This window comes from Tamandua tetradactyla, chromosome 13 (assembly GCF_023851605.1).
Source record: "Tamandua tetradactyla isolate mTamTet1 chromosome 13, mTamTet1.pri, whole genome shotgun sequence".
Classification (NCBI taxonomy): Eukaryota; Metazoa; Chordata; class Mammalia; order Pilosa; family Myrmecophagidae; genus Tamandua; species Tamandua tetradactyla.
This window is the reverse complement of record NC_135339.1, coordinates 15,487,559-15,559,647: the sequence shown is the minus strand read 5'-3', so window position 1 is coordinate 15,559,647 and position 72,089 is coordinate 15,487,559. Positions and strand designations below refer to the sequence as shown.

General features: G+C 39.3%; 3 protein-coding genes across 6 annotated transcripts; 2 read left to right on the top strand and 1 right to left on the bottom strand.

The window, feature by feature from the left end:
- Positions 1 to 19,200: 19,200 nt before the first annotated feature.
- DYDC1 (DPY30 domain containing 1) lies at positions 19,201 to 41,290 on the bottom strand. 4 transcript variants are annotated; one of them, XM_077124747.1, is made up of 7 exons: positions 41,120 to 41,290; positions 36,730 to 36,899; positions 30,737 to 30,838; positions 26,016 to 26,108; positions 22,780 to 22,833; positions 22,205 to 22,309; positions 19,201 to 19,279 (listed from the first exon to the last, which is right to left on the bottom strand). In XM_077124747.1, the coding sequence occupies exons 2-7, from the start codon at positions 36,874 to 36,876 to the stop codon at positions 19,250 to 19,252; spliced, it is 531 nt and encodes a 176-aa protein (XP_076980862.1). In that variant the 5' UTR covers positions 36,877 to 36,899; positions 41,120 to 41,290; the 3' UTR covers positions 19,201 to 19,249. The 4 variants fall into 4 exon arrangements, with proteins under 4 accessions (XP_076980862.1, XP_076980863.1, XP_076980864.1 ...); XM_077124748.1 differs by having other exon boundaries at positions 36,730 to 36,896; XM_077124749.1 differs by having other exon boundaries at positions 36,730 to 36,885.
- A 57-nt stretch (positions 41,291 to 41,347) lies between these two features.
- On the top strand, positions 41,348 to 66,836 carry DYDC2 (DPY30 domain containing 2). The gene is given in 5 exon segments (XM_077124746.1): positions 41,348 to 41,493; positions 44,310 to 44,366; positions 45,082 to 45,237; positions 65,833 to 65,981; positions 65,983 to 66,836. Coding segments are annotated over 3 exon segments (339 nt in total). The 5' UTR covers positions 41,348 to 41,493; positions 44,310 to 44,366; positions 45,082 to 45,090; the 3' UTR covers positions 66,026 to 66,836.
- Positions 52,477 to 63,375, top strand: LOC143654504 (EF-hand domain-containing family member B-like). The gene is given in 3 exon segments (XM_077126475.1): positions 52,477 to 52,494; positions 62,000 to 62,165; positions 62,168 to 63,375. Coding segments are annotated over 3 exon segments (1,341 nt in total). The 3' UTR covers positions 63,325 to 63,375.
- Positions 66,837 to 72,089: the final 5,253 nt, after the last annotated feature.

Genomic DNA, 72,089 nt, shown 5'->3' with positions numbered 1-72,089 from the left:
AACTTATTATAAAACCACAGTAATCAAGATAGGGTGGTATTGCCAAAAGGAGAGACACATAGATCAATGGAACGCAACAGAGATCCAGAAAGAGACCAACACATATATAGTCACCTGATTTATGACAAAGATACAAAGGCAATTTTACAAGGAAAGGAGAGTCATCTCAATACATGGTGCTGGAACCACTGGGCATCTGTATAGAGGGGGTATGGAAACTCCGCCCATATGTTGCACCATATACAAACATAAACTCAAAATGGATCATAGATGTAAAGGTAGAACCTGAAACTACAATATTTCTAGAACAAAACAAGAAAACATCTGTGTAACCTTGGGCTAGGCAAAGATTTCTTAAACAGGATAGAGAAATTCTTAAAAGAAAAAAAAATTGAGTGAACTTCATCAAAAGTAACATCTACTCTTTGAGAGACTCTTAAGAAAATTTTTTAAAAAAGTCTATAGACTAAGGAAAAATATTAACAAAACAAGTAACTGATAAAGCTGGTAACCAGAATATAAAAAAAAACCCTCACAACTCAACAGGAGGACAACAACCCAATTAAAAATAAAAAGGGCAAAAAATTAAAAGGACAAAGATCTTAAGATATATGGATCACAAACAAATTACATGGAAAGATGTTCAATGTCATCAGCCATTAATGACATAGAAATTAAAAACTAGAGATATAACACACCTATCAGACTGGAAAATAAAACAGAAAAACATGTTAATACCAAATATTGGTATTAACTGAAATTCTCATGCATGGCTAACAGCAATGAAAAAATGGTACAGCCATTTGAAAAACTGTTTGACAGTTTCTTAGAAACATACATTCAGCATTCAGTTCATCAATCCCATTCCTAATTCTTTATCCAAGAGAAAGGGAAACCGGTCCACTCAAAGACCTACCCATGGATATTTGTGGAGGCTTTATCTATAATTACCAAAAACTAGAAACACCCAATATGTACAAGTGGTAAACAGATAAGCTGTGGTACAGCCATACAATGTAACTGTGCTGATTTGAAAGGATTTATGTACCCTAGAAAAACCGTGTTTTAATCCTAATCCCATTTTGAAAAGACAGCCATTTCTTCTAATCCCTATTCAGTACTGTATGTTGGAAACTTTAATTATGTTATCTCCATGGAGATGTGACTCAATCAAATGTGGTATTAAACTTCATTCCAGGTGAGCCTTGATTAGTTTACTGGAATCCTCTAAAAGAGGAGACATTTTTTGGAGAGAATGCCTTTTGAGTAAGGCAAGAGAGCCACAGCACAGCAGAGTAGAGCTACGAGGCTGAGAGAACGACAGGGTCCACTAACCAGCGACTTCTGGAGGTGAAGAAGGAAAATCCCTCCCAGGGAGCTTCATTAAACAAGAGGCCAGAAGAGAAAGCTAGCAGACTTCACCACGTGCCCTTCCAGCTGAGAGAGAAGTTCTGAATGTCACTGGCCTTCTTGAACCTAGGTATCTTTCCCTGAATGCCTTAGATTCGACATTACAATAGACTTGTATTAATTGGGACATTTTCTCAGCCTTAGAACTGTAAACTAGCAACTTATTAAATGTCCCTTTTTAAAGCCACTCTGTTTCTGGTATATGGCATTCTGGCAGCTAGCAAACTCGAACAGTAATATTATTCAGCAATAAAATGAAGAAACTACTGATACACAGAAAACCGTGGATGAATCTCAAATGCATTATGGTAAGTAAAAGAAGCCAGGCTCAAAAGGCTATATACTATATACTTCCATTTATGTGATATTCTGAAAAAGTGAAAATTAGGGACTGAAAACAGAGCACCATTTCCCAGGGGCTGGGGGTGGCGGGGCGGGGTTGGTGGGAGAAGGAATGACTATAGAGAGGCACGAAGGAGCTTTGCGGGGCTGATAGAGATATTCTATATCTTGATTGTGGTGGATAGTAACAACACTGCATTCATTTGTCAAAATTCATGATACTGTACACCTAAAATTGGTGAATTTGATGTACGTACATTATACCTCAATAAATCTGACCTTTTTAAAAAAACCACATAGTGGTGGCAGAGCTATAATTTGAACCCATGCAGTGTGGCTCCAGAATCTGTGTTTTTAACCACTACACTATACTGCTTCTCATCCACAGTTATACACTTATACATTTTTTTATGTATTTGCAGCATATACGTTTTTAGATGCTTAGAAAGGATACATATTTCCAGGGGTTAGGATGAGAGGAGGGTGGCTTTTATTTTTCATTTGATATATTTCTTCTATTTGAGTTTTTAACCTTAAATACCTACTTTTTAAATTTTTAAATTCTGATTTTTAAATTTTAATAAATCTTTTAAAATTGAAACTTCAGAGGTAGTAAAATTTTTTATTAAAAAATAAATAGGTAGGGCAAGCCATGGTGGCTCAGCAGGTAGGAATTCTTGCCTGCGATGCCAGAGGACCCGGGTTCGATTCCTGGTGCCTGCCCATGTAAAAAAAATAATAAATAAATAGGTAAATAAAAGTGAGGGGTAAGGGGTATGGTATGTATAATCTTTTTTTTTCTGTTATTATTTCTTTTTCTGTTGTCTTTTTATTTCTTTTTCTGAATTGATGCAAATGTTCTAAGAAATGATGAATATGCAACTATGTGATGATATTGAGAATTACTGAACATATATGTAGAATGGAATTATATGTTAATGTTTTGTTTGTTCTTAATTTTTTAAATTAATAAATAAATTTTTAAAAAATAAATAAATAGGACAGTGCAAGGGTAGCTCAGTGGCAGAATTCTCACCTGCCATGTGGTAGACCTGGATTCGATTCCTGGACCCTGTAATTCCCCAAAAATAAAAATAAAAAAAGAATGACAATAAATAAAATTTGTAATGAAAAAATTGCAAAGTTAGAGACAACAGTATGAATTCATGTTGAATTTAATGTATGCCACAGATGCTTATATAGAGAAACATTTATCAGTAGGTATATACCTGAAAGTTAGTATATATGCATATATCTCCTTGCTCTGTCAGCTGAGAAGGCCTACAAGCACTGGCCATCCAGTAACAACAAACACACCTAGCACCCAGATCTTGTTTTCTAATACCATACCCTATAAAAGGAATCAGGCTCCTAGGAGAAATGGCTTATTCTAGAACGAGGCAGGCAACAGATAAAATGAACCTGGAGAATCAGATAGTGACAGAAAGTAAGGAAATACTAAAACTAACAAACAAAAAGATGGAGGTACACATGAAGAGATGCTCATTTTCATTGGCTATAAGGGAAATGAGGATGAAGACTACAATGAGTTACCACCTCACACCTATAAGAATGGCTGCTATTAAATAAACAGGAAACTAGAAATGTTGGAGAGGATGTGGAGAAACTGGGACACTTATGCACTGCTGGTGGGAACGTATAATAGTGCAGTTACTATGGAAGACTATTTGGTGGTTTCTTAGAAAACTAAATATCGAGTTGCCTTATGACCCAGCAATAGCACTACTTGGTATTACCCAGAAGAGTTGAAAGCAATGACACAAACTGACACTTGCACACCAATGTTCATAGCAGCATTATTCACAATTGCTAAAACATGGAAACAAGCCAAATGCCCAACAACAGACGAGTGGATTAACAAAATGTGGTATATACCAACGATGGAATACTATGCAGCAGTGAGATAAAATGATGTCCTGAAGCACATGACAAGATGAATGAGCCTTGGGACATAATGCTGAGTGAAATAAGTCAGACACAAAAGGATACATACTGTATGATTCCACTTTGATGACCAGCATAAAGGTGGCTGAAGGGTGCACTAATGGAGAAATAGATTGGCAAACAATGGTGTATACTTATGAACGAAGGTTGTGCTGTTACAAAAAGAAAGCGTGCAACAATGTGAATGAACATGGGCGACATTTGATGAGGCAAAATAAGCCAGGAACAAAAGAACAACACTGGTGTGGTCGCGTTTAGAAAATGGTTATAAGAAAACCGAAGCCTAGATTGTAAGCTTTTAGAGCAGACACATTAAGTCCAGAGTGGTGATTATTATTTCTGGATTCTGAGGGGCTATTTTATACAGATAACCTGATATTTAGAGATAACAATGAAGCCAATCAGGTTGGAGTTAAATTAATTCAGAATACAGGGGTAAGGAAAACAGTGTCTATATTTTAGAACCACACATACTCTTTGAGACCAAAGGAAGAAAGTTCTATTTGATCTGGAACTGAAATTTTCTGTAGTGCATAATCTAACCCAACCTATCTGTATAGCTCATTTGAACAACTGAAATATAGGGAGCCCAGAATAAGAAGGAGGTCCTTTAACCCTATATAGATTATTGTAATGCCTGGATACATCCTAGAGTATATTAAGCTGATCATCAAAAAGTATTGGCAAAGTTCCTTGAGGGATGGGAGAAAGAATATGGAACTATTAAACCTTACCACCAGGGAATTCCCTGCTACTGTGTCAAACATTAGGATACTCAAATCAATAGGCCATGCCCCGATTATGAGACTTACTCTTGTGAAGCTTATGTAGGTAGCATAGAAGCTTAGACTACCTATAGGCATGCCTAAGAGTTACTTCTGGGGGACCTCCGCTGTTGCTCAGATGTGGCCTCAGTCTCTCTAAACCCAACTCTGCAACTGAAATCATTGCCCTCCCCCCATGTGGCACATAACATCCAGGGGTGAAAGTCTCCCTGGTGACGTGGGAGATGACTCCCAGGATCCGGTCTTGGCACCATGGGATCAACAATTTCATCCTGATCAAAAGGGGAGAAAGAAGTGTAACTAATAAAGTATCAGCAGCAGAGAGAGTACAAATAGAGTTGAGAGGCTACTCTGGAGGTTGCTCTTACGCAAGCCTCAGTTAGAACTTACTACCTATCATAACCTGTCAACCCCCAACCAGGACCATTCCAGCCAATCCTAAAGAACACCTAGGGCAATATATAAGATTCCACAAGGGTTCCATGCACTAGAGTAACTTTCCAGAAACCTACAACCCCCAGATGGGTCCCTGGTCCAGATAAATCCTGAAACCTAGCGGGCCCAGCCTCTCCAGAACATCAGATAGTTCCATCTCCTACCCCACATTAGTGACAGACCCTTCCAATATGAAAAATTAGGATGGCCATGGCTCAAACACCCCTGAAGAGAGGTATGGAAAGATCAAAGGTGATGGTGGAATTATACAGTGAAGATAGGAGTTAACAAATAAATATGAATCCTGAATCATTAATTGGTATCTCTTTTAGTCTCGAGTATCTTAGAGTAGCTAGAAGTAAAAACCTAAAATTGTGGAACTGTAACCCGTGTCAAACTCTGAAATATGTTCTACAACTAATTGTAGTGCTGTGCTTTGAAATTTATTGCTTTTTTGTATATATGTTATTTTTCACAATAAAAGAAGGAAAAAAGTCAATTGTGATGATAAAAAAAATTTAATCCTTCTAGCCTCTTATATTCTGGAGCAATTAGAAGAAAAAAAAAATCTGAGAGGATCGTATGGTAGCCCGTGACAAACTCTGGGATCTGTCCTGTAACTACTTGTTGCAGGGTGCTTTGAAAACTATGGCTTTTTTATTTCTTCGCTTTGTATATATGTTATACTATACGATAAAAAAGAAAAAAAAAGATAGGGGTATTTCAAAGGGGATACAGGAACCAATTGAAAGAGCTCCCAATGGCCAAAGCTGAAACAATCTGGGCAAGAAAATAAAGTGGTACTCTATTATAAGCCAAAATATAAGAGATGTATCCATGTGTCCACACTAATATAAACAAATGACTGAATAAATAAATAAATGGGGAAGAACAGACAACTCTCCCATACAGAAAAATTTCAAATAATTCTTATTTGAAATTTAACTTAGCCACATTTCTTAAGTGTGGGCTGCACAAGTGGCTTTCTTCTAAAGAGTACAGTGTGGAAATAAGTAAAAAGAAAAAAAAAGAGAGAGAGTCTCTTTATAGTGGAGAAACCTGACAAACACGGCCTCAGCCAGTGGTCAAGGTCAACATCATTAGCGATAAGTCCACCGATAGTTCACAGCCTTGATGTGAAAGTGGCATTTAACGTGTACTCTCTCTCCTTGATAAACTTCTCTTTTTAATAAACTTCACTACTTATTCCTACTGGTCCTCGTCTCTAAATTCTTTTAGCTTCGAGACTATTAAACCTGGATCGGGGCTCAGCTGGCACCATTGCTAGCAGGGCATGGGTTACAACTGGAAGAACATTTACTAAGGCCCAGTTGTTAGAGAGCTCATGGAACCGCTGTAACATTTCAAGTGGTTCAGTGAGACTGTGGCATAGAGTTTTGGCTAGTGGATGGCAAGACAGAAGACTGCAGATGGTGGCACAGTCCAGCTCAAAAAGAGCTGTATGGGTCCTACAAGGAGTTTAAACTTTATCCTCATGACAAAGGAAGTCCCTGCAGGGTTTCAAGCAAAAGATGTGCAGGGATGGGTCAAATGATCAGATGTGAACCTTTGCAAAAGTCATTTTGCTAGCCACCTCCATAGTTGCTACCCTGGAGGCAGGGAGACGACTTGGCATATTCAGAAAGTAGAAGGAGTGGGATTTTTGATACTTCACTGGCAGTAGGAAGTAAAAGAGAGAGAGGATTCCAGGATAACTTCCAAGTTTCTGGCCTGGGTGGATACACAGGTGCTGGAGTAGAGTAGTAATGCCAATAAACACAAACACCACATGGGCCCAGATGTGTCAGACACTCCTAGCAAGTGAGTGCTGATGCCCCATGGAGAAGGGATTGCTCTTGGCATTCTAGGCTCTTGCTCTGCAAACACAGGCATCCCTCTTATGTGCTTTCCCCAGGCCTTCTTCAAAGTCAACAACTTGCTCAACAGGTAAGGAGGTATTTAATGAGCACCCAAAAAGTTTAAAAGTGAACATTCCTTATAAACACAAAATACTAAAATAATCCCATGGCCTGATAAATGGAGCAATTTCTACAAGGGTGTTTGTAAATATTTGATCCCATATTAAATAAGCAATATTCTGAAGGTTGTCCTTATCACATAAATAAATAGTACTCATTTTATGTATGCAAATACAGTACAGCTAGAATAAAACTGGAGCCAACAAGGGTGTGTTTAGCATTAGCCAGTAATCTCAGAGGAAACAGCAGAAAGTTGGGTGGGGTGGAAGAGCACAATATGATTGGTCAGTGGATCTCCCAACCAAGGACAACGTTGGGGGAGGAAGAAAGGAGGAGGATGACACAAGCCATTTGCTGTGGGATAGAGATTCACAATTTATGAATGTTTTTATGGAACTTTCTACCCAGACAATAATAGCTCTGCTATAGAATGTCTTTTAATACTTTTAAGTGGAAATATAGATATGGAGTTAAATCTGTAAATCAATTCTGAATGCTAAGTATACTGATATGCATGGCTTCAAGGAATTAGCTATCACCTCTCAACTCTGAACCTCTTCACTTAGCAGACTGCTATGATATATTGAGATATAGACATCAACATCTCTCAGCATTTATTATCTTCCTAAAGACCTGGGTGCAAATCTTCCAGCTTGAGATAAAATGATAATGGCCAGAGCTAGAGTAAATCAGTTTTATTTTAAAAACTGATGATTATATTAACTGCTTACAGAAAGTTAATAGAAATTTAAAATATATGCCCTCTCCTCTAATTCATAGCACCATAAACTTTTAAAAGGAAGAAAATCTGAGAGGTGTACAGTCTGAAAAAGGACCTTATAATTTCAGTCTATAATTTAATTAATGGGCTGAAATCATTTACCTGAGGTTGCATAATACAGCTAACAGCTATGACAGAGACAGAACTTATTAACTTTTTCCCAGAATACTATTACTTCACTAAACAGATTCCCATGCCAAACAACTACACAGGGAATTAGAACCTGTTAGAGGTAAAAATTGCAGATAAGTATAATTATAGCTGTGAAATAATTTGGCTTTAGTTTTCTCTTGATATTTTGTGTCAGATTATTTGCTCCAGAGAATATTTTGATATAAATGATTAATATAGTTGGAGTCTAAACATTTTAAATGAGATCACAAACCAAAATAATTGCCTAGGTACTTTAGGTCAAACTGCCTGGCTCACCTGAATTTCCATTCAAAAATGCCTGAAATTACTATGTCAGAAGTATCTGTGATGGTTTGAAGTTGTATGTACCAGAGGAAAACATATTCTTAAATCTAATCCAATCCTGTGTGTGTGTGTACCCCTTGTAAGCAGGACCTTGTGAGGCGGCTAATCCAGTTAAGGTGTAGACCCAGCTCCAAAGAATGGGTCTTAATCCTGTTATTGGAACCCTTTATAAGACAATGAATTTCAGACAAAGAGGGAGAAAGCCACAGGAAGCAGGAAGCTGAAAGGGAACTTGGAAAAGAGGGAAGAAACTAAGAGACACTGCCGTATGCATTGCCACGTGACAAACTACAGACCACGAGTCATCCACAGCCAGCTCCAGAAAGTTACATCTTGGGGAGAAAGTATTGTCTTGATGATACCTTGATTTGGACATTTTCGCAGCCTCAAAACCATAAGCTATTAATTTCCAACCATTTAAGCTGAACTATATGTAACACTTTTACATGGCATTACATGGTATTTGCAGCTTAAGAAACTAAAATGATGTTTTAGTTTGGAATGTTGTTATGTTTGGAGATTCCTACATAATTACCACATTTGGAGGCAAACCCAAAAGTAGATTTTAAAAACCTCAATATGGAAGACAGCCTCCCACCCCTACTCCTTCCCTGTCACTAATTTTCCATATTAATACTTATAGATAAGTGTCGTAGTTTACAAACCTCTCATGTCAGCTCACTGGATTTTCATGATATCCATATAACAGGGAGTCATGTCCCAGTTCCTCCCAGAGGAGAAAGCAAAACTGCAGAGAAACTACCTTGAGTCCCACAACTGGTAAGCGGTAGAACACTTAAACTCAGCTCTGCTGATCCCGAGTGGTCTTTTCCCATACTGTGATGCCTACAAATTTTTACCTAACTCAAGATAATGAATAGCAATTACCCACAAATTTATCTGCTGCTAACTACTCTAATGCTTCCTGCTTCCGAACTTAGATAAAAAGTTTTTCACCGCTTCATCTGCAGAATGCCTTCCCACAAAATGCCACAGAACCATACTCAAAGAGTCCTTGGACAACAAAGAAAGGAGCTTTTGTTCCACTGCTCAATGTGATATGATTCCACTGGGCTTTTGATCCATAAGGATGACTTGGGCTGCTGCCCTTTCTCCAGTGAATCATCACACGCAACAAAAGACAAAGAGACACTGTGCTCAGACTGGGCTCAGATCTGCAACACCAAAGGCATTCCACCTCCCTCCCACCCCACCTCCCCTCCTGAGGCAGCCCCCTCCACCATCCTTAGAACTGCTGCACTGCTGCTTAGCCCTCAAAATCTCCAGCACCCCAGAGATCCTCTTTTGTTGCTCAGATGTGGCCTCTCTCTAAGCCAAGTCAGCAGGTGAACTCACTGCCCTCCCCAGTATGTGGGATGTGACTCCCAGGGGTGAAAACCTCCCTGAGAATGTGGGACAGGACTCCCGGGAGGAGCTGGGACCCGGCATCATGGGATTGAGAAAGCCTTCTTGACCAAAAGGGGGAAGAGTGAAATGAGAAAAAATAAAGTTTCAGTGGCTGAGAAATTTCAAACAGAGTCGAGAGGTTTTACTGGAGGTTATTCTTATGCATGATATGGATATCCGTTTTTAATGTATGGTGTTTTGGAGTGTCTAGAGGGAAGTATCTAAAACTGTTGAGCTGAGTCCATCTTGAAGATGATTGTAGGATAATATAGCTTTTACAATGTGATCACGTGATTGTGAAAACCTTGTGTTTGAAGCTCCTTTTATCCAGGGTATGGACAGATGGGTAAAAAAAATAAGGACTAAAAATAAATAATAGAGGGGATAAAGAGTAAAAATTGGGAAGATTGAAATACTAGTGGTCAATGGGAGGGAAGGGTATGGGGTATGAGATGTATGAGTTTTTTCTTTTTATTTCTTTTTATGGATTGATGCAAATGTTCCAAAAATGATCATGGTAATGAATGTATACCTATGTGATAATATTGTGACCCGTTGATTGTACACCACATATGGACTGTACGTGTGTGAAGATTTCTCAGTAAAAATATTTTTAAAAAAATCCTCCAGCAGCCCAAGTGTCTATCAAGTACTTTTCCTTTCTTCTCCGGTCCATCTCCCAGCACACACATCCTTCCGAGTCCATCCCATGCTATCCAGTGTGGTCCCCCACCTAGCAGTCTCAGCATCACTTGGGAGTTTGTTAGAAATATAGAAGTTTGTGCCTCATCCTATACTTTGGATAATAATCTGCACTTTAACAAACTGCTGTCCCCACACACATACCCTGTAATTTTAAAGAAATTAAATTTTTAGAAGCACTACCCTAGGAAAAATGATAAAGCAAGTGAACCTCCTCCTCTGTGATGCTATCTCATCCTATCCTTGGTACAGGTTCTTCCAGCTCTCAGAGTTCTGGCCAAGTTCAAGCTCCAGCACCAGCCCACCTCTCACCTCTTCCCCCAGTACATCCAATTCAGCTAGATTTTACAGTTAAATAAACTATCTCGGGCTACTTTATGCTAAAGCATGAATAGGTAAATAATACCTACAATATAGCAGACTTTGATGGAATGTTAGTTTAGTAAACACAGTGCAAGAGAGATTTTAAAAATCCAGATTTGCACCTCAGTTCTGTGACACTGATTAGCTATGAGAACCCCAGGAGCTTAAATAACTCTCTGAACTTCCATTTCTCCCGCCTCTCTAATATGGGGGTGAAGTCTACCTTACAAAAGGAGTAGAGATCATGGAAAGCATCTTGTGTACTAAACCCAGCACATAGTAGAGTCCCCCTTTCTCTTGAATGGATGGACCATAACCTCAAAAATAACTGAATTTCAGTAAAGTACTGAAGCAAATGAATATCTAGTTTTAGGAACTCCAGCCAGTGGGCCACAGGGGAGATGGTCCAAAGTAGTCAAGCATTTCTTGTGACTCTTAAAATCTCATCTGCCGACCACAATCAGCCTAGCAACACTGGAAGTCAATCTCTACACATGTCCACCTAACCACTTTTCCTGTAGTAACTCAGATTTAGAAGCTGCGTTCCCTTTCTCCTTGAAAAAAAGTACTTAATTAGCAAGTTAAATGACCAAAAAATGATACCAGTGTTGGGGGTGCATTAAGATGTTTAAGCTACAATAGACTGGCTCAAATATCACCAATGTACAGTTATATATCACCAATGAAGAATTATTTTTATTATTCAATAAAACTGACAAAATGACACTTTTTTAGTATCTTCAAAGTTTTTATTGTCAATTTGATTGCTGACTGCACTTAAAGGAAATTAACATGAGAACTACATTTTAAAAAGCATGAAAATAATATTTAAACATAATTCTCAAATTAGACCGAGTGTCTTGTAAATATTTCAGAATTAATAGTTTCGTTATTTTAGTAAACAAGATATTGAAGAAAACAAGGAAAAAGAATGAAAAATATGATGCATTTAACTACACTAAAATGTTAACATTTGTGCCAAGCCAAGTTAAAACGCAAGCTACCAACTAAGACATTTCCCAACACATATAACCAACAAAAAATATGATTAAGAAAAAGGCAAACAAATCAATAGCAAAAATAAATAATATGAACATGCACTTCCAAGAAGAACAGTCATTGTCTAATAAACATGAAAAGGCCTGCCACCTCACTATCAATCGGGTGTAATGCAAATTAAAACAACAGAGAAGCCACCACATCAGAGCCCCATAGTGGGCAGAAATGTGGGTATGTGGCATTACCCAGGAATTGGCATAACTGGATCTCTCTTACACCACTGGGAGTCAATCTCCACGCATGTCCACCTGACAGTTTTTCCGGCCGTAACTCAGATTTAGAAGCTGTTTTCCCTTTTTCCTTGAAGAATTAAGTTTTTTACTTAATCATCAAGTTTAACGACCAAATGAGAGTGTAAATTCACAACGCCACTCTGGAAAGCAATCCAGCTTTATCTAGTAGCTTCAGAATGGAAACAACCTGTGTCCCAGGAATTGTTCAAACGTGTCTTCTCTACCCTAGAGCAGTGTTTCCCAAAAGTGTGATCCCTGACCAGGAGGCACTGGTCACCCAGGAGCTTGTTAGAAATGCACATTGTACAACCCCAGCCCGAGTCTAGAGGAATGTTTTCACAAGCCCTCCAGGAGTTCCTGACGCAAGCCGAAGTTTCAGACTCACCCGCCTACAGAAACCCACGCTGCTTCCAGAGGAGATTTTTAGGGCCATGGGCCTTGATCTATTCTCTAAGAGGGGAAAGCCTGACAGACTTGTTTTGCTAGCACAGAGTGAAATGGAGAGTCAGGGGCCCAGTGTGCAGACAATCCAATTTCCTCAGGTGCACACATTTGCGTACAAGGATGTATGTGTGAAAATAAACATCCACCAATAATAGATACACACGGATTAGCAGCAATAAAGCTTGAAAATATATTGCTGAATGAAAAAAAAGCAAATTGCAGAGCTGTGCTGATAGCATGGTACCATTCAACATGAAGTTAAAAGTACACCAAAAAAACCTTATTCGGGGTTAATATATAGAGATATGCACAAAAACATCAGGGATGTTTACTTGGGAAGGATATATACTGATTTGGGGCTAATGGCTACCCAGGAGCAAGAAAGGAGAGAAAGGGGATGGAGGAGGGGTACAAATGGACTTCAACTGTAAGATTTTTTTTTAACTGTCAAACATATGGTGCAAGGTTAATATTTGTTACATTTAGGTTGGAGGTAAAAAGTGTTTCCTTAAATTATCCGTGTACTCTTCTCACATATTTGAGCATTTCATAATAATAATTTGAAATTTTAAATATAGTAGTTCATTATACTTGTGAATATCGGAAATTTTATTTCTGTGTAAGAAAAAATCTTTCAAAGTGACAGCCTCAAGATCCAGGGCTTTTAAAAACTGATTCTCTGTGACATCTAGTGGTAGTAGGAATAGTTGCAATTTAATGCACATTCAGAAACACACTTGATTCAATGTATTATTAATATCTGGATTCTGTTTAATTACATTTTCTCAAAATATAAGAGGCCAGTTTTTAATTTGCTTTTTTCAGTAGTCTATCCCTGAATAATTTTAATAGGGATGACACTTTGGAATAAGGTTTATCTCAGACACAATGATGATATGGCTGGGCCTTAGGCCCCCTGAAAAACGTATCAGTTATATAGCTCTGTGTTCCCCCAACCAGGAAGCACAGGTTGCTGCTGTACGCAGAGTGTTTACAGGCATTGGAGTTTTTACATACTAATCAAGTGATCCACAGGGACATCAAGAGTGACATGTGCTTTGGGGGATGGAAGGGTCGGTCAAACTGACTGACTTTCGTTTCTGTGCCCATGTCACCCCTGAGCAGAGCAAGCGAAGAACAATGGATGAAACACCTTATTGGATGGCACCAGAGTTGGCTACAAGAAAAGCTTATGGTCCTGATGTGGACATATAGCCTCTGAGTATCATGACAATTGAGATGGTAGAATAAGAGCCTCAATACCCCAGTGAAAATTCCTTGAGGGCCTTGTACCTGATAGCCACTTATAGAACCCCAGAACTCCAGAATCCAGAGAAACTATCCCCAATATTTCAAGATTTCTTAAATTGCTCTTTGGAGATGGATGTGGAAAGAAGAGATTCAGCCAAAGAATTGTTACAGCATTTCTTCTTGAAACTGGCCAAACCATTATCTAGTTTGACACCACTGATCATGAGAGCTAAAGAAGCAATGAAGAGTAACCATTAACATCACTGTGGTGGCTTCATGTTCTTTTTTCCATTAAGGAAAAGAAGTCTTTTAATACATGAAAATTTTATTCTCTTTGAGGGTGTGAAAGAAATATGGTATAGATGATATGGAGGAAAACCACAAACTACTCCCTGAAGAAAACTGGGAGAAAATTGCAAAAAAAGAATTTTACTTTCAAATGAATCCCTTCTTTAGGATCCCGAAGGAATTGTGGACTGAATCACTAGCTTTAAAGTCTTTGTTTTACTGCAGACAGCCCATCAGGGCCATTTACATGCTTGAGATATGCATTTTATCTGATTTTACTGACTTTATTATCTTGAATTTAAGATCCCATTCATTATCCCCTTTAGGGTATTTTTCAATACTTGAACGGCAGATTTGAGTTTTTCATAGTATTTATTTCATCTGCTAGTCCTCTCTTCTTTCCTCTTCGTAGCTTTTTCCTTGACTTGCTCTTTGGGGTTGCCTTGAGAAATTTTTCTTTTGTCTAAATTCAAGGTGAGTGTGATAAAAATTATGCAGCACCTTATATTGGCAGAGGGGCTCAGTATGGTTTAACCTTGTATAGGAGTTAGGACCAGCTATTGTTACAGGTAATATTTCAGTGCAGTATTTGAACTGAAGGAAGGAGAGAAAAGTGTAAGATTTTTACCTTTTTAAACAAACGTGAGAGTCAGTTTTAGAAATTTCATGGTAGTGAGTTGTTTGGCATTTGTTACATGTATAGAGAGAAAACTAATAATCTATATTTATAATTAAATCATTGAAAGAGAAAAAAGAATCCCATTGACTATTTGTCCTTACAATTTTTTTCTTCCTTTCTGTCTGTTTCCTCTCCATGTTTGCCCTTAGGAACCAAAGTGATTTGTTCTTGTTCCAGCTTGGGCCTTATGACTTTGTCTGATTCCACGACCTTAGGTTGCCCCTCTTTTTTCCTTATTTTGCAAATTGGTTTTTGTATATGTTGCAATTTTAGGTCTAGGTTGGGTTTTGTTTTTTGTTTTAATTCACCCTCCTCTTCACCCAGGGGCAAATAATACAATAATTACTGAATTTGCAGAATTTAAAAATTAACTTCCTACCCCCACTACCCCACCACCACCACCCACAATTTACAGGAGAAAAAACATTTGGGGGGTAGCACTGACAAAGTGAGAGGCTTGAACTTTGGTGAACTCAAAAATAATTCAGTGAGATTATATTCTTAAAAAAGGAGAATACATAAAGCAGCAGCTTATGATCAGTAAGGCATAGAGATTTCCCATAAATTACATTGTTCCCAGCCCATTACCAACATCTTGCTGGCTATAAGAACTTAAGTCACACAGTACTTATCTTAATGAGTTCATGGATTATTTAGACTTTTTTTTCAAATGAAGAGACAATATTCATGTAAAAAACTGGAGAAAGGAAGCTATGAAAAGTGAAATGTGCTTCATGGTTGTAATACTTCTTTTATTTTAAAGATTTTTTTAAAAAAAAAGGTCTGTGACCCTATAGCATTAATTATTATAGGGTACCCTCTCCTGTTCCCTCTTCTCTGCTACATTCCTCTTGTTTTGTTGTGTTGTGTTGTGTTTTAGGAGATATTGTCCCTTCTGACATGTCAAGAGCCGCATAAAAAGAAAAAAAAATCTGTCCTTGGGTTCTGGCAATTTGCTCCCATTATCCCCTCCCAATTAACTTCACATGTACCTGCCATCCTGCAATAGTACAAATCATGAATAAAGAGGATTCTGCTGTTTGGGGATGGGGGTACAGTGAGGTAGAGGCTTTATTTCCTATTTTTCCTATAATATCTGTATTAAGATATAGGTCAAGATAGAAATGGCTGTTTTTACTGATAATGTAGGGCAGTTTTCACCAAAACATGAGTAAAATAATTAATGAAACATAATTAGAGCACTAGTCTCTGTTTTCTGTTTGATTCTTGAGTTCATTTTTCTCTGGATTATGTTGGGCTTCTGCAGCTATTACTAAATTACTTTGAAGAAACAAGCTCGTTTATTTCTGGTGGAAAGCTACAATGCCTCTCGAGTTTCAGATGTGAATATTCTTTATAAACAGTTGTTTAGATGGGTTATGATAAAGAAGATGCTACCAATGAAGGAGAAAACCCACTAGATGATAAGACAGTAAACGTTATGACCACTTGAGAAGGCACTTCCGTACATAACGACCGTATTCACTGAATATAGTGCCAATGCCCCATTTTTAATCCTGTGATTCAACAAAGGGCATTTCAGTTTGTAGAAGCAGCTTGGCTTTGAATTTATAACTTTTTTGATGGTTACCTGCACATCCATTGCTGGCAATGGACTTTGACTTTACAACCTGACTTCTAGTTTAAGGAAGGTACACTGTGGATACCTTTTTTACTTTATTGGATAAACTACCGTGTAGTAGAAAATATACTTTGGTTAATTTTTAAATGTGCCATTTTTGAACAAAATCATCTTAAAAAGAATTGTGGTCTATTAGTTTTAAATTAAAATGTTCTGATCTTGTTGAAAGAAGAATTACATAAGAATCAAGATTCTTGGTTTTTTAATAATTGCCTTTTTCATCCTTTTTTGTCATCACTTTAGAATGAAAATTCTCATTTAAATCTGAAAAAAAAGTTAAATACCAGTATAGTATTTTTATTGAGGTTTCTCAGAAGTTGACATACAATTTCAGTTTTTACTTTGTCTGAATATTGTCTGAGATTCAGCCAAAATGAGTATGTGGTGCTCTGTATTTATTCGATGTCGTATCTCACGGTTCTCAGTGAGAAAGACACAGTTCCTTGTGCTTACTTCCTTTGTATCTCTCCAATCTGCCTTCCATTTTCTCTGAGACCAGTTTAGAAGGAAAACTAGAACACTTCTACAGGCCTGCTTAGTCCAGCCCAGGATGCCATCCAGCAACAGGAAATCTGTCAGAAGAATGAGTCATGCTGCCTTTGGCAAGAAATGCTAAGAATCTGAGATGGGCCCCCAGAGTTGCTGCCTGTCCACAGGCTACAACCTTGCCTGAGTCCCCTGGGCAGTGGGCATCTGCTGTATTGGTAAATCATCTCCCTACCAGGACAGGATTCTCTTCTCACCAGCCTATTTGCCTGGAGCCCTGATCAGCTGATAAAACTTTATGGGGACTTTCTTCCCAGAGGATGAATCTATTTCACCTCCTTTTTAACATCATTCTACCTCCTTTCTCTGGTGCCCAGCTTTGGGAGCTTGCTTCAAACAAGATTACCCGCTGCCCCCAGAGCCACAATTCTTCACCCTGTAACTTGTCAATACGCAGGAACTCTTGCTGAAGTTCCAGGCTGCACTGCTGGGAGTCCAGAACACTTCAAGCCTGCACTACTGCTCCCCCTCCCCCCCACCGCCCTCCACGGTGATGCCATCACACACTAGGTCTGAGACTCAGAAGTACAAGCTGCTACCTGGGCGCCCTTACACACTTCCTTCATGGGTGTGAATGCACAGAGAAAGGGGACATAGTGCCCAGCAGCCTGGTGGACACAGAAGTCATCTCCATAAGGCACCTGAGACTCTTTTCTTTAAAACATACAAAATGGGTAGACAAGATAATATTTCTTTTTAACAACTCCAGTACTTTCCCCATTATTTCTTTTCCCCCTTTTCTCCTCCCATTCAAGCAACTACTAGGCTGTTCTGTTCTCGTTGCTTCAAAGTAGATATGTTATAACCCAAACAGTAAGTTCTAAAAAATAATAAGAGCCTCTTCCTGGCATGTGTGTTTTAGAACCTGTACTCTTAAGGGAGCAGAAAGTGCTTAAAACATAGACTTAGATTTGGAAAGATATTGTAAAGGAAGCAAGGTTATCCCCAGGGTCCAAGGCTAGACCTGAAATTCCCAAGGGGCCAGCAGTGTGGGGAAAGTTTTGGAGTTGTTAAAAAGAAATATTATCCTGTCTATCCATTTTGTATGTTTTAAAGAACAGGGTCTCAGGTGCCTTGTAGAGATGACTTCTGTGTCCACCAGGCTGCTGGGCGCTGTGTCCCTCCAATGGAGACTGTGTGGCCAGGATCCACAGTACCTGCACAGCCTGTACCCAGGGAGATCTTCCCCGCAACAGCAAACCCAATACTTTTACCAGTGTTTATTCCACAAGAACTGATGCTTCTCTGTACCCTAGTGCTTTGTTTGATCCCCACACAATTTACTCTATGTGGAAAGTCTCTTATAATATCCCAGGATCTCATAAACTCCAAAGAGGAAGGCTGGACCCTGGACACTCAGTTAGGCAGAGAGGTGAGGAAGTCCGCACATTTGTTTTTGGGTGGTGTGCCAGTTTGAAGATATTGTGTACCCCAGAAAAGCCATGTCCTTTAATCCTCATTCAGTATTGCTGGGTGGGAGCTTTTTATTGTTTCCATGGAGATGCGACCCACTCAATTGTTGGTGGTAACTTTTGCTTAGGTGGTTTCCATGGAGATGTGTCTCCACCCACTCAAAGTGGGGTTGCTTACTGGAGCCCTTTAAATGGAAGCCATTTTGGAAAACGCTTCAGTGCCAACAGAGCCCACACAGCCAGGAAACTGGAGATGCAGGAGGAAAATGCCCCCAAGGAACATCTTACAAAATGAGAAGAGAAAGCTAGCAGTTGTCACCATGTGCCTTTTCAGCTAACAGAAGTGCTCTGGACCCATCCGCCTTTCTTAAGTCAAGGTCTCTTTTACTGAATGCCTTGGTTTGGACATTTTCCTAGCCTTAGAAATGTAAACTTGCAATTTAATAAATTCCCCTTTTAAAAAGTCATTCCATTTCTGGTATATTGCATTACAGCAGCTTTAACAAACTAAAACAGGGGAGGATGTACAAGGGAAGTCTGAGAAAATTCTCCTAGCAGGATAGTAATGAAACACTCCTTCCCTGCCCCACTCCCCATCATATCAACATGGAGGAAGTGCTCTGTGAAGCATCAGTCCCAGCAAACATGGTAAAGCTTTTCAGCTCACTCTCAGGAGGAAGCACAGTGTCTAAATCATCTTGGATGTTCCTAAGCCCTACACAGTGCAGCCTCTTTGACTTCTCACCTACCAGTTGCTTTCATGTTAGGCAATCTTGTTCTCTCATAGATTCTCACATTCTTTTTAGCTTGTGTCCCATTTGCCTCTTTCAGTTACTTTAGGAAACTCTCAATGGAATCGGATAAATAATCAATTGCATTGGGGAATCCAACACAAATTTTTAAGATAACCCTTGAATCCCATTTTTAAAGCTGTTTCTAGAGGGGGAAAAAAAGTGGAGTTCAAGTTTGGAGGGGGAAATATACAAATGAGGACATCTGATTTGAAACTTGAAACGAGGAAAGTTTTATTGTTCTTAGGTTGTTTGAGCCTACAAATCTTGATCAATGTTTAATGCAACCTGAAAGCAAAAAAAAAGTAATGTTTTAATACAATTAGGTAAAAATATTCAAGCCAAAGAAAATAGAGTTTAGATCAGTTCCATGTGACTATGTACAACTCTCAAGGTACTTATTAACCCACTTTTTCTTCTACTTCTGTTTATATTCTTTCTTATCCTTCTTTTGGGCATCCTTTTCCTCTGATCAACCCTTAAATGTTGGCATTTCTAATGGTTCTGCCTTGGGTCCCCTTTCCTTCACATTTGCATGCTCCCCTGAGGCATATTACTCACTACCCTAGGTTCATTTGGCATATATGCTCATGATTGCTGAATTTATATCTTCTGCCTGGTCCTTATTCCTTTCCTTCAAACCCATACCATACATTTGAACACTTCCACTTGGATATCTCAGAGCTACCTGAAACTCAGCAAGTCCACAAGTGAGGCCAACATTTTCAAAAAACCTGTCTCCCTATCCTCCACTCCTCAACTCACTCAAAGGTAAAATTCTATGTCCAGTTGCCCAAGGCAGAAACCTTGGCATCATTCTTGACTCTCCTCTCTCTCACCAACCCAGCCATTTTCAAATCCATCACTGCTGTTCACATCCTGGTCCCAGCCCTGGTCACTTGACAAGTGAATGACAACAAAAACTTCCTAATCATTTATCCATTTTCTAAAACAGAGATCTAATTCTTAAATGGATCCTTTCAATGACTCCCATTGAACCTATGACCAAAATCCCTAAAGTGACATATAAAGCTCACTGTGATCTGGCCTCTAATTCACCTATCTAGCCTCAAATCACACCATTCTCCTAGTTCCATGAAATCCATATAGAATACTAAACTCTTTCAATCTTTTACACCATCTTACTCTCTCTTCCCTGTGGGATTAAGGCTAATTCCTTAATCCTCACCTCCTCAGGAAGTCTTCCTTGACTCATCCAGACCAGGTCCAGTCTCCCTGCTCTGTCCTCTCAGAGCCCCTTTCCCAGCTGGCCCTATGCCTGCAAAGGGTGGGGACCCCACCTATTTTATTCATTGATCTTTTCTAACTATAGCTATAGTGCCAGAAAAAAAAGTTGACATTTAATAAAAATGTGTCCACTGACAGACAAACACTGAGTCCTTCCAGCTCTACTTTCTGAACACCTCTTATTTCATGCCAATGGCATCATCTCCCTAGATTACTACAATTGCCTCCTAGATGGCCTCCTCACTGAGGTGGTCTTTCTAAAGTGCAGTTCTGATCACAACAAGCTCTGCTGCCTTGAGGATAACATCTGTGCTGGTTTGAAAGGATATATGCCCCCTAAGAAAAGCCATGTTTTAATATAAATCCCATTTCATAAAGGTAGAATAATCTCTATTCAATACTGTATGTTTGAAACTGTAATTGGATCATCTCCCTGGTTGATGTGATTTAGTTAAGAATGGTTGTTAAACTGGATTAGGGGATGACATGTCTCCACCCATTTGAGTGGGTCTTGATTAGTTTCTGAAGTCCTATAAAAGAGGAAACATTTTGGAGAGAGAGATTCAGAGAGAGTGACACTACGAAGCAGAGAGTCCATCAGCCAGTGACCTTTGGAGATGAAGAAGGAAAACGCCTCCCGGGGAGCTTCATGAAATAGGAAGCCAGGAGAGAAAGCTAGCAGATGACTCTGTATTCACCATGTGCCCTCCAGCCAAGAGAGAAGCCCTGACTGTGTCTGCCATGTGCCTTCTCACTTGAGAGAGAAACCCTGAACTTCATCGGCCTTCTTGAACCAAGGTATCTTTCCCTGGATGCCTTTGATTGGACTTTTCTATAGACTTGTTTTAATTCTCGGCCTTAGAACTGTAAACTAGCAACTCATTAAATTCCCCTTGTTAAAAGCCATTCCGTTTCTGGTATATTGCATTCTGGCAGCTAGCAAACTAGAACAACATCTAAAGTACTAAGTCAAATTACTAGTCCTTTCATGGTCTGGTCCCTGCATCACCCCCCACCCCTGACCATGTCGTCTCTCCCATACCTCCTGCCTCACACCTTCTTGTGTTCTCTCACCTCTGGGTCTCCACACTTTCTGTACTCTCTTCCTGGAACACTGTCCTTGGCCCCCTTACCCTCCCAATGAAGAACAAATGGTTGACTTCCTTCAGGAAGCCCTCCCTGCCCAGGTCCTCAACTGGGTCTGCTGTTCCCTTTGTGGGTACACACTGATTAAGCGAACAAATGTTTCCTTCTGCCAGGGCAGCCCCATTTTACCCCTGCTGATCTGGCTTAAACATGAATAACTCCTCCTTATACTCTCAGAAGCATCCTGGCTTAGACAATACATTACCCGGTCACTCTAACAATGCCTGTTCATTGCTCATCCAGTTGCCTGTTTCCCTCCCCAGATGGTCCATTCCACAAGGTGAAGAACTCTCTGCTGGGTCACATCATCCTCTGACTCGGGGCCTGGCACACAGAAGGTGCTATATCTTTTAAATAAAGGAATGTACTTATACATTATAAAACCATGCACGCTTGGCGTATTTATCTGTTCCAGGGCTTGCTGTTGAGAACCAAAGGTTGGCCCCCCAAAATTCAAGGATTATGCATTTCACTAAGTGATTCTGAACTACAGATTGTGAAGAGACTTTGAGAATTTCAAAGGTGAGCTCCCAAATACACAATTACCCTCTGCCTGAGAGGGCACAGCTAGGACCTCAACACGTTTGCCTCCAGCTACTTTCCCATCAGTGATGGCACATATGTGGGGGCCCCCACCCTCACCCCTGTAGCCATGTTCACAAAAGGGCATAATGCCAGTAAGGGACACCATCAGCCCCCAGGGAATGGGTTTACTTGCCATGAAGCAAAAGGTGCATTGGTCAGCCACTAGGCTTTATCAAAGGAAAAAAAAAACAGGAGTAATCTTGTTTTACAAAACACTGTCCTACAGACACTCACATCAGACAGCAGTGGTTCATCGAGTTCCTCCACTCTGCTCAAGTTAGGGGCTCCGTACCGATCACTAATCTCAGCTAGTGTTTTGCTGGACTCAGCTGAAGCTTCCTATAGTCGTAAAGTTAATTTTTACTTTTAAGTTATTTCAAAATTAATACATTACTTTACTTTTGATTTTGATAGAAAATTTCCAAATTGCAACATCAAAACTCCACATCCTTAATTTATTTATTAAGCCAACGCCTATTAATGATGAGGCGTCTAGGAATAAATGTTAAAACTTGCAAAGTACATTCAGGAATTGAATATGTATACTTGTAAGTACTACTGTAGTCAATGTCTCAGGACATTCTGGCTTTGAAGAATAGAAATACAAACTGAATATCTAACTTTTATCTACCATGAAATTTTGCCTCCAAGTACATCATTTTTGTGATTCATTATTCCTGGAATAGATATGTGGATTATCAGTTTTGAGAATATCCTTAGTCAAAATTTAACTAATAATGCCTCAAAATTAAGTTTTACTTTCCAGGATGCCTCATCTAGTGCAATATAAAATAACTTTTCCTTCTCACCTCTATATGTGAAACATCTTCACCCTTACTCATAATGTCCATATTCATTCTCCCCTAAAATATATAAAAATGAAGAAAATACTTTGAATACACTTTTCATTTTGATTCCATTTTAATTGACAAGCATTTTTACTTTTACAGAATATGGTAATCAACTTAGCAAAAGTTCTGTCACTCTTAAGGAGTGAGGGAATACCCCTAAAACTGCAATTTACCATTTCTTTTAATCCTCTATTCTAATAGAAGATAGCTGTGTTACCGTCAGAGAGTGATTTGGATTCTGGCGTCACCACAGTAGGATTAGCAAAAAGATTCCTCTTATTTCATTGGAATGATTTCTGTCAAATAGACGCTAGCATTTTTATTGAGAATTACAGTATTCATTTTACAGATTAATTTGCTATATTGCTATATGCCATTCATATGATCCTATATTCATATAGAAGAAATTAAAATGTTAATATTTATTTTCACTTCTTTTTCTATTTCAAACATTTTTTTGAGGCAATCTGCCTAGCACGTGATGTTGGGCATAACCCACACTGTTTAAACAAGCAGTCAGGGGATGGTGAGACCACTTCTGAAATTCAAGTCCCCAAACAGCAGCCGACGCTAACCATGCACACAGGCCTTTGGCAGGAGAGTGGTCTCAGCTCTACTATGTTAACTTTTCTTTGCACAGTATGACTTATTTATTACAGAACTTATTGAGGTAACTAAGATAAGCATATCACTGGATGCAAGACTCAAACAAGGCTGATCTCTGAGTTACAGAAGAATCCATTTTTCTTTACCCATTTGATGTCAGGCCCAGAACTAAATATATGTAACTTTTATGGGGTCAGGTTTCCACTCTGGAAAAATCATATTTCAGCTATAAATATATTTGTGTTTTATAAATGTGTTTGCCGTTATCATGAGAGCTGGCCATAATTCTTCAGTTTACCTTCTGAAATCATTACACTGCTTTAAAATGATTTAAAGCATTTTTAAAAATGAAATAGACTGAAACATTAAAACTGAAAACAAACTTTCTAGCAAATATGAAAAGTTAAAAAATACAAATTTAAATAAAATCTTAGAACAAGAGACTTTACAGAGAACTTTTAATTAAGTCATGTTTTCCATATCATTAAGAAAGAAGTAGATGTTTCTGAAGGATTTAACCTGGCCCAGGTCATTATCTGACACAGGAATCCTTTCCCTAACACCTGGACAATTCCCTCTATCATACTCTGAACGCAAAAGTAGGGATGAACTGTCCAACGTGGGGGCCTCTTTGTGATTGTGGACACATTCTTCTAGCTGAGCCAACCTTGATGTGACCTCCACGTTTTCATTCTAAGGCAGCAGGGGATCTCGCTGAGCCCAAGATAGGAAGATTAGTCATCTAGTGATCATATAGAGGGTCACCTAGCTATAGGGGATGTATATGGGACAGTTCTCCCAGGGCCACTCCACTGTCCTGGAAACTTCCTGTCCTGCATCCACCTGAAGTGAGAACTTCCATGCTTTTAGGGGATCCTGTATCCCAGCCACAGGAATGGACACATGACACAAATTTAACCAGTCAGAGTCCTTCCCCAAGAGTTTCCCTTGTCTGAAACCATACACACTGAATCTGGTCCTCTCAGGGAGCAGGAGCCACCGCATTCTGAGGCTCGGGAGCCACTGAGGACTGTGCTCTTTGTGCATATGCCGGTCCGAGGGCAGCACACAGGCACAGTGGGAGAGGGTGACACCGACGACCAAGAGCAGCAGAGGTGAGGGCCCGACCGCATTCGAGCCCCTCCCTCCAAAGGTCTGGAAGGTCCATCTGTACCCAAGTCCTTCACAGTTGAGTCATTACACTCTTTCTTTGACCCAGGATCCTTCCAATGGCATGTCGCCAAGGACAGTTCAGGTTGGGTGTATAAGCCACAAGGAGCCCAGGGAAGAAGGACACAAATGGACTCATCCCTGAGTGCCGAGGGAGGCAGGCGTGGGGTGGGGTGGTAGGAACAAGCCAGCAGAAATCTTGGTTATTCAAGTTATTGTGACTCTGGTCACACAGGCCAATGGTGCCTGGAGATGGTGAAATAACACATGGCCCTCTGGAGCCACAAAACATAACAGTACACCCATCTCATAAATCACAGGCTTCCAAGCATTCAAATAGAGTCATTAGGCCTCTCAAAAAAAAAACAGTCTCAATTCCCTTATTGTGCTGATCACTATCTTCTTGAGATATTCCAGCTTTTTGTCTTTCATTTCAGATCACTGACTTTTAACTGAAAAGAAGGGGATGTACTTATCTCCATGTGTGCAGAAGTGTACGCCCATGAGCCCTACTTCACACAGGCAGAGACAACATTAGCATCTGTGCTTTTTAAACTATGTAGAGGGCTTTGGATTTATCCTTTAGAATCCCATCTTAATCAATTCAACTCATCCAGCTTTTAAAAATTGCTTTAAATAATGATGCACTCATCAAAACCGGTAATAAATTTATTGAACATATTCTATAAAACTTGCTTCTGTTTTCCATTTTAATTGTAGAATAAATAAAGGGAATAACATTTGAGGTGTGATGATCAGAATGTTTAGGACAGATGGGGAAGTATAAATACACAATATGAAATTACTAGTTGAAAAAGTATGACTCAGTTAAATTCAGGAGTTTGGGCCATATGACATATACTGGGAAACACTGGTCAAACTAGAGGCTTGCCGTTATAAAGACATAGTCAGTGAAGATGGGCTTTTTAATAGTAAGTTCCTGCAGTTTATCCTAATGAAAGACATGAAAAGTCCACATAAGAACTTATTTTAACATGTAAAGTATATTGTTAATACATTTAAAATGGAGAAAAGAGATGTACTACGGTTTTGGAAATCTGATATCTTAACCTTCAACATCAGCTGATGATGATAACGAGCTCTTGAGTAAAATGTCGACTGCCACTATTAGAGAATTCACCACTCTCAAAGCAGCCTCACGTGTGTGATCTTATTTGGCCCTTACAACAACCCAGTGAGATAATACTAATTATATTATAGTGCTATCCCTACTTTTCAGACATGTAAACTGAAACTGGAAAAGGTTAGAAGACTTGTTAAGTCACATAGTGGTCACACAGTGGCGGCAGAGCTTTAGACTGAATACTGTGATCTCTCTGCTATTACACCCGGGAAAAACAGTCTGAGGATTCTAAAAAATTTTAAATGAAACAGACTTTTGCAAAACTTCAAATTACCTGCTCTAATTGTTGCTGAGCTCTCTGGAACTCTTCTATTCTCTGTTTTTCTTTTTCTTGCATTTCCAATTCCAGTTGGAATTCCAGCTGTTGCTAAATATGCAGAAACAGATAAGACATATTAGAGTCAGATGAACTGCAATGAATTAACTCTATCGTTCTTAAACGTTACAGAATAAATTAAATTTATAACCACCTAAATTTCAGAAATGTACAAAAACTAATGGTCTAATTTCAACAACTATCCATGAAAAAGGAAGTTTCCTTAATTGCTAATTGCAACAAAGCTCAAGTTGTACAAAATCAAGTCATTTTCTCTGTTCTTCTTGAATCTACAAATGAAATTGCAGTAATTGCTTCAGATAAAATCTCTTTAAGCATGAATGTGTCTTCATATAACCAAACATTGGTTGTAGAGCAATGGACAAGAAAATCTTAAGTATATCATCTAGAACCACAGATAATCAACAGAATATTTGGTCCCAATTCAGCATATATGTCACACTAGAATAGGAGTTGGCAGACTCAGGCCTGTAGTCCAAATCTGTCCCACTACCTGTTCTTAGCCCACAAGCTAAAATGATGTTTGTATTTTTAAATAGTTGAAAAAAAGTCAAAAGAATAATTATATTTCACATGAAAAGGAGAAGAACCTCAAATTTCACTGTCTGTAAATAAAATTTTATCAAGACAGCCATGCTGATTCATTTACTTATTATCTATGACTGTTTTCATTCTAAAATAGCAGAATTGAATAGCTGCAACAGAGACCATGTGTGGTCCTCTATTGTCTCTGTCGCTCAGTACACTCTGAATCACAGTGACACACATGTAACTCAATAACACTTGGAGTTATAAAAAAAAATTACTTTTTTTTTTTATTAGCAGTGCATACCCACCATGTCAAAACAAGAAAAGAAAAGGATTTCAAATGTTGCACTTTCGAGACAGAATGTGGATTACTTCCTTATGAAATTAAATAGTAAAGCATGGTGTTTTTTATGCAATGGCACTGTACTAAAGGAATGCAATAAACATCAACATTACCAGACTAAATGCTCATCACAACTTGCATGAAAGCAATGCTCAGAATATATCCTGAGTTGCCCTACCACATGCTGTTTCACGGATTAATAGTAGTGAAGTTTTACCGTGACTTTTTGAGTTTCAGACATTTTTCTGCATGAAAAGAACACTCTCAGCCACTATCATTAAACATCAATATTAATGGCTTTGGAAATTTGCTTTTGCTGCACACTTGATCATAGTTCTTAGTCAATTCAACCTGAAACAACAAGGCAAAACAACACCTATAACATGAAACTTACAGTGAAGTCATTTCAGTAACAACCAGCGTTTCTTGAAACATAAGTAACATCAAGCTGCTTTCAGTACTTCTCGTGTTATCCTTGATCTCCATTCCCACCCAAATTTGCAGCTCAAACTCCAGTTCCAGGGCATTTTTCAGACTTCAATGCAAGTTCAAAGGACATTTCTATATTTCAAAATCTATTTAACTTTACAACTGAGATGCGTCCATCTTCAGTTGGAAGTGATTAAACTACAAAAATGACACATTACAAGGTAAATATCAAGAGAAAAATCTAACAGAGTTCTACAAATGCCTTCCAAAATATTAATCTGCCAAATTAAAATCATATGCACATAGATTGATATCAATTATTTGGCGGTCCCTATTTATATGAAAAGATATTTTCAAAGATGAAATATACAAAATTTCTTTACAGATCAGCATTAACTGATAAACATATTCAAACTGTTTTGATAATTGGAAACACTAACTCTGAACGCCATTAAGTGAAATATTATCTAAAAAAAAAAATGAATTCTTCTCAATAATAAACCTGTTTTTAAAAATAAATTTTACAAAAAAGTTGTATTCAATTATTATTATTATTATTATTATTATTATAAAAATTTATGGAAATTTGTTGTATCTCTTGCCATATAAGTGCCTATCTAATATGCTTGAACTTGCCTCTTGGCGTCTAATGCCTGAAATATTTACCATCTGGTCCTTATGGAGAGACTTTGCCAACTGCTAAGCTAGAAAATACTTCTTACCACCAGTCCAGTATTATCCCATAAATAAGCTAAGCTCATTCCATTAAGAACATGCTAAAAATACATATTAAAAATATGATTTTTAGGGCGGTGAGACGGTGGCTCAGTGGCAGAATTCTCGCCTGCCATGCTGGAGACCCGGGTTCGATTCCCGGTGCCTGCCTATGCAAAAATAAATAAATATATATATATATATATATGATTTTTAAAACCATTCCTTTCTAAAATAAAGAGATAAATAGTGATTAACTTTTATCCACAAAGGGCTTTTGAAGGTAATGTCCTAGTATTCCTAACTGTATAGAATCCCCATTAAGATAAAAGTAATGGAAGTAGGTCAGTGAAATGCTGGAACAATGTCATTTCAATCAACTTTCAGATACTGGTAAAGGAAGTAGTAACTTCAATTTCTCAGCAAAATGCGAAGTGCAGCTGTTAAATATCATCTGGATTGGTCAACATAACCAGCTCTTAACAGCTAAAGGAAATTTTCAAAACCTAATTTCTTCACAGATGAGCAAAACCATTAGAAATCCACTCCCATAAAAATTAAAAAGCTTAATTTTGAAAATAAGCTCTCTTAAATAGAAAAATGGCAATAAAAATAACTTTGCTGTTCACAAGGAATTGGACTTGATGGAGAGCGCCTAAAAATTTCAAGGAATTTCAAGTTGGCAAATCTACCCTATCATGGGAATTGCGAGGAGATGACCAGAAACCTGAACCTCCACGTGACTCAAGGTGCACACGATTGCCTCTCAGGTTCTCTTCATCTCAGCATCACTCTCTCTTAAGCTATTCCTTGTCTGTCCTTCTCTCCACATGTCCCTCTCCTCTCATCAATTTTGCCCACTAACCTATTTCTTTAACTGGCCATAAAGTTGTCTGCAGAATATTATTACATCTCCCACCCTTAATAAAATGTTTAGGGTCAATGCTTGGTGTACTGCTTCTTTCTAGTCGTGGTATAGCTACAATATGGCTAGACAAATGTTTGGTTTCTAGTATTGGCAAATTTTATCCTAAGTAGATAAGTCAAAGAAAGTTCCTTATCTTCCCATTTCTGATGTAACTACCTTAGAATTACATCACAGAACGGATGGAAAACTGATCAGGAGAATGGTTGAGACGTTCTCCTCATTCTGCTGGATGGGGGCATGGGGTAGAGGGGGCAAGATACCAGTTAGAAGAGCAGTAAGAGAAAGGGAAGGTCCTCATTCAAAGTGTAGCAGACACCTTTGCCTGTTCAGATAATAACTCAACACCCAACTCAACACTTTGAAATTCCACCTCAGGAATAAGATAACGACTTAAAATGAGGACTCAGAAGCAATAAAATTTTCAATAGCAATATCTGCCTAAGGGTAGGAGACTCAAATTCCTAGAATTTTCTAGCTGGTCTCAAAGGATAGCAGATGATGCAGAGCTGCTGTCAGGTCTATATATTCCCTTCTATCAATACACCTAAATAATAGGCTTCCTTCTCTTTCAAAAATGTGTAGACTTGAGTCTAGCCATTTAGACTAGATTACCTAATCTAACAGATTAGAGTACTTAATCTGGTAGAGCTATAGAGGTGGCTTAAATTCCAAAAGTTCTTCTGTAAATTAGTCTAGATGCCACCCTGGAACTGTCCCTTGTCTAATGAATTACTCCATGAACAATCCCTTCAATCATTCTTTAATTAACATCTTCATCTCCCCAATCCTACTAGCCCAACCTGCTTTAATCAAAGTATTTGTCTCCAACAGGTTTTCACTCAGGTATCTAAGCCTAAGTGAAGAAAACCACATACTTTCATGACCAAATCACAAGGCACCACCATGAATGCTTGGTCTCCAGAGATATCAGGGCTCTCAAAGCTGCCAAGCAATGCTGTTTCCCTAGCCAACCCTCTTTTCTACTCTCCAAAGCCACCATTTCAAACCTTCACCACTCCCCCCATACCTCCTACCTTACCACCTCATTCTGGGTAGATGACTATGGCCCCTACTTCATAAAGAGGGTAGAAACCATCAAACAGAAACTGCGGGCAGCTGCCATGCCACACTACTACACAACTGTATGTACTACACCATCCACTTCTCTTTCCCCCTGTTCTACTTAAAGAGGTGCCTAGCAAGGTTCCATTTCCTTTTGTCCCTATGGAAAGCTGGCTCTATGAATCTCTCTTTTCTAACATCAAACACTCCCCCTTGACTGTGTTCCTAAAACAAACAACAAAACCTGTCCTTTACAGAAACTCTTTTTGAAAGCATTGCCTACTCACCATCTTCCCTGCTCTACCCAGCCCCCACCGCCGTCCACCCACACTGCTCTTCCCAAGGTCCCCAGTGACCTTGAATGAGCACTTTTCAGTCCTGCTGTGACTCAACAAGCAATAGACATGGCTGACCACTCAGGTCTCAATGAAACACTCTTCCTTCCCTGGCTTCCACGACAGCACACATCCAGGTTTTCCTCTTACCTCACTGCTGTTTCTTCTCCAGCAAAAAAGACATACATATGTACATAAAAAAAACAAAGGTGTTAGAAACCCATATTTAAGTAAGTAAGACCAAAGTTTTGGTTGTGGCACACCAAGGTTGAAAACCCTAATTCCACAAGCACCTCTGAACTCTTCTTACTTGTCTCACCTGCTGAAACAAGAGCTCCTCTTCTTTGAGCCTCTCCATCATTTCCTGTTCTATCAGAGCTAGTTCTCTCTCCCGCTCCAACTCGACCATTTCCTTTTGTTTCTAGCATTATTTAAAAACAATATCACATGATTAATTAGAAAGAGAAAAAAAATGTAAAAACCATTTTGAACATACTTAAAACACTACCAACAGGGCAAGAGAAGCAAAGTATAGTCTATCCAGTTGGAAACTAGATAATAATTTGGTGAGATATGTGTCTTATTTGAACAAAGTGTACAAAATTTAAATTATACATTGAATATGATCACAAATTTTTTGAATAATGAACTTTTTTTAATAACATAAAGAAATAATAATGTTGAACTTTACAGAAAAGCAGACAAACTTCTGGGAAAGATTGCAGAGTAGGGAGCTCCAGAACTCAGTCTTCCAACCAAAACAACTATTAAACAGGCAAAGAACTGTCTGAAACAACTATTTTGAAACTCCAGAGTCCAGAATAACATGGTACAGCATCAAGGGAAGGGTGGGCAAAGGAGGCAGATAAATTATGGTAAAGAACTGAAAATTGCTCTCTCCTCTTGGCAGCTACTGTCATCTATGCATCACCCTTGTAGCCGGCCACCTTGTTGCCCAATGCCTGGCTAGCTGCTTGTGACAGAAAGGGATATAAAAATCCTAATCCTCAAGAACAGGGTAGGCACTGCTGATGGCTGATTATGGCTTTTGATTAGGGGATTCGGATTGCTGGATCCCGGCTCTGAGGGTAGCTATTGTTTCAACTGTCCCAGTCAAAGGCAGTGACAGCCACTGTTTCAACCCTCCCCAGCCAGGAGTGGAGGTGGTAGAGATTTAAGGACACAGTACCTCCTCAGGCTGCAGGGGACAGTTAGCCGAGGGCAGCATTTCAACTTTGGGGAGCAGTCAGAGAAGATTTTGGAGCCCTTGCTGATTCCTTTCCCAGGGCACGCTGGAGATGGTCTGTTTTGGCTGGAAGAGTCCGACTTTGGAAAGTCCTCTCTGCTGTGAGCCTCCTTCCAGAATATGCCCTCCAGGCAAAAGCAGCATGAGACAATGAAAGCAATGTAAAAAACTTTAGAGGCGGACAGTCTGGGACAAAATCCTGGCAGTGTCAAGTACCCAAGTACCCAAGACTGTCTTCTGGGAAACAGGGGGATCGACCAAACTCCCGTAAACAGGAGAACTTCAAAACAACTAACAAGCAAAACCCAGGGTATGAAATGGGCCCAGAAAGATGGGGAAACTCTACACATTGCATTTACCTTGCGCAGACCTTTCTCATAGGAGTGCTGGATCGCAAGAAAATCACTGTCTTATCAGGGAGTTACAAAACCAAGAAACAGCATTCTCAGAGTTAACACTTTAAAATATTAAAATGTACAGTGTGCAACAAAGTAGAAGACAGAGAAACAGGAAATGAGAGACCATCCAACGGAAGAGCATAAAAATGCAGAAAACACGAGTGAATACGATTAGAACGTGGATGTAACAAATAAAGCCTTTCTAAAAACAGTCTTCCTCCCAGGGGTGTAAAGCTTCCTGGCAACATGGGTCAGGACTCGGGATGAGCTGGGACTCAGCATCATGGGATTGAGAAAGTCTTCTTGACCAAAAGAGGAAGAGAGAAATGAGCAAAATAAAGTATCAGTGGCTGAGAGATTTCAAACACAGTCGAGAGGTTATCCTGGAGGTTATTTCTTATGCATTATATAGAGATCCCTTTTTAATTTATGGTGTATTAGAGTGGCTAGAAGGAAGCAAGCACCTGAAACTGTTGAACTGTGTTCCAGTAGCCTTGATTCTTGAAAAAGATTGTATAACTATATAGCTTTTACAATGTGACCATGTGATTGTGAAAACCTTGTGTCTGATGTTCCTTTTATCCAGGGTATGGACAGATGAGTAAAACAATAAGGATTAAAAATAAATACATAATGGGGGGGAATAAAGGGTAAAAGATGTGTAGATTGAAATATTAGTTGTCAATGATAGGGAGAGGTGTATGAGTTTTTCTTTTTTTTTATTTTTTTTTCTGGAGTGATGCAAATGTTCTAAAAATGATCATAGTGATGAACATACAACTATGTGATGGTACTGTGAGCCACTAATTGTATACCATGTATGGACTTCTCCATGTGTGTGAAAATTTCTCCATTAAAAAAAAAAAAAGGTCTTAAAAATGCTCAAGGAGGCCTGAAAACATCCTAGTGCATATTAACCAGATAATCAAAAAGTATTGGCAAAGTCCCCTCAGGGAGGGGAGAAAGACTATAGAACTATGAAACCTTACCATCAGGGAATTCCCTGCTATTGTGTCAAACATTAGGGACACTCAAATCAATAGGCCATGCCCTCAATCATGAGGCTTACTCTTGTGAAGCTTATGTAGATAACATAGAAGCTTAGACTACCTATAGGCATGCCTGAGAGTTACTTCTGAGGACCTCTGTTGTTCCTCAGATGTGGCCTCAGTCTCTCTAAGCCCAACTCTGCAAGTGAAATCACTGCCCTCCCTCCTATGTGGGACACGACATCCAGGGGTGAAAGTCTCCCTGACAACATGGGAGAGAAATTTCAGGGATAGATTCAGGCCTAGTACCATGGGATCAACAATTGCATCCTGACCAAATGGGGAAAAAGAAGTTTAATTAATAAAGTACAAGTGGCAGAAAGAGTTCAAATAGAGTTGAGAGGCTACTCTGGAGGTTGCTCTTATGCAAGCTTCAGGTAGACCTTGCTACCTATCATAACCTGCCAACCTCCAAACAGGACCATTCCAGCCAATCCTAAAGAAAACCTAGGGCAATTTATAAGATTTCACAAGGGTTTCAGGCACTAGAGTAACTCACCAGAAACCTACAACCTCCAGATCAGTCCCTGGTCCAGGTAAGTCCTGAAACCTAGCCCAGCCTCTCCAGAATATCAGATAGTTCCATCTCCCTACCCCATATTAGTAACAGACCCTTCCAATATCAAAAATTTAGAGTTGCCAGAGCCCAAACAACCCCAATAAGAGGTATGGAAAGATCAAAGGTGATGGTGGAATTATACATAGAAGATAGGACTTAACAAATGAATATGAATACTGAATCATTAAATTGATATCTCTTTTACGCTCCAGTATTTTAGAGTAGCTACAAGTAAAAACCTAAAATTGTGAAATTGTAACCCATGTCAAAGTCTGAAATATGTTCAACAGCTAATTGTGGTGCTATGTTTGTAAATTTATGGCTTTTTTGTATATATGTTATTGTTCACAAAAAAAGAAGGAAAAAAAAGTCAATTGTGATGATCAAAAAGTATATAAGCCCTCTAGCCTCCTATATTCTGGAGGAACTAGAAGGAAAAATATGAGAGGATTGTATGGTAGCTCATGACAAACTCTGGGATCTGTGCTGTAACCACTTTTTGAACAGTGCTTTGAAAACTATTGCTTTTTTATTTCTTTGCTTTGTATATATGTTATGCTATACAATAAAAAAAAGTTTTAAAAAATGTATATGCTCAAGGAGGGTGGGCAATGGTGGCTCAGTGGCAGAGTTCTCACCTTCCATGCTGGAGATATGGGTTCGATACCCAGAGCCTGCCCATGCAAAAAAAAATGCCCAAGGAGATAAAGGAGAGTACAGAGAAAGAACTAAAGAATATCAGGAAAACTGGGCAGTGCAATGGTGGCTCAGTGGCAGAATTCTTGCCTGCCATGCCAGAGACCCAGGTTCGATACCCAGTGCCTGCTCATGCAGAAAAAAAAAATTAGGAAAACAATGAATGTACAATATGAGAGCCTAAGTAAAGAGATAGAAATTTTTAAAAGAAAGCAAACAGAATTACTGGGTTTGAAGACCACAATTACTGAAATGAAAAATTACCAGGAGGGTGTCAAGAGCAAAAATCAATAATTCTTTTATTTATAAGCAATGAACAATCAGAAGAAAAAATGGAGGGAAAAAAATCCCATTCACTATAGCAACTAAAAGAATCAAATATCTAGGAATAAATCTAACCAAAGACGTAAAGGACTGTACATAGAAAACTTCAAAATATTGCTAAAAGAAATCAAAGTTCTAAATAAATGGAAGGATATTCCATGTTCATGAATTGGAAGGCTAAATATTGTTACGATGTCAATACTACCCTAAACAATTTATAGATTCAATACAATCCCAATCAAAATTCCAATAATCTTCTTTGTAAAAATGGAAATCCAATCATAAAATTTATAAAGAAGGATAAGAAGTCCTGAATAGCTAACGCTATCTTGAAAAAGAAGAATGAAGTTGGAGGACTCACACTTCCCAATCTTAAAACTTATTACAAAGTCACAGCAATCAAAACAACATACTACTGGCAAAAGGACAGACATATAGACTAATGGAATAGAACTAAGAGCTCAGAAATCATCCCTCACATTTAGGGGCACTGGATTTTTGACAAGATGGCAAAGACTTCTCAATTAGAAAAGAATAGTCTCTTAAACAAATGCTGCCAGGAAAATTGTATCTCCATTTGAAAAAAAAAAAGAGGATCCCTACCTCATACCATATAAAAAAATCAACTAAAATGGATCAAAGACCTAAATATAAGAGCTAGAACTATCAAACTCCTAGAAGAAAACAGGGAACCATCTTCAGAACCTTGTGTTAGGCAATGGTTTCTTGGACTTTACACCCAAAGCACAAGCAAGAAAATAAAAAATATATAAATGGGACCTCATCAAAATTTAAAACTTTTCTTCCTCAAAATTTAAGACTTTTTAACATGAAAGTAAAATGACAACATACACAATGGGAGAAAATATTTGGAAACCATATGCCAATGGAGGATTAACACCCAGGATATATAAAGAAATCCTTAAACTTAACAACAAAAAGACAACCTAATTTTTAAATGGGCAAAAAACTTGAACAGATATATCTCCAAAGAAGATATATAAATGGCCAGAAAGCACATAAAAAAAGAAGCTGAGCATCATTAGCCACCAAGGAAATGTAAATGAAAACTACAATGAGATACCATTTCATACCCATTAGAATGACTACTATTAAAAAATTGGAAAATTGTAAGTGTTGCAGAGGATGCAGAGAAATAGGAACACTCATTCATTGCCGATAGCAATGTAAAATGTTGCAGCTTCTGTGGAAGACAGTTTGGAGATTTCTCAAAAAGCATCTCACTGCTAAGTTTATAACCATAAGAATTAAAAGCAGAGACTTGAACAAAAACTTGCATACCAACGTTCATAGTGGCATTATCACAATTGCTGGAAAATGGAAGCAACCCAAGTGTCCATCAACCAATGAATGGATAAACAAAATGTGGTATATACATAAAATGAAATATTATTCAGCTAAAAAAGGAATAAAGTTCTGACATATGCAACAACATGGACAAATGTTGAAGACAAAATTTTATATGAAATAAGCCAAACACAATAGAACAAACATTGTATGATCTCATTGCTTTGAAGCAATTAGAATATGCAAACTCAAAGAGTCAGAACCTAAAACATAGGTTACCAGGGGATGGCATGGGGAAAGAGAATGGGAAGTTTAAGGCTTAAACCACAAAAGTTTCCTATTTGGAATGATGGAAATGTTTTGGTAATGGATAGTGGTGATGGGAGGACAACATTGTGAATGCAATTAACAGCACTGAAATATATATCTCAATATGATTAAAAGGGGAAATATTAGATTGTATATATGAATAAAATTTTTTAAATCAGGGAACTACACAATACAATGAACCCTAGACTTTAATTAATAGTGCAATTATAAAAATGCAATTAAATCAATTGTAACAAATGTTCCATACTAATGCAAGGTGCTGGTGGTGGGGTGGTATATGGAATCCTGTATTTTATGGATGATTGCTCTGTAAACCCACAACTTCTCTAATTAAAAAAAAAAGCAGACAAATTGGACCAATTATTTTCTCCTCTAGTTTTCAAAAAGGAGATCCATACTTACCAGTTGTTCCATAGTCACATTTTCCTTATACTTGTAAATCCACAATGCTAAATATTCTATTGGATCCACCGGGCGAATTCTTGCCACCTCTGCAAGACCTTGAGTTAGACATGTTCCAAGGTATTTCTGAAGATATAATGACTCCATTTCTAACTCCTAAACAAAAACTTCTTTAAAAAAAAAAAGTGTTTTGCATTAGTGCAGGAAAATTTCAACTAAAGCACAATAAGAGTAAAATCCAGGGAGGTAAACAAAGCATTTTCCCCATCACTAGTCATGGATACTTACTATCAGAGATGGCACAAACAAATTAGCCCCACAGAAGTCACTATAACTGAAATAGTTTCAAAGCCCTGAAAGGTTCCCAAGTCCAAGGAAGAGAAAAGGGTTGCTGTCGTTATCGATGGTGGGACATCAAGCAATGTGTTGTCCCACTCATCTCCATAACATACTTGAAAAATGGGTATCCTTATCCTCACGGTGCAGATGAGGCAACCCAAGTACAGAGAGCTTAAATGAACAAACCAGGGGTCTGAACCCCACTCTCGATTCCAGAGCCTTGACCCTAATGACTCTACAAAGATGCTCATCCCAAGCCATGGGAGCCATTTTTATAAAACTTCCCAAAAGCCTACCTCTTAAAAAAAAATTCCAAGAATCTCCTAGGCTGAAGAATAAAAATCCAGCCTTCGAAGAATAGCACAAGAATTTCCTCACAATCTGGGGCCAGTTCTCCTTTGGGGGTCACCTCCAGACATCTCTCCTGACCCCACAGGCCCTGGGCTCTAACTGTACTGAACATGCTGCCATTTTGCTATCACACCTGCACTTTCCATCTCCATGACTCCTGCACAGGATTCCTCTGCCTGAAAGGTTCACTCACACTCTCCCAGCCTGGAAAATATCTCCTTAAGACCTAGACCACCTCTCATTCCCTGAGCTTTCCTGGGCAACCCTACAAAGTCCCTCTTACCCCAAACAGTTCGCACAGTACTTGTCATGGTACATGAGAACTGCCTATGTGTACATGCGTCAGTTCTCCCACCAGACAAGCTCCCCTGGCTCCTCAAGGAGTGTGCTTTCATCATAGCTTTGACACAGCTGGCTTTCCATGGGGGTAAGTGAATGAGTTTCTCTACTCTTCCAGGAATGCCCTGCACTATTCAGTTATGATGATGAACAAAAATCAGCTTTGAGCAGACTTTTTTTTTTTTAAAGAAAAAAAAAAGTAGCAGCCACTATATGATGGGTACTTTGAAAGAACTGACCATCCTCACCTTACTCTTAAATGTTTTATGGGATGTAGATCCCTCTGAAAATTTCAAGAAATGTATTCATTATTCAACAATTATACACAGAGCACCTATTTTATGTCAGGCACTTTGATAAGCACCGGGAACCCCAGAGACAGTATTCGTCCTCATAGAATTTACGGATGAGTAGGGAAGACAGATATTAATCAAATATGTCAACTAATAAATGTAAAATTGACATTGTAGTAAGTGCAATGGAGACCTGGTAATAGGGGAATTTAATCAAGTTGGAAAAGTAGAAGGAAAACTTTCCCAAGGTGTCACATTTGAGCTAAGATATGAAGAAATATTTAAAAATCAACAAGGCATAATTCTAAATTCTGAGATACTGAGCTGTTTGTATATAACATGGTCTTTCCCAGAAACTTTGGGTATTTATGTGACACCTGAGACTCAGAGTTAGAGCTCTGGAGCTATGAAAGTCAGTAGTACCCCATACAGGAACTGTTTAAAAAGTTGGAAAAGTGATTAGACATCAAGTAGAGATATGAATGAAGCTTATTTGGAATAGGACTAAGGTATAACAGAAGACTGGGTAAAGGACGATATCATCCATGTTTTAAAACTTCAACTTTTGTGTGAGACTCAAGGGAGAGATATTTATTTGGTGCAAAATTTATATTTTGGGTTGTGCAATTCCTAATTTAAATTGTTTGGTCAGTTTAGTTAACATCATAAGTACATGGAATCTTGAAAAGGGCATGCAATCTTGTTGATTTCTCTAGGTTAGTGTGATGCCCTGATAAACCACAGAGAGATTTGGACAGTGAACAAAGAAGTACTTGCAAAGTCCCCTTGGGGGAATGGAGAGAAAGGGGACAAAAATTCAACCTCCCCATTTGGAGATTCTCTGATATTCTAGCTAGCAGTGGGGACAACCAAATCAATAGGCCAAGCCTTCGATCCTGGGGGTCACCCCTATGAAACTATTCCTGCAAAGGATAAGCTAATACTACCTAACATTAGGCCTAAGAGTCACTCCCAGAGAACCTCTTTTATTGCTCAGATGTGGCCTCTCTCTCTCTCTCTAAGCCAACATGGCAATGAACTAATTGCCCTACCCCTCTACGTGGGAAATGACTTCCAGGGGTGTAAATCTCCCTGGCAACATGGGACAGAAATACTGGAATGAGAAAAAACTTCTTGACCGAAAGGGAGAAGAGAAAAGTGAGACAAAATAAAATGTCAGTGGCTGAGAGATTTCAAACAGAGTCTAGAGGTTATTCTTACACATTATATAGCTATCCCCTTTTTAGTTTATGGTATATTGGAGTGGCTGGAGGGTAGTACCTGAAGCTGTAGAACTGTTCCAGTAGCCTTGTTTCTTAAAGATGATTGAATAATGATATAATATTTACAATGTGACTGTGTGATTGTGAAAACTTTGTGTCTGATGCTCCTTTTATCAAGGGTATGGACAGATGAGTAAAAAATATGGATAGGGCGGGCCGCGGTGGCTCAGCGGGCAAAGTGCTTGCCTGCTATGCCGGAGGACCTCGGTTCGATTCCCGGCCCCAGCCCATGTAACGAAAACGGAGAAACAAAATACAATAAAACAAGAAAATGTTTAAAAGAGGTTTCCCTTTCTTCCTCTCTTCCTTCCTTCTATCCTTCCTTCCTTCTCTCTGTCTTTCCTTTAAAAAAAAAAAAAAAAAAAGAAAAAAAAATATGGATAAAAAAGAAACAAATAATAGGAGAAACAAAGGTTAAAATCAATTGGGTAGATGGAAATACTAGAGGTCAATGAGAGGGAGGGGTGAGGAGTATGGTATGTATGAGTTTTTCCTTTTTTATTTCTTTTTCTGGAGTGATACAAATGTTCAAAAAAATGATCATGGTGATGAATACATAACTATGTGATGATATTGTGAGCCACTGATTGTTCACCATGTATGGAATGTTTCTACGTTAAGAATGTTTGCATGTTTGTATGTTGTTTTATAAATAAAAATATTTTTTGAAAAAAAGAGGCAGAGAAGGAAAGGAAGAGCCTTCCAGGTATGAGAAAGCGCCTGGACGGTGACCAACCACGACAGCTGTAGGGGAAGAAGGTCAATGTGTCTAGGCCCTGTCCCTAGACAAATGCATCTAACATTTTACAAAAAATTCATCTGGAGGTCCATCCACAGACCCCAGTATTTCCATTCTCTCATATAATGTTGGTGGGAGAGCAAAACAGCATAGAGGGGGAATACTGGCAATAGTCAGAGCAATTACATAAGTGTTTACCCTTTGACCCAGCAATCTCACCTCTGGGATCCTATCGCAAAGATACATTCACAAAAATGTGAAATGACAGATGCACAAAGTTAACTTGCACCATTATTTAAAACAAAGACCGGAAACTATCAAATGTTTACCAGTAGGGGATTGGTAGCAACACAAGGAATTATATTATACAGATGTAAAACATTAGGAAACTCTCTAAGATAGGACTATTTTAGACAACGGGACTATTGTGACATGCAAAAGTGTTTACAGTATGTCATCTTTTGTATAGGAAACAGGAATGAGAAAGGAACGTGTTTGTGTCCATATACTTAGTCTTAAAACCTAAGGGAGGAGGCGTGCGACAGTGGCTCAGTGGCAGAATTCTCACTTGCCATGCGGGAGACCTAGGTTCGTTTTCCCCGTGCCTGCCCATGCAAGAAAAAACAAAATAAAATAAAATAAGGGAGGAGCCTTTGGTCTAAGTGTGGGCCCAAGTCCCACCAGCAGTGAGACCTGGGCAGGCTCAACTCGCTTGGCAAACGTTTCCCGTGCGCAAAATGGCCACAGTATCCATCAACCAAGGTTGTTGTAAGGCATGTTATTTTTCAAATACACCAAATGCCACATCTTGACTCAACTGAAGAAAGTCCCTTCCCACAGAAACAGCTGTCTCAAGTCCAGCGACGCTGCCACAAGAGACAGAAGATGACCCCCGGATCACGCTCGGGGTTTAGCCAAGTGGGAAGGGAGATGCGGGTAGCAACGCCAGATTTAGTAAATATCTGTCAATCCTCGCCCCGGGGCGCTTTGGCTCGGTTTCCAACAACCCCCGGGTCGCAAAAGGGGCCAGGTGCGACGCGGCTCACCACTGACGAGCTCTACGCCACTCGTAAAACCCAACTGCCAGCGCCGCCTGTCTCACTCGAACCCTGGGAAGCAACATGTGCGACACTCCAAAACTGCGCCTGCGTTCTCCGTGCTCGCGCCCGGTGCAGACCGACGCCCAAGCGCAATCTCGAGTCGCGTCCCGTCGCTAAGGAACGAATTCACGCACGCGCCTTAGGTGCCGGAGGAGGCCGGGGGCAGAGAGGAAGGGGCGCGAGAGGGTGAGCCGAGAGCGCGCGCGAGGGCTAGGGGGCGCGCGGCAAGGAGGAGTGCGCGCGACGCAGGGTGAGCAGCGCGCCCTCGACTCAGGTGTCAGCCGAGGTGCCCGGCAAAAGAGGAGGGACCTGGCAGCTGGGTGAGCAAAACACGGGCGTGAGGGGAGGAGAGCGCGAGGGTGGGAGGGCCGCGGGGAAGCACTGGAGAGGGTGGAGAGCGCGTGGCCGAGAGGCGCGGATGCAAGCCGCGATGGCCAGAGGCTTAGAGGTAGGGAGGAAGAGGCGGCCAAGACAAGTGCCCAGGTAGCGAGCGGACCTTCACTGCCAGAGAAGAACGAGCGGCGGATTCGCCGGAGGGTCAGTGAAGTGCAAGGAGGTCCCGAGGTCCCCTGGGCCAGAGGTCATTGCAAACTCGATGGCTCAATGGCCTTAGGTCTCAGTACCTTTGCACTTCCCGGCCACCTCCGTTTGGCTCCTTTCACAAGCGGCTCAGGCAGAGGCAAATCCCGGCCCTCCTGGTCCTGCCCCTTGCCAGAAGGTACAAAGAGGACCGTGTGAGCAGACTCTAGGGGAGCACATTTTTTTGGCGCCTCCCTTTCCAGGCCTCACCCGGTGGCTGTCATTCTTCTGGCTCTACTGTTTTTGCAACAGTCTTAGTAACCGGAAGGTTATTGGGATCATGTTGAAAATGTGCAATGTTGAGCAGGTGCTTTTTCCTTATAGGGTTTGCCTCACCTAGGCAGGGAGGCCGCTGACCAATGACTGGGGAGTGGAGAGGCTTCTTAGAAATGCAGAACTAGTGATTCTGCCCTCTGGGAAGATTGTGCCTACAAATCACCTGGGGATCTTATTAAAGTATGGATTCTGAATCTGTAGGTCTGGGTGAAACTTGAACATCTGTATTTCAGTGAGTGATGCAGTTCTGCTGGTTCTCAGATGACACTTGGAGTAAACGAGGTGTAGGAGATTGTTCATCCAGGCGCCTTGGTCCAGGTGGGCCACAGACTGGCAGAGGGGGACACCAACCTGCCCTGTCTCCACCTTCCACATTACCAAAACTTAGTGGCTTAAAGCACACACATGTATTCTCTTCCAGAGCTGGAGGTCTGAAGGCCCAGGTGAATCTTACAGGGTAAAAACGAGGGGGTGGACAGGGCTTGGTTTTTAATGGGGGCTCTGTGGGAGAATCCATTTCCTTTGCCAGCTTCTGGCATTTCTTTCCTGCCCCCTCCTCCCCCAAATTCCTTGGCTCATAGCCAGATATTGCATAGCGTTTTTTCCCCTCTGCCTCCATATTTACATTTCCTTCTTCCTTCTGTCTGAAGGAAGGAAGGAATTTCTATTTCATTCCTCTTACCAGATCCTTGAAATTACATTGAGCCCACCTGGGTGATCCAGGGTTAGCTTCCCATCTCAAGGTCCCTAACATAATCATAACTGCAAAGTCCTTTTGCCTTATAAAGTAACATATTCACAAGTTTCAGGTATTAGTGTGTGCACATTGTTGGTGGGCTATTATTCAGTCTACCACACTGTATTTTTCTTAAGAAAAAAGACATTCTCTTCTTTATTCTTATTTCAGTGAACAAAAGTGGGAAATTTAACCTAGACGCAATTCTGTTATCTAATCTAAAATTCATATTCACATGTATCCAATTTTTTTTAAAAATGTCCTTTGTAGAATTCATTTTTTTGGTCCACATCCAATTCATGATCATGTGTTGTTATTCCTGTTTAGTCTCCTTTAAGCTGCAATGGCTCTTCATCTTTTTTTTGTCTTCATATTTTTAAGAGTGCAGCTCAGTTATAGACTGTTTCTCAATTTGGTTTTGTTTGGTGTTTCCTCCATTAAATTCTTCCATTTATGGGCAGGAATCCACCAAAATGTATTATGTACCTTTCAGGACATCACTTCAGGAGGGCTGTGATGCCAGTTTGTCCCTTTTTGGTGATATATAATTCAATACTTCGATCCCTGGGTTAAGGTTGTGTCGATCAGGTTTCACCACTATAAACTTTCTACATTTCCATTTGGAATTATTTCTTCATCTGAAAAGAGGAGCTTTAACACTATTGAAATAGCTTATTTCTTATCGAATATTCGCCGAGTTTTGGCACCCACTGAAATTCTGATTTGATTCATGTACACTGTGATGGTTATGAAATAGTGATTTTAACTCCATTATTCTTTCCACATTTATTAATTGGTGTTCTGCTTTAAGGAAGACCTTTCCCTTCTTCCCCATTCATTCATTCACTACTTATTCTCAAATGGATTCTTATTTTGTTCAGTGAGTTATAATCCATTGCCATTATTATTTATTTTAATGGTCAAATTCACCTAGATTTGACTGGTTAGAACTGCTTCCTGCTGGCTTCTGTGTTTCCAACCATTTTATTTTTAGCATGTTCTTACTATTTGGCACAGCAAAATATTTCAGACTCATTGGATCCTTCTTGCCCAAGCCTTGGAAATCAGCTATTTCTCCAAAGAGCCCAAATTCCTTTTAAGTAAGAAGATGATTTAAATACAAAAGCTGGGTACTAGGAGTGCTTATTGGTGCTAGTTTTTTGCTACTAGGCCCTTGCAGTGGAGAAAGTTAGGAAGTATATTTCTTTACTACATCCATATCTTTCCATCTTTAATCTGAAAAATGAACAACAAAACCAGCATTGACAGTTTTATACAAGACAAAAAAACACCTCCAAAAAACATTAGGACTGGATCTAAGCCTGTAATATTTACTGTGCTTTTTTGGAGTTAAAATATGTACATTTCAGGAATTTGAGTTAGGAACAGATTAGGAGCTAGGCCAGTTCTTGTCACAATCTCCCACTGTAATAGGTAATATTTATTAAATGCTACATGCCAAGCGCTGTGCTAAGTGCCTTTCATTTATTATCTCTTCTAATCCTCACAATTATGGGGTACATATTTATGTTATTTCTGTTATAGATAAGAAAACTGAGGCTCAGAGAGGCTGAGTGACTTGCTAGAGAGATCACACAGCTGGTAAGTGGCAGAACCGGAACTGGAATTTGGTCTGTTTGAATCTGCAGCCTGCATTCATACTGCTACCCTAACGTTACCATGCCATTCTGCTACTGGTGATCCTAAGAGATGATACAATTTGGGCTATACTGCCTCCAGCTCTAGGACTCTGATTAATAATAAATCCAGGGTCATCAACCCAATCTAAGCAATAGGAAGTGGAATATTGTGTTGTATACAAGCAGGATGCCTGTCCCCCAGTGGCGGTGGTGCTTGTTCATTTTCCCTCCTTTTCCTCCCCAAGGCTTCTTATGGGTTTCCTGTAAAATAAATAAATTTGTTTTATCTATTTCGTAAATAACCATGAGCGCCAACCTCACAATACCATAACTCGCTGGGTGCTCAGAGCCCCTCCCAGGGGATTTCCTGCATGGTCAGTTATGTCCTCCTTGCCAAGGGTAGACGTGTGGGAGTAAGTGGAGGCTTGCTGAATACTTAAGCACCAATCTAACCACCTGATGACCCCCAGGACCTATTTCTGGCTTAGGACAACTGGAGGATGTAAGAACAGTTGGCAATAATGTATTTGGGTTTTTTTTTTTTTGAGAGAGAGAGAATGAATTCAGAAATATCTCATATTTATCCTGAAATGAATCTGAATTGGTTAGAATATGTACATTTAAAAAAATCAGATTGGATGTCTAAAATAATATGACTCTGCCTTCATGTTTCCCAGACCCCCAGGATGGAAACTGACTACCTAAAGAGGTGCTTTGGAAATTGCCTAGCCCAGGCACTGGCTGAGGTGGCTAAGGTTCGGCCCAGCGACCCAATAGAGTACCTGGCTCACTGGCTTTATCATTATAGGAAAACCTCCAAGGCAAAAGAAGAGGTGTGTATATATACTGGGTCTTCATTGGGAGGGGCTTTCTAGCTTTCTCCAAAGTAATTCTGGAGCTGGCCTGGAGAGTTTCTTGGTTTATTCAACATGCAAAGATTGTTTGGGGCCTGTAATAGTTAAGTTTAGGTGTCAACCTGGCCAGGTGATGGTGCCAGTTGTCTGGTCAGGCAAGCACTGGCCTTACCACTACTGCAAGGATATTTCTTGACTGGTTAATAAGCCAGAAGTCTGTATTATTAAATCATCGGTAAGTGTTAAGGTAGGAAGGAGGAACTCAGCATGGAGTATACATAGACCACAACAGATGAGCACCAGGAAATCCACAAATCACCCAGCCACAACACAGAGCACATTGAGGCTCCTAGTAGCCTACCTTTTCCTCCATATTCAAATTTTTAAATATTCATCAATCTTAGTGACAATCCCCATCTATGGAAAAAGAAATTTTAAAAGGCAATTCATCTTGAATATTAGGAAATGCCTTTGGTGTTACTAGTTTAAAAACTCAGATTTTTAAAAAATCTAATACTTCACCTGGAACAAATGTATTTTCATACAAGTTCCTTTGAGCCCTTTTCAAAAATTACTCAGTATTTTTCAAAAACAAAATAATGGCTGTTGTTAGTATATACCTCAGGTATATTATAATATTTTATTATTTGCAATTTACTTATGCATCAGCCACAGACACCTCCTCTATTTTGCTATAATAGTGGACATAAAAACTTGTAATAATTGGAACAACTGTGGATACATCAGTCAGACAAGCATATCTTTTATCTCCCACAATTTTTGCTACAATCTCCTGAACAATGATTTCTGTCATTTTATGCATCCTGCACAAGGAACAATAATACCTGAATACAGAACTGACTTAGTGGCAATGTTAGACCTGATTTCTAATACCTTTTAAAATACTCACTATATCCTGTGCATTAAAATCTTTGGTGCAGTGTGTACAATTCACTAGCTTTGGTGTAAGCAATGTTAATATTATAAGGTTTCTGAAGTCCACTTTTTCAAAGGCGTGAAAATATAACAGGTTTATTTATAGTTATACTAAAATGCTCAGCCTTCCTTTAAACAAATAATAGGTTTATTTTGCAAGTCTGGACATTTTCTAAATAAATTAAATCAAAAGAAAGTTGCTTTTCACATTACTCTTTGACCATAGTTCTGAGGGAATTTTTCAGAAATGATTCATTTTTTGAACAGTAGTTGGAAGAGGTGAAGTCACTATGCGAAAGTTGTCATCAGCTTGATGCCCATTCTAACTCTTTTCCAATACCACATTTCACTATTAACAAACATATGTGTTATATATTTAGTTTTATGGTACCTATTCCAGTTTGCTAGCTGCCAGAATGCAATATACCAGAAATGGAATGGCTTTTAAAAATGGGAATTTAATAAATTGCTAGTTTACAGTTCTAAGGAAGAGAAAATGTCCCAATCAAAACAAGTCTATAGAAATGTTCAATCCAAGGCATCCAGAAAAAGATACCTTGGTTCAAGAAGGCCAATGAAATCTAGGGTCTCTCTCTCAAGTGAGAAGGCACATGGTGAACACGGTCAGGGTTACTCTCTCATCTGGAAAGGCACGTGTCAAACATGGTATCATCTGCTAGCTTTCTCTCCTGGCTTCCTGTTTCATGAAGCTCCCCGGGAGGCATTTCCTTCTTCATCTCCAAAGGTCGCTGGCTGGTGGACTCTGTTTCTCGAGGCTACGTTGTTCTGCTCTCTCAAAATCTCCCTTTCTCCAAAATTGTTTCCTCTTTTATAGGATTCCAGTAAACTAATCAAGACCCACGCAAATGGGTGGAGACACATCTCCAGGTAATCCAGTTTAACAATCACTCTTGATTGAGCCACATCTCCAGGGAGATAATCTGATTACAGATTCAAACATACAGGACTGAATAGGGATTAGAAGAAATGGCTGCCTTTACAAAATGGGATTAGGATTGAAACATGGCTTTTCTAGGGTGCATACATCATTTCAAACCAGCACTGTACCTTTATTAAAGAAAGCTTTGTTCGCAGCAGTGTTTTGAATTCTCCCTTTGTATGGCATTCAGGAGATTTTACACTCTATGGCAATATTCCTTAGTAGGATTTGGATGAGTTAAAGTATGCCATTTTTTACCAAGTGTGAGACAGAAGTAATTGTGAAGAAAGATGGAAAATGAGATACCATGATTCCTTTCCATAGCATGATTCCTTTCCATGTGCAAGTTCTCAATTTTAGGAAAAAATTTATATGTAAAGTCTGGTTATGGAAATTGATTCCTTTATTAGAAGGAAATATACAAAAGAGAACCAAACAGCGATTAAAAGCAAAGCACTAGAATTTATAGCTTACCTGGCAAAGCAAGAGCCAGGCTTTCAGGTGTGCATTGCTCTTTGAGAAAAGGTTGAGAGGGAAAAGAGGCAGGTGGATATTAAATAAGATGATACCCTTAATTCTGGTTTCTGATTGGCTCACAAGGTGATTGCATACATTTCCTTGTTATTTGTCTCATTCAGATATTTTTTTGTCCCTAAGATACGAAGCCTGATTTCAAACAGGCTCAGCATGGGTTGCATAAGATTTCAGCAGGCCTGCTGATTTAGTTGATGGGCTTAAGGCAATTAATTTTTCTTAATTTCTTAAAAGCATCTTTGCTTGCATGCACATTAGAAAGTCTTTGAATACTCCAGCTTGAAGATTATTGTTCTAGTGGATGTGTCAAAAGAGGAGCAGAAACAAAGTGCTATGTATAGTAGAGATCATTATAGGATAGAAGAGCTTCATAGAGGAGGTAGCATTTGAGTCAGACCTGGAAGAAAGCTGGAAAATGTTGTCCTTGTACCAGTTTCTCTTCATTTAAGCCAAGGCAGCTTTGAGTAAATAAACCATAGTTTTGTATCGAAACACGAAAGCAATTCCTTTTCTTTATACAGATGGGAACCGCTCAAATATTTTAGAAATACATTCTTATGGAATTAAAATAGATATTTACTCTTGTGAACTATTGATTGTACACTTTGTATGATTACATGGTTTGTGAATATATAGCATATATCAATAAAACTTTTTTTAAAAATAGATATTTATTGCATAGACAAACTCCTAACACTTTGAAATTGGAAGGATCTTTAGAGACCGAGGTCAAGTACTTCACAGACTTCACAGTGCCCCCAAAGGATCTACAGTGCTCTTCCAGGCAAAGGCAGGAGTGGGGGTGACCAGTAGAGCTTAAGTTCCAGGATTCCTGCTTCAGCCAGGGACTGCAATTACATGGATGTTACACTGCTTGATATTGTCTCATAATCACTGTGCCTCTTTCCTTTTTTTTCTCATTTTTTTCTCCCTCTGCTTCCAGTCAGATAATTTCTATTGATCTGTCATCAAATTTACTGTATTTTTTACAACATGCGATATTCTAGTTAGCCATTTGATGAATTTTTTTCATTTCAGATATTGTGCATTTAATTGTTTTAAAGTCCTTCTTTGCTAATTCCATCACCTTTGTCATTTTGGTGTCTGTTTCTATCGACTGCTTTTTCTCTAGAATATGGTTCACAAGCTTCTACTTCTTCACATGGACAATAATTGTTATTTGTATGCTAGACATTATAAATGATCGTTTGTAGGGAGTCTAGATTGTATCCTTTTCCTTTAAAAGACTGAGCTTTGTTTTCTAGGTGTTAAATTTTTAGTGGATCATCTTGATCCTATAAGTTTTGGTTTTATGCTTCGTCCTGGTTTGAATCTGGTGGACCCCAGAAAAGTGTCCTTTAGTCTTCATTCAATGTTGCTGGCTGGGAGCTTTTTGATTGTTCCCATGGAGACGTGACTCACCCGATTGTGGGTATTAACTTCTGATTAGAGGGAGATATAGTTCCAGTCAAGGCCCATTCCTTTAAAAGAGGAAATATTTGGAGAGAGTCCTATTTTCGAGCCACAAAAATGTTGAAAGCCAGAACCCACTCGTGGGAGACCTTTGAAGATGAATACCTCTCCAGGGGAGCTTCATGACATAAGAAGCCTGGAGAGAAAACTGGCAGACATCACCCTTTTCACCATGTGCCTTTCCATTTGAGAAAGAAACCCTGAACTTCCTTGGCCTTTCTTAAGTGAAAGTAATCTCTTGTTAGTGCCTTATTTGGACATTTTTATAGACTTGCTTTAATTGGGACATTTTCTCGGCCTTAGAACTGTGAACTAGAAATTTATTAAATCCCTCTTTTAAAGCCATTCCATTTCTGATATATCACATTCCGGCAGCTGGCAAACTAGAACATGCTTTGTTTGAGCCAGTCGATTTCAGTTTTGTTCTTAGTCTTAGGCATGGCATGTATTCCAAAATATGGATTCACTTCTAATGCATGGCCTTTCTGTAGTCTAATTGAATGCTTGAGGTGCTCCCACAGTTCCCACGTTAGCATAGCTAATTATCAATTTGTGTGTTTGTTGCACATGCATATTTTTATGTAGTTGATACCAGAAATTGTGTGGTTTGTAGTTTTCTTTTTCATTCATGTAATAGAATATTTTGCAGTCATTTAAATTTTCAATTATGAAGGAAATATAGCATCAAGCATAATTAATGTGAAGGATTTAACTGTTAATTCTAAGCATTTGCTTTTTCTGCCTTGATTAAGATCATCGTGATGCGTCTCCTTCTATGTATTCATGTAATGAATTACATTAATAAATTTTCTTATGTTGGTCTATCCTGTGAAATAAATAACTTTTACCAACATATCTGATTCAAATTTACTTCTTTTATCCTTTGAAACACTCCTGTATTTATCTTTCTATTTGAGCAATTTCTCCAGGAGTGTTTTCAATGTGGGTTTTTAATATGGCACTCCATCTAAGGCCTTGTATGCATTAGAATGTGTGTTTTTTTTGCCTTAGTAACCTTTATTATTGTTTAAATAAGCTTGACCAAAACTAATTATTTTTTTTAAAACACACAGTTCAAAATCAAGGCAGTGTAATTGGCAAGATTACTTGAGCTCCTTTAATTTTACAAGTTTAATGGTTTCATAGCCAAATATATTCCAGGGTAGAGTATGGTATTCAATATTATTACTGATTGTTTTTTGTATATAGTTTTTGTTAATGCAAGAGGAAGGCATTGGCCCTGTTCTTTAAAAAAAAAATTAATGTAATTTTACTGATATATATTCACATACCATGTAATCATACAAAGTGTACAATCAGTGGTTCACAATATCATCTTATAACTGTGCATTTATCATCACAATTGACTTCTTTTCTTTTTTTTGTGAAAAATAGCATTTATACAAAACAATAAATTTCAAAGCATACCACAAAACTATTAGTTGTAGAACAGATTTCAGAGTTTATATGGGTTACAATTCCACAATTTTAGGTTTTTACTACTAGCTACTCCAAGTCACTGGAGACTAAAAGAAATATCAATATAATAATTCAGCAGTCATACTCCTTTGTTAAACTCTACCTTCTCTGTATAACTCTACCATCATCTTTGATCTTTCTTCCACTCTTTAGGGGTATTGGAACTATGCTCATTCTAACTTTTTCATGTTGGAAGGGACTGTCAATAATATGGGATGGGGGATGGAACTAACAGATGTTCTGGTAAGGCTGGCCCCTCTGCATTTCAGGATTTAACTAGTCCAGGGACCCATCTGGAGGTTGTACGTTTCTGGAAAGTAACCCTAGTGCATGGAACCTTTGTAGAATTTTATATATTGCCCCAGGTGTTATTTAGCATTGGCAGGAATGGCTTTGGTTGGGGTTTGACAAGTAATGATAGGTAGCAATGTCTAACTTAAGCTTGCATAAGAGTGACCTCCAGAGTAGCCTCTTGACTCTGTTTGAACTCTCTCAGCCACTAATATCTTATTTGTTACACTTCTTTTCCCCTTTTGGTCAGTGTAGCATTGTCGATCCCATGGTGCCAGGCCCAGACTCCTCCCTGGGAGTCATCTTCCTTCCATGCCTCAGGGAAACTGAATGTCATGTGTCACTTAGAGGGGAGTGCAATGATTTTACTTGCACAATTGAGCTTAGAGAAAGGCCACATCTGAGTAACAAAAGAAGTCCTTGAGACATAACTCTTAGGCATACCTATAGGTAGGCTAAGCTTCTCCATTATATGAGTAAGCTTCACAAGAACAAGCCTCAAGATCAAGGGCTTGGCCTAGTGATTTGGGTTTCTCTAATGTTTGACACAGTATCAGGGTTTTCACCAGTGGTAAAGTTTAATAGTTTCATATTTTTTCTCCCTCCCTCAAGAGACTTTGCCAATACTTTTTGATTATCTGCTTAATATACTCTGGGATTCATTCAGACATTACATTAAGCTATACAGAATTAAAGGCCCTCATTCTTGTCCTGGTCTTCCTATGTTTGGATTGTTTAAATTATCTATCCAGACAAGTTGAGTTAGATTATGTGCTACAGGAAATTTAGGTTCTGGACAAGATAAACTTTCTTCCTTTGGTCTAATAAAGTAGGTAAAGTTCTAAAATGCAATGTCTTCCTTACCCCTGTATTCTGAATTGCCTTAATCCCAACCTTATCTATAAAAAACAAGTTATACATATATAACACAGCCCCTCAAAATCTAGAAATAACAGTTAACTGCTCTGGAAAATGTGACTACTGTAAGTGCTTATGATCTAGGCCCCAATTTTCCTATAAGTAATTTCTAAATGAGACCATATGTTGTAGTTAGATTCAGGTGTCAACTTGGCTAGGTGAAGGTGCCTTGTTCTATTGCTGTGGATATGAGCCAGTGGCATGTGAACTTATCTGTTCCTGATTACATCTGCAGTTGACTAGGAGGCATACCTGCTGCAATGAATGATGTTTGATTTAATTGGCTGGTGCTTAGATGAGAGAGCTCAATGTAGCACAGCCAGAGAAGCTCAGCATACCTCATCTCAGCACTCGCAGCTCAGCTCAGGCCTTTGGAGATGCAGAAAGGAATCACCCCAGGGAAAGCTGCTGGAACCCAGAGGCCTGGGGAGAAGGCCAGCAGAGATCACCCTGTGTCTTCCCACATAAGAAAGAACCTCAGTTGAAAGTTAGTTGCCTTTCCTCTGAAGAACTATACTTTAATTAAATAAATCCCCTTTTATTGAAAGCCAATCTGTCTTTGGTGTGTTGCATTCTGGCAGCTAGCAAACTAGAACAGATTTGGTACCAGAGAAGTGGGGTGCTCCTGCAGTTTGCAAATACCGGTCATGTGGGACCAGTTTTTTGTATGGATAAGGGGAATATTTTGGAGGAACTGTAAAGAGAATGATGGAGAAGTCCTGGAGTGCTTGAAGAGACTGTTGATGTAAATGAAACTACTGCCAATCTGGACAAAGGGGGACACAAAAGGGACAAATTGGAGTCTGCAGAGTGAAAACCATGGAAGCTTGGGTCTGAAGCCAAGAAACCTTGGCCAGGAGAGTGGACGCACCCATACATATGGAGAGAGTGAGTCTCCCACCACATTGCAATGGAAGAGTTGTGCCGCCTCAGACCTTGGAAAAGGTACAGCACGCTCTTTGGGGACTGGGGAGAGCCTGGCTGCCACCACATGGAGGGGTTGAGCATGTGCCCCTGAAATAGCAGAGAGCCCTGATGCTTGGAGAGGGTGAAGCCAAGGAAAAGATGGTCTTCTCAGTGTTCCCTGAGGTTGATTTGGAAAGAGGTGGGCCACTGCATAGGCCCTGGAAAGGGTGGGACTGCCACTTTCTAAACCTGAAGGATAAATGACTTTCAGACTTTGAAATCCACTGGTGTTTGCCCTGCAGATTTTCAGAACTGTTTGGGTCTTGTGACTCCTGCGTTCCTTCCAATTTCTCCCTATGGAAAGGAAAACCTGTATCCTGTGTTTTCCTTTTTGGACCAGATAACTTGGTTTGAGATTCATAGGTCCACAGCTGGAAGAGAATTTTTAGCACTTTAATATTGTTTAAGCTAATGTATGCAATTGCCAAGTTGACTAAGGGTGGACATGTGGTAGTTAGATTCAGCAGTCAACTTGGCTGGGTGAAGGCCTAGTTCTGTTGCTGTGCACATGAGCCAATGGTACGTGAACCTATCTGTTCCTGATTACATTTGCAGTCGGCTAGGAGGCGTGTCTACTGCAATGAATGATGTTTGATTTAACTGGCTGGTGCTTAAATGAGAGAGCTCAACATAGCACAGCTCAAACAGCTCAACATACCTCATCTCAGCACTCACAGCTCAGCCCAGGCCTTTGGAGATACAGAAAGGAATCACCCTGGTGAAGGTTTTTGGAACCTAAAGGCTTGGGGAGAAGGCCAGCAGAGATTGCCCTGTGCCTTCCCACATAAGAAAGAACCTCAGTTGAAAGTTAGTTGCCTTTCCTCTGAAGAACTATACGTTAACTAAATAAAATCCCCTTTTATTGGGACAACATGGTGGCTTAGTAAGGTACGCACATCTTAGTTCCTCCTCCAGAGCAACTACTAGGTGACCAGAAACAGTGCAGAACAGCTGCCGGGGCTACGGCAGGGACTGGACACACAGCGTACCCCAGTCTGGACTGGCTGGACCGTTTGCGAGACTCCGCTGCGGTGAGCTCCCCGAGCGGCATGCACTTCCCCGGGCCGCGGCGGCTGGCGGCCGGCGACACTCCCTCCCTCCTTCCCAGACCAGCTGAGAGTCTCGGAGAGGCAAGTTTCCCAAGCTGCGGGGGCTGGCGCCCCTCTTTCGCGGGCGGCTTCCTGGACCAGCTACGAGTCTCGGATCAGCAGGCTCCCCAAGCCGTGGCAGCCAGTGACTGGCGCCCCTCCCCCACAGGCGGCTTCCCGGAGGGAGAGGAGGGAGTTTCCAACAGTGGCAGGGACTGGGTCCAACCAAACACCAATAGTGGCATTAATAAAGGAGCCACAACATCTTTGGCTGGTGGGACACGCAGACAGACAAGTGCCACATACTGGAAAGGATAAAAAAAACAGAGCCCAGACTCTTCACAGGAAAATCTTTCAACCTGCTGGGTCTCACACTCAGGGAAATCTGATTAAATGTCCAGACGCCAGCAAAAAATAACAAATCACACCAGGAAAATTGAAGATATGGCCCAGTCAAAGGAACAAACCAATAGTTCAAATACAGGAGCTGAGACAACTAATTCTGAATATACGAACAGAAATGGAAAACCTCTTCAAAAACCAAATCAATAAATTGAGGGAGGACATGAAGAAGGCAGGGGATGAACAAAAAGAAGAAATGGAAAGTCTGAAAAAACAAATCACAGAACTTATGGGAATGAAAGATACAGTAGAAGAGATGAAAAAACAATGGAAACCTACAATGCTAGATTTCAAGAGACAGAGGTTAGAATTAGTGAACTGGAGGATGGAACATCTAAAATCCAAAAAGAAACAGAAACTCTAGGGAAAAGAATGGAAAAATTTGAGTGGGGGCTCAGGGAATTGAATGATAATATGAAGCGCACAAATATACATGTTGTGGGTGTCCCGGAAGGAGAAGAGAAGGGAAAAGGAGGAGAAAAACTAATGGAAGAAATTATCACTGAAAATTTCCCAACTCTTATGAAAGACCTAAAATTACAGATCCAAGAAGTACAGCGCACCCCAAAGAGATTAGACCCAAATAGGCGTTCTCCAAGACACTTACTAGTTAGAATGTCAGAGGTCAAAGAGAAAGAGAGGATCTTGAAAGCAGCAAGAGAAAAACAATCCATCACATACAAGGGAAACCCGATAAGACTATGTGTAGATTTCTCAGCAGAAACCATGGAGGCAAGAAGACAGTGGGATAATATATTTAAATTACTAAAAGAGAAAAACTGCCAACCAAGAATTCTATATCCAGCAAAATTGTCCTTCAAAAATGAGGGAGAAATTAAAACATTTTGAGACAAAAAGTCACTGAGAGAATTTGTGACCAAGAGACCAGCTCTGCAAGAAATACTAAAGGGAGCATTAGAGACAGATACGAAAAGACAGAAGAGAGAGGTGTGGAGAAGAGTGTAGAAAGAAATAAAATTACATATGATATATATAATACAAAAGGCAAAATGGTAGAGGAAAGTATTACCCAAACAGTAATAACACTAAATGTTAATGGACTGAATTCCCCAATCAAAAGACATAGACTGGCAGAATGGATTAAAAAACAGGATCCTTCTATATGCTGTCTACAGGAAACACATCTTAGACCCAAAGATAAACATAGGTTGAAAGTGAAAGGTTGGGAAAAGATATTTCATGAAAATAACAACCAGAAAAGAGCAGGAGTAGCTATGCTAATATCCAACGAATTAGACTTCAAATGTAAAACAGTTAAAAGAGACAAAGAAGGATACTATATACTAATAAAAGGAACAATTAAACAAGAAAACATAACAATCATAAATATTTACACACCGAATCAGAATGCTCCAAAATACGTGAAGAATACACTGCAATCACTGAAAAGGGAAATAGACACATCCACCATAATAGTTGGAGACTTCAATTCACCACTCTCATCAATGGACAGAACATCTAGACAGAGAATCAATAAAGAAACAGAGAATTTGAATATTACAATAAATGAGCTAGACTTAACAGACATTTATAGGACATTACACCCCACAACAGCAGGATACACCTTTTTCTCAAGTGCTCATGGATCATTCTCAAAGATAGACCATATGCTGGGTCACAAAGCAAGTCTCAACAAATTTAAAAAGATTGAAATCATACACAACACTTTCTCAGATCATAAAGGAATGAAGTTGGAAATCAATAATAGGCAGGGTGCCAGAAAATTCACAAATACGTGGAGGCTCAACAACACACTCTTAAACAACGAGTGGGTCAAGGAAGAAATTACAAGAGAAATTAGTAAATATCTCGATGCGAATGAAAATGAAAACACAACATATCAAAACCTATGGGACGCAGCAAAGGCAGTGCTAAGAGGGAAATTTATTGCCCTAAATGCCTATATCAAAAAAGAAGAAAGGGCAAAAATCCGGGAATTAACTGTCCACTTGGAAGAACTGGAGAAAGAAGAGCAAAGTAACCCCAAAGCAAGCAAAAGGAAAGAAATAACAAAGATTAGAGCAGAAATAAATGAAATTGAGAACATGAAAACAACAGAGAAAAATCAATAAGACCAGACGTTGGTTCTATGAGAAAATCAACAAGATTGATGGGCCCTTAGCAAGACTGACAAAAAGAAGAAGAGAGAGGATGCAAATAAATAGGATCAGAAATGGAAGAGGAGACATAACCACTGACCTCACAGAAATAAAGGAGGTAATAACAGGATACTATGAACAACTTTATGCTAATAAATGCAACAATGTAGATAAAATGGACAAGTTCCTAGAAAGGCATGAACAACCAACTTTGACTCAAGAAGAAATAGAGGACCTCAACAAACCAATCACAAGTAAAGAAATTGAATCAGTCATTCAAAAGCTTCCTAAAAAGAAAAGTCCAGGACCAGACGGCTTCACATGTGAATTCTACCAAACATTTCAGAAAGAATTAGTACCAACCCTGCTCAAACTCTTCAAAAAAATTGAAGTGGAGGGAAAGCTACCTAATTCCTTCTATGAAGCCAACATCACCCTCATACCAAAACCAGGCAAAGATATTACAACAAAAGAAAACTACAGACCAATCTCTCTAGTGAATATAGATGCAAAAATCCTCAACAAAATTCTAGCAAATCGAATCCAGCAACACATTAAAAGAATTATACATCATAACCAAGTAGGATTCATCCTGGGTATGCAAGGATGGTTCAACATAAGAAAATCAATTAATGTAATACACCATATCAACAAATCAAAGCAGAAAAATCACATGATCATCTCAATTGATGCAGAGAAGGCATTTGACAAGATTCAACATCCTTTCGTGTTGAAAACACTTTAAAGGATAGGAATACAAGGGAACATCCTTAAAATGATAGAGGGAATATATGAAAAATCCACAGCTAATATCATCCTCAATGGGGAAAAATTGAAAACTTTCCCCCTAAGATCAGGAACAAGACAAGGATGTTCATTATCACCACTGTTATTCAACACCGTGTTGGAGGTTCTAGCCAGAGCAATTAGACAAGAAAAAGTATACAAGGCATCAAAATTGGAAAGGAAGAAGTAAAACTATCACTGTTTGCAGATGTATGATACTATACGTCGAAACCCCTGAAAAATCCACAGAAAACTACTAGAGCTAATAAATGAGTACGGCAAAGTAGCAGGTTACAAGATCAACATTCAAAAATCGGTAGTGTTTCTATACACTAGTAATGAACAAGCAGAGGGGGAAATCAAGAAACGAATTCCATTTACAATTGCAACTAAAAGAATAAAATACTTAGGAATAAATTTAACTAAAGAGACAAAAGACCTATACAAAGGAAACTACAAAAAACTGTTAAAAGAAATCACAGAAGACCTAAACAGATGGAAGGGCATACTGTGTTCATGGATTGGAAGACTAAATATAGTTAAGATGTCAAATCTACCTAAATTGATTTACAGATTCAACGCAATACCAATCAAAATCCCAAAAACTTATTTTTCAGAAATAGAAAAACCAATGAGCAAATTTATCTGGAAGGGCAGGGTGCCCCGAATTGCTAAAAGTATCTTGAGGAAAAAAAACGAAGCTGGAGGTCTCACGCTGCCTGACTTTAAGGCATATTATGAAGCCACAGTGTTCAAAACAGCATGGTACTGGCATAAAGATAGATATATTGACCAATGGAATCGAATAGAGTGCTCAGATATAGACCCTCTCATCTATGGACATTTGATCTTTGATAAGGCAGTCAAGCCAACTCACCTGGGACAGAACAGTCTCTTCAATAAATGGTGCCTAGAGAACTGGATATCCATATGCAAAAGAATGAAAGAAGACCCATATCTCACACCTTATACAAAAGTTAACTCAAAATGGATCAAAGATCTAAACATTAGGTCTAAGACCATAAAACAGTTAGAGGAAAATGTAGGGAGATATCTTATGAAACTTAAAATTGGAGGCAGTTTTATGGACCTTAAACCTAAAGCAAGAGCACTGAAGAAGGAAATGAATAAATGGGAACTCCTCAAAATTAAACACTTTTGTGCATCAAAGAACTTCATCAAGAAAGTAGAAAGACAGCCTACACAGTGGGAGACAATATTTGGAAACGACATATCAGATAAAGGTCTAGTATCCAGAATTTATAAAGAGATTGTTCAACTCAACAACAAAAAGACAGCCAACCCAATTACAAAATGGGAAAAAGACTTGAACAGACACCTACCAGAAGAGGAAATACAAATGGCCAAAAGGCACATGAAGAGATGCTCAATGTCCCTGGCCATTAGAGAAATGCCAATCAAAACCACAATGAGATATCATCTCACACCCACCAGAATGGCCATTATCAACAAAACAGAAAATGACAAGTGCTGGAGAGGATACGGAGAAAGAGGCACACTTATCCACTGCTGGTGGGAATGTCAAATGGTGCAACCACTGTGGAAGGCAGTTTGGTGGTTCCTCAAAAAGCTGAATATAGAATTGCCATACGACCCAGCAATACCATTGCTAGGTATCTACTCAGAGGACTTAAGGGCAAAGACACAAACGGACATTTGCACACCAATGTTTATAGTAGCATTATTTACAATTGCAAAGAGATGGAAACAGCCAAAATGTCCATCAACAGACGAGTGGCTAAACAAACTGTGGTATATACATACGATGGAATATTATGCAGCTTTAAGACAGAATAAACTTATGAAGTATGTAATAACATGGATGGACCTAGAGAACATTATGCTGAGTGAGACTAGCCAAAAACTAAAGGACAAATACTGTATGGTCCCACTGATGTGAACTGACATTAGAGAATAAACTTGGAATATGTCATTGGTAACAGAGACCATCAGGAGATAGAAATAGGGTAAGATAATGGGTAATTGGAACTGAAGGGATACAGACTGTGCAACAAGACTGGATACAAAAACTCAGAAATGGACAGCACAATACTACCTAATTGTAATGTAATTATGTTAAAACACTGAATGAAGCTGCATCTGAGCTATAGTTTTTTTTTTCCTCTCTATTATCGTTTTATTTCTTTTTCTGTTTTTGTCTTTCTATTTCTTTTTCTAAATCAATGCAAATGTACTAAGAAATGATGAATATGCATCTATGTGATGATAGTAAGAATTACTGATTGTATATGTAGAATGGAATGATTTCTAAATGTTGTGTTAGTTAATTTTTTTAATTAATAAAAAAAATCCCCTTTTATTGAAAGCTAGTCTGTCTCTAGTGTGTTGCATTCTAGCAGCTAGCAAACTAGAACACCATACAATATTTGTTCTTTTGTTTCTGGCTTATTTTGCCTCACCAAATGTCCCACAGGTTCATTCACAATGTTGCCTGGCTCACAACTTTGTTCCTTTTTGTAGCAGCACAATATTCATCATTTGCCAATCTACTTCTCAGTCAGTGCATCCTTCAGCCACCTCCATCCACTGGTCATCATATATAATGTCCAACCTCAACAGTCCATTAACACTTTCAATCTTAGATAATTTCATTGTTCCGAAGAGAAACACATGTTCACCAAATAGGAAATCCAAGCCTCCACTTAACTCTTGTCCCCCACCATCAACATTATTTACCCCTGGTATTGCTGTGGTGCTATTGATGTTTTGTATACATTAGAATATTTTTTGTACCTCATATCAAAATGATGATTTAGCTGAATATAAAGTTCTAAGTTCAAATTTCTTTGTATCTATATTTTCAAAATATTACTTGACTTTGTTAAGATAAGTGAGCATGTTAAATTTTTAATGACTATCACCAAAAGAATTAAAATAGAATATGTAGTTTTCAAATGAGTAAAGGAGAAATGAAGAAAATGCAATCAATGCAATAGTAGTTAGGAAATGGGAAAAAAAGAGAGAAGCGTAGAAAAAGCAAGATGAATAGATAAGCAAAGTATAATGATAGAAATAAATCCAAGTATGTTGGTGTTGATACTAAATGAAAATGGACTAAATGAACTAAATGCACGCTAAGATGCAGGCTATCATAGCGGATTTTTTAAATCCTATTGTATGCTTGAAGATACATGTAATATATTATCATGGAAAATCTGAAACTAAATTAGCCAAAAGACCATTATTTTGCCATATATTAATTTCAGGCAAAATGGAATTTATAGCAAAAAGCATTATTAGGCAGAAATATTTTTATGTAGTAAATTAGGTCATAGACCTCAAAAATTAATGAAAGCTTAACTAAGCCATGGAACTTATATTATCTTAAAGACATTATGGAAAATTGCAGCAAGAGATGTGTACATGTGTGTATACATGCATGTACATACACACATACATGAAGATTTCATCATAGCATTGCTTATACCAAAATTTTTAAACTATCCAAATGTTCAAGTTTGCAAGTTGCAGGAACATGATATACCAGAAATCGAACAACTTTTAAAAAGGAGAATTTATTAAGTTACAAATTTATGGGTCTAAGTCTGTGAAAATGCCCAGATTAAAGCAAGGCTATAGAAATGTCCAATCTCTCAGATATAGACCCTCTCATCTATGGACATTTGATCTTTGATAAGGCAGTCAAGCCAACTCACCTGGGACAGAACAGTCTCTTCAATAAATGGTGCCTAGAGAACTGGATATCCATATGTAAAAGAATGAAAGAAGACCCATATCTCACACCTTATACAAAAGTTAACTCAAAATGGATCAAAGATCTAAACATTAGGTCTAAGACCATAAATCAGTTAGAGGAAAATGTAGGGAGATATCTTATGAATCTTACAACTGGAGGCGGTTTTATGGACCTTAAACCTAAAGCAAGAGCACTGAAGAAAGAAATAAATAAATGGTAGCTCCTCAAAATTAAACACTTTTGTGCATCAAAGAACTTCATCAAGAAAGTAGAAAGACAGCCTACACAGTGGGAGACAATATTTGGAAACGACATATCAGATAAAGGTCTAGTATCCAGAATTTATAAAGAGATTGTTCAACTCAACAACAAAAAGACAGCCAACCCAATTACAAAATGGGAAAAAGACTTGAACAGACACCTACCAGAAGAGGAAATACAAATGGCCAAGAGGCACATGAAGAGATGCTCAATGTCCCTGGCCATTAGAGAAATGCAAATCAAAACCACAATGAGATATCATCTCACACCCACCAGAATGGCCATTATCAACAAAACAGAAAATGACAAGTGCTGGAGAGGATGCGGAGAAAGAGGCACACTTATCCACTGTTGGTGGGAATGTCAAATGGTGCAACCACTGTGGAAGGCAGTTTGGCGGTTCCTCAAAAAGCTGAATATAGAATTGCCATACGACCCAGCAATACCATTGCTAGGTATCTACTCAAAGGACTTAAGGGCAAAGACACAAATGGACATTTGCACACCAATGTTTATAGCAGCGTTATTTACAATTGCAAAGAGATAGAAACAGCCAAAATGTCCATCAACAGAAGAATGGCTAAACAAACTGTGGTATATACATACGATGGAATATTATGCAGCTTTAAGACAAGATAAACTTATGAAGCATGTAATAACATGGATGGACCTAGAGAATATTATGCTGAGTGAGTCTAGCCAAAAACTAAAGGACAAATACTGTATGGTCCCACTGATGTGAATGGACATTCGAGAATAAACTTGAAATATGTCATTGGTAACAGAGTTCAGCAGGAGTTAGAAACAGGAATTCTCTGCTAGAGATGTGGTGAATCCACCAAAATCCTATACAGAAGTGTTTAAAGAAGGAAAAGAAGGGCACGATCTGCATATTGTTTCTCACAATGATTATGATGTGGGGGAGGCAAAGAACAGAAAGTATAACCCATCAAGTTTCCATAGATTTAACTTGTATGAGTGCCTACACCACATTTTAATGATGGTCGAAGTATGGCAAAAACTTTATATTGGCTCCATGAACTGCAAATGAAAAGAGGAGCTAAGATTGTATCCAAGAGAGTCGATGATTTCCAAAAGAAATTTCAACATACACTCGGAAGAGTTTTAGATCCCATTGCAGAAACAATGAATGTTCCCCCAGACCACACATTTGGAGCTTGTCTTCACCCTGAGGAGTATGGGGCTGGTGATCTTATTCATAAGAGACTTCCAGGTGAATTTCTTCAAGGCAAGGATAGACAGCGAGCCATGATTGCAGCAGTTCGACATCACTTGAAGAAAGTTAACTACCAAAATTTTGACACATTGCTGACAGTCTTCAGACACTATGATAAGAAGGGAGATGGGGCAATTGATAAGACTGAGCTGCGGGCAGCCTGTGACCAGGTCAATCTGCATTTAGACGAAAAGCTCCTGGACCAGCCATTTGACTACTGTGATGTGGATAAAGATGGCCTGATTAACTACCTAGAATTTGCAAATTTTCTTAACTGGAAAGACAAAATGCCTGTTAAAGATTATGAAGAGAGGGTCATTATTAAAGGTAGCAAACCAGATTGTACATGCCCTGCTGAGGCTAATGTTCAAGAATCAGAGACAACTCTCCTGATAAAGCCTGAAGATATCGTCTTAAAAGAACCAGGGAGTTCAGAAAAGGTACCTCGGACCCTTCTGAGACCAAGCGATAAAGTTTCTGATCATTATAAGACAACTTCTTCTGAGATCAATGCAGTAGTAGGAGCCATTCCTTCTGTTTGTTATCCTATCTATGGGGTTCCAACTGTTCGGTCTGATATTCCTGACCCCCGGATTCGTCGTATCAGTGACAGGACTAATTATGGCGAAGAGGGCAATGCTTACTCATTACTGCATCCTACCATCTTCAGCCAGAAAGGAGTATTTGAAAGAGACTTCTTCAAGACCAGATCAAAGGAAGAGATTGCGCAGATATTATGTAACATTGGTGTCAAGCTTTCTGATGAAGAATTTGAAAATGTATGGAATCTTGCATCTAAAAAACATCACTGTGGAGAAGTTTGTATAGAGAACATCAGAAATGTTCTAGATGAGCTACAGCACGCCGACCGGATCAGGTGTAAAACACTTATGTGATATTTTTGGAGCCCATTCAGTTAAACAAAAGAATTGTTAAATCTGCATACTTAATGCTCAATTAAAATATTCAAGTCTAGAAAAAAAAAAAGAGTTTCTGACTTCTTAGTAGGGAGAATACTTCCCCTCCCTGGACCTCAGTTTCCCCATGTGCACTGTGATTGCTTCCAAGAGTCTTCTGAGATGCCATCTCTATTTCTGAATCTCTGCAAATAAGAATCAAATAATGGGAATAGCCCAGATTAGGCTGGGGCTGGGTTTTACGTATATTACCTATTTTAGAAATCCCTATCTAACTTGGGGATTGTAGGTGAAATTTCCTGGTTCAGAGAGGTTGGGTACCAGCTGTGGGCCACACAAGAAGATCATGGGGTTGATCAGAACCATGAGCAGATACTTTCCAGGAGCTCAACCAGGACAAGGAAGCTGCGTTCCATTAGGAAAAGCTTGGACTGCAAATTAGAACAAGAAAGCAGCAAAGAGCATTCCTCCTGGATTAGAAAAAGATGTTCCTAAATGATAAGGGAAAGCATTGGAGATAAGGGGGACTTATCTCCTGGGCTGGTGCAAGAGAAACTTTTCTGAAAGATAATTTGACAATTATATGTCAAAACCCTTAAATACCTGCATACCCTTTGACTCTGTAAATCTCCTAGGAATTTCTCCTAAGTAGTCAAAGTAAAACTTGAAAAAAATGTTGCGGTGGGGGGGGGGGGGATTCGCACCTAAATATTCCACTTCAGGGGATGAAATACTATATATACCATCTTTAAAAAGATGTTCTATAGAAGGATTTCTAATGCTATGGAAAGATGTTTACAATTCACTTAAGGAGAGGAGAGTGACCCAAGTTATAAAATTGTGGCTACTAGATTATTGTTTTGTAAGGAAAAAAATATATGAATAAAAAACTGAGAAAATGCAAAAAAAAAAAAAAAAAAAGTCCAATCTAAGGCATCCAAGGAAAGATACTGTGGTTCAAGAAGGCTGATGACATTCAGCATTGCTCTCTCAGCTGGAAAGGCACGTGGTGAACATGGTGAGGTCTGCTAGCTTTCACTTCAGACGCCTTGTTTCATGAAGCTCCCCCACGGGTGTTTTCCCTCTTTATCTCTAAAGGTCTCTGACTGCATGGGCTCTGTGGTTCTCGTGGCTCTCAGGCGCTCTCCAAAATGTTTCTTCTTTTAAAGGATTCCAGTAAAGTAATCAAGACCCACCTGGAATAGGTGGAGTCACATCTCCAGCTAAACAAAGGTTAACAACCATAATTGGATGTGTCACATCGCTGTAGAGATAAGCTAATCAAGTCTCCAGCCTACAGTACTGAATAGGGATTAAAAGAAACAGCTGCCTCCACAAGATGGATCAGGATTAAAAACATGGCTTTTCTAAGGTACATAATCCTTTCAAACCGCACATCAAATGACTACAAAACGAAATTGAAAAGTTATGTATACTATGTGGCTTTCCAAATAATGACGTAACCAAATTTATTGGTCTGGAAATATGTGCAATGACACACTGTTGAGTGGGAGAAAAATTTTAAAACCTTCTCACTCAATATAATCCCGTGTATATAAATATACATAACAGGAATAAAGTGCAATAGATGAATCTACTAATGGCTCACATGCTCTAGAATAGGGACTGGCTATATTAGAATACATTGAAGTTTGTTAAAAATACACATTTTTGGGCGGGCCACGGTGGCTCAGCAGGCAAGAATGCTTACCTGCCATGCCAGAGGACCCGGGTTTGATTCCCGGTGCCTGCCCATGTAAAAAGAAAAAAAAAAAAACTTCATTCCTTGGGCGGGCCACGGTGGCTCAGCAGGTAAGAGTGCTTGCCTGCCATGCCCGAGGACCCGGGTTCGATTCCTGGTGCCTGCCCATGTATAAAAAAAAAAAATACACATTTTTGGTTTTCAGCCCAGATCTATTGTATTCATAGCTCTGGAAAGTACTAGTAATATGTATGTTTTTTCAAACTCCCTAGGTAATTCTTTTGCAGTTTGATTTGTGAACTACTGCTAGTAGTTCCAAATGAGGAAATGATCAAATGTGGTGTCCTATTTGCTATAAGGAATGAAAGAGACAGAAAAAGCATCCATCCAAGAAATCTTAATTGACTACATGAACAGAGTGCTGTGATAGGGGACCCAAAGTAATTTACAAACAAGCATATAGTTCACCTTACACTTGTGAAACAGGGGAAACAGAACTAGCTCTTGAAATCCCAGTACCAATTTAACATTGGGTACTAAAGAAATGGGACAAACAAGCAATGCTGTTGATTCAGAGGCAATGAGTTAGCATGGGCTGAGGCAGTCCAGAAGAGGAGAATTTTAATTGAATCAGTGGACACATTTGGGTGGAATGGCAGAGATGAACCAGAATTTTCTAATTTTTTCCAAATAACAGAGAAAACTAATACTATGTTCTTGCCATACCTGAGGTCATTTTAGTCTCTGCTGATAAAATTTTTTTGTTTGTTTTGTTTTCTATTTAGGCATCAATTTCTGAAGCGATTTCCACAAAGAAGACCATATTTGTGCAGGAGAATAGTAAACCCTTTGAGAAGGAGGTCTTGAAGCAGGAACCCCTGCCAGGTACTTCCAAAATGATGCCAAGAATGCCTCAACAGATTCCTCCTTTGGAGTGAGACTGACCAGAACATCGAAAGTCCACAAGATATAAAGTAAAAGGAATAAAGTTGCTCACGGAATGTCTCCTGGTTCTACATCTCCTTCTTAGAATATCAGAAGCTGGATAATTCCAGTGATACGACCTTCAAAGTTGCAAGCCAAGAAGAGGGCCAGCTAGAAGAGCTCTTACTTGAAGATGACAATTATGTAACTGATATCAAGACTTGTGGGACTGTGGGAGGAGACATCTGCAAGGACCCTCCAGCCCAAGTCCCTTTCTGGTAGCCATCAAAAACCCTTAATCATGTGTAAATTTGAACTAGTTCTTGGATAAAATCAATTCAGAAGAAGGATTTAAAATATGTCAACTCTGTCCTTCAGATCAAAGCTCTGGATGTTATCCTTGGCTCCACTCTTTTTCTGTCACCCTAGAATTGGTCTGTTAACTTTCCACTTAAAACACAGTCAAAATTCCACCACTTCTCACCCACTTCACTGGCAGTACCCTGGCCAGAGCCACAGTACCTTTTGCCTTAGACTATTACAATCACCAGTTAACTGGCCTCCCTTCCTCGGACCTTGCCCTTCAATAGTCTATTCTCAACATGCCAGCCAAGGTTATCTGGGTAAAGCATAGCTCAGAGCATGTCTAAGGAGTGGCATCATATGTTAGTTGCAGAAACATCCAAAGTCCTTCCTATGACCTACAAGAATCTCTGTGATCTGATTCCCCATGACCTTTCTACTCTCCACAACATTTCCTCCATGCCAACCACACTAACCTTTTGTGCTTTGAAATGTCAGGAACAGTCTGATCACAGAACTTTTGCTTTCTCTTCTCTCTGCTTCGAATGTTTAAACTCTTTCACTTCCCTCCTCTTCCCCTGATTTCTGCAGAATTTCTCTTCCTTCAGGTCTTCACTCAAAAGTCGCCTTCCCATTGAGGCATTTTCTGGCCATCCTATCTGTAGTTCTCCACCATCACCCACAACATATTCCTCCTTGTTTCCTGCCAGTCTCTCTCAGGAAAGTGTGAGCTCCATAAGAACAAAAACTATTTTGTTGACTTTTATATACCCAGCAGTGCCCAGAACACGGGATGCCCAATAAATATTTGCCAAATGAATGAATGAAGAGTGGGCAACTGATAACAGACATGGGAAAATAACAAACCAGACTGTTTTGATTGGCATAAGAATTGATATGTAATTTCCAGCCCCCTCTGATCAGGACTGACTGCATACCCAGGATCCAGTGCAAAATGAGAACATAAGCTACCTTGAACAAAGATTATTAAGTATTTCAAGATTGTGACAGCAGCACATTAAACCAAGCATGTAGGGCAGGCTATGGTGGCTCACTGGCAGAGTTCTCACCTGCCATGCAGGAGACCTGGGTTCGATTCCTGGTGCTTGCCCATGCAAAAAAAAAAAAAAAGTAAACCAAGCATGTAGCATTTCTAAGCATGGGGTTATATGTCATTGTACAGGTCGTACACTCATGAAGCTGGACCTGCTCCAGCCAGAGCTGCTGCCTGTCTAGAGTACCTGTGTGTGATAGGACCTTTCTTCCCGACCATAAAGGCAAGACTGGCCCTGGCACTATGGCATCAACAATGTCATCCTGACCAAAAGGGGGAAAAGAAGTGTAACAAATGAGGTATCAGTGGCTGAGAGAGTTCAAATAGAGTCGAGAATGCCTAGAGCATTATATAAGATTCTACAAAAGTTCCATGCACTAAGGTAACTATCCAGAAACCTACAACCTCCAGACGGGTCCCTGGACTAGTTAAGTCCTGAAATGCAGAGGGACCAGCCTTTCCATCCCTCTATCCCATATTATTGACAGCCCCTTCCAACATGAAAAAGTTAGAATGGGAATAGTCCCAAAACCCCTAAAAAGTGGGAGAAAGATCAAAGATGATGGTGGAGTTATACAAAGAAGGTAGGGTTTAACAAAGGAGTATGATTGCTGATTTATTGATATTTCTTTTAGTCTCCAGTGTCTTGGAGTAGCTAGTGGTAAAATCCTAAAATTGTGGAATTGTAACCCATACTACACTTCAGAATCTGTTCTATAACTACTTGTTGAAATGTAACTGAAAATTTATTTCTTTTTTGTATATATGTTATATTTCACAAAAAAATAAAATAAAAAATAAGAAAACAATCCTAGGAGGTAGGAGCTATTATCACCATTTTACCAGTGAGGAAACTGAGGCACAAAAGCACTAAGTTATTTGCCTGAGCCTACATGGCTGGAAGAGGTAGAGCCAGTCTTCAAACTCACAACTTGGTTCCAAAGTGAAGGCTACAACTCACTTATCAGTACTGCCCTCAGAAGGGAAGGCTTGGGGATCAAAATGTTACGACTCCTGGTTCTGACATCCTGATTCATCCCTCACAATGGAGATAGCCCCTCCCTGGAGACTGGGACAAGCTGAGTCATAATTGGTTATCTCACTGGCTTTACTGAGGGTTTGCCTTGTCCTGGGATTGAAAATGGCAAAAAGACCAAGTTCCCATCCTGAGAACAATGCTTGGAGCTTACTGGCTGTGCTTATTATGCTGCCCCTTTGGGCAGGCAAATCCTTTCTAAAGGGCTGCCATTGCCTTCACTTAGAGTCTTGCCTCCCCTCCAAGAGGTGACATTACGTATTTCAGATATGATCAAGCCTGTAATGCTCTTGCAAATAAACAGGAGATGCTGTCTTATTTTCCTCACCTCCTAGTTCTTATGGTTGGCTCTCTTCACCTGTCCTATCTACCTTTTGTGGCTACTGTGGTGATCAGGAGAGGTAAGGAATTTTGTGCTGCCCATGTGAGAAATGGTTAGTAACCATGGCAAGAGTCCCTGTGCAGTGAGAGATGATTACATGAAATGAAGGAAAGTGAATGTATTAGTTAGGGTTCTCTAGGGAAACAGAATCAACAAGGAACACTTGCAAATATAAAATTTATAAAAGTGTCTCATGTGACTGCAGGAATGCAGAGTCCAAAATCCGCAGGGCAGGCTGTGAAGCCAGCGACTCCGGATGAACTCCACAGGAGAGGAGCCGAAGCAGGAATGGAACCCGTCTCCTCTGAATCCTCCTTAAAAGGCTTCTGGTGATTAGATTAAGCATCACTCATTGCAGAAGACACTCCCCTTTGGCTGATTACAGATGGAATCAGCTGTGGATGCAGGTGATGTGATCATGATCTAATTCTATAAAATGTCCTCATAGCAAAAGACAGGCCAGCACTTGCCCAACCAGATACACAGTACCACAACTTGGCCAAGTTGATGCATGTCCCTAACCATGACAGTGAAAGACACCACAACAAGCATTTCAGAGAGGGGGAATGGCATGTGTGAAGGAAGAAAGGCAGGCATGAGTACTCTCTAGAGTGGAAGCAGGGGACGTGTGGATGAGAAGGGCTCAGAATGCAGGGGAAGTGTTGGATCCCACAGATGCTGGGAAGGCAGAATTCACAGTGAATGGGAGGCAGAAGTCTAGAGGGGCTCCAACTTTCATTTGTTTAGAGGCAAATTGAAGGAATGAGTGAGTTTATCCCAAAATAATGCACCGACCCAAAAAAGCTCTCTCTCTTATCTAAGAAGGATCTTCTCTCTTCCTATCTTCCTGTACTAGGTGCGTGTTCACTAGACTTTCCAGCCCATTTCTAAAGAGGAAATGAGAACTCCCCACCTAGCACTCAAGTTCATTCTGCTACACATGTTCATAAAAAGAAACAGACTTTATTAAAAAGCATTATCTTACTTTTCAATAATAGCTAGCGTATGTTGGATGTTTATGTGCACCAGCACTGTGCTAAGTGCTCAATTGTATTTTCTCTTTTAATATCACAATATTCCATGAGTTGGGTGTTTTTACCCATGTTATGGATGAGGAAACCACTAAGGTTCAGAGGGGTTAATGGCTGTCCAAAGTCAGATAGCCAGGAGGTGGCGCTTGGCACACACTTGAATGCAGGTCTGTGCTGCCTAACAAATTCTAATAAAGGGAGTCCAGTTCCCCTGTCCACTGATATTTTGCTCAAAGTCGATTACAGTCTTTCTCTTACCTCTTAGATGAAATGAAATCTTCACAGAACTTTCAAGTGATCACTGTCATCCAGAAGCATTTAAACTCACACATGCATAGTTCATTGTCTTGATTACAAGCCCAAATTCTCTGACTTATTAAGCACTTACAGTCCTGTATTAGTTAGGGTTCTCTAGAGAAACAGAATCAACAGGGAACACTTGCAAATATAAAATTTATGAGTGTCTCACGTGACCGCAGGAATGCAGAGTCCAAAATCCACAGGCAGGCTGTGAAGCCAACGACTCCAATGGAGGGTCTGGATGAACTCCACAGGAGAGGCTCACCAGCCGAGGCAGGAATGGAACCTGTCTCCTCTGAATCCTCCTTAAAAGGCTTCCTGTGATTAGATTAAGCATCACTCATTGTAGAAGACCTCCCCTTTGGCTGATTAAAAATGGAATCAGCTGTGGATGCAGCTGACATGATCATGATCTAATTCTATGAAATTTCCTCATTGCAATGGACAGGCCAGCACTTGCCCAGCCAGATAAACAGGTACCACGACTTGGCCAAGTTGACACATGTCCCTAACCATGACAAGTCCCAAACAGGACCCTTCAAAAATTCATGTTAGGGGCAATGATGGCTCAGCGGCAGAATTCTTGCCTGCCATGCCAGAGACCTGGGTTCGGTTACTGGTACTTGCCCATGAAAAAAAAAAAAAAATCATGTTAGATACTTTAGAGACACTAGTATAACCATATAAATTATTACATGGTCCATAAATGAAAGTTCTTCTCTGTGAAAACATTCTTTTAAATGAATAGCACCAAATGATATCATTCTTTAAATTTCTGTGTAGGTTGTGAATTTTTTTGTCAAAAGATGAAATGATTTCCTATGGGAAACTTAAACCCCCTTTTCCATCTTTAGAAATTATGGTAATTTGGAGCTATATACCCCTGAAAAACATATTCTTAAACTTAATCCATTCCTGTGGGTGTGAATCCATTGTAGGTCAGACCTTTTGATGAAGTTCCTTCAGTTAAAGTGTGGCCCAACTCAGGATGGGTCTTAATCCTATTACTAGAGCCTTTTATAAGCAGAATGAAATTCAGACAGAAAGACAGCCAAGGGAAGCAAGACGCTGAAGGTCCATAGAACCTGAAAGAGAAGGAAGAGGCCAGGAGAGGCTGTCGTGCACTTTGCTCCATCACAGAGAAGGCAAGGACCAAGGATCAACAGCAGCCAGCCCCAGAATGCCAGTCTGTGGGAATAAAGCATCACCTTGATGATGCCTTGATTTGGCTTCCCCCAGCCTCAAAACCAGAAGACAATAAATTCCCATTATTTCAGCCAACCCACCTTGCAGGACACTTGCTTTAGCAACAAGGGAACTAAAACAGAAAGAGAATTTAAAAAAATGACTTTTGGGGAAAAAATACAAAAGCTGTGACATCATAAACAGGTATTTTCTAAATATAGGGAAAAATGGCTTAAATCAACTAAAAATGCAGTTATATTTCTCACAAAGAAACACTATTGTTTCTTCCTGACAGAAGTAAGGTTTATGATTCATATGAAGATGATTCAATGCTTGAATCAACAGTTCCTCAAGAATGGTTTACAGCTGAGTCATACTGCATGGTTCATATTACTATAAGGAAGGTTCTCCGGTTTTGTTTTGCTTTTTGCTTTCATGTTCATGTTCAGGATTTCCAAGAAGAAACTTCCTCTGATGTTGTTCAACAAAGGGCAAGTCCAAATGTCACAGGGGAAAGAGAGCACAGTAAGTGTTCCCAGAAAACAGACCTTTGAAAGGCATGGACAGAGTTGTGCTTGTACTAGGTGAGATATCTTGGGTCTTTCTTCTATAGCCACAGTCAAAATATGCCAATTCCAAGGAAATTATCTGAAAAGAAAAAAATTCCTCATTTAACTTTTCCATGAAGAATGATCCCCAGGAATAAAACTGATAGGATCCAAAGGTATCATTATCTGAAAAAAATCCCGTTTGTACACAAATTTGGCCGAAGAGAAATGGAGCAGACAAAAATACCAAGAGAAATACAGTTTACAGATAAAGGTTGT

What these genes read in the sequence shown, in the direction of transcription:
- DYDC1 (XM_077124747.1), bottom strand. Translation starts at nt 36,876, where the DNA reads ATGGAGTCATTATATCTTCAGAAATACCTTGGAACATGTCTAACTCAA. An exon ending in AGGAGCTCTTGTTTCAGCAG is followed by an intron (nt 26,109 to 30,736) that starts GTGAGACAAGTA and finishes CTGCATATTTAG; the next exon opens with CAACAGCTGGAATTCCAACT. An exon ending in CTCAGCAACAATTAGAGCAG is followed by an intron (nt 22,834 to 26,015) that starts GTAATTTGAAGT and finishes TATATATTTTAG; the next exon opens with GGGAGAATGAATATGGACAT.